Genomic DNA, 72089 nt, shown 5'->3' with positions numbered 1-72089 from the left:
AGAGAGAGCAGAGAGCAAAGAGAGAGAGAGAACAGAGAGAGAGTAGAGACATAGAGAGAGCAGAGAGAACAGAGAGCAAAGAGAGAGAGCAGAGAGCAACGAGAGAGAGAGCAGAGACACAGAGAGAGCAGAGAGCAAAGAGAGAACAGAGAGCAAAGAGAGAGAGCAGAGAGCAATGAGAGAGAAAGCAGAGACACAGAGAGAGAGCAGAGAGAAAGAGAGAGAGCAGAGAGAGAGTGCAGAGAGAGAGCAGAGAGCAATTAGAGAGAGAGAGAGCAGAGAGCAAAGAGAGAGGAGAGAGCAAAGAGAGAGCAGAGAGCAAAAAGAGAGCGAGAGAGAGGGAGAGCAGAGAAAGAGCAGAGAGCAAAGAGAGAGAGAGGGAGAGCAGAGACAGAGAGAGAGAGCAAAGAGAGAGCAGAGAGAGAGGGTGGGGGTTGTAGGAGAGCGTAGAGGGGATGGGCGAGAGAGAAAAGGGGAGAAATAGAATGCAAAGGAAGAGAGAGAGAGCAAGAGAGGAAAAAGGGTAAGATAAAGAGAAGACATTGGAGAGCGAACGAACAGGCAGATTAAGAAAAAGATGGGGGGTGACATGACTGAATACTTCAAATCGCAAAAAAACATTCTCACCTTTTTTGGATATATGGACTGACGTATCGTTTTTGTTTTGTCTTTTACAGATTTTTGGGGCCGATGACGTAGTATGCACACGGATCTACGTTCGAGAATGACACCAACAGCAAAACAAAATCTGATTCAACATGTTTCATTTTTCTGTCAGTCTGAGAAACAGTAGCCATGTAGTCCAGAAACTCTGAGCTGTCTTCTGCCTATAGTCTCTTTACATACACTTTCCAGACTTTGCAATAGCCGTGTTTGTGTGAATGTTGTGAACGTTTTGAGGACTAGCCGTATCTGCCGTTCCATCAAACTCTGCAGTGTATCATTGGATTTAGAGGCTTCAACTTTTCTTGTCAGTAAAAATAAACGTTTGGGGCACACTGAATCCAGACTCCTGTGCTGTTGTATATTACCGTATTTTCCGGACTATAAATCAAACTTTTTTTCATAGTTTGGCCAGGGGTGCGACTTATACTCTGATGCGATGTATAGTCCAGAAAATGCATTCATTTGTTATGTAGTTGTAGTACATGTAGTATATCTGGAATAGCAAATTGCCTGTGATCCAGAACATACACGTCTTCAATACTTTACAAAGATATGAATTTGGTCTTCTGAGTTCAGATGGCCGTAATTGACAGGTGGATTAGCCAATCTGGGACACGCTTGGTCTGTGTCAAATCAATGAGGGTAAAAAAGAAAGGGAAAACATACCACAGGACTGAAAAATATCATGGGGTTACTGCAGAATCAATGAGCAAAGCACAAAAATCTGTTGATCTGAGGTGGGAGAAGTTTGAGTTTGTTCAAAATGATCTCCTTTGTGTCACTGAAATAAACAAATCTGATTGGTTGAACATGTTTGGCTCTGGCTTGAGAAGCGATGGAGGGAGTGGGGAACAGACTGATATCCATCCGAATACAAAATACAAAGAGATACCATTCTGGATTTATCAGGGAAGCTAAAAGCAGAACTAAAAGGTAAGTGGACACATGTATATAGCACTGTTCTACCTTTCTTCGAGGCACTCAAAGCACTTTACATCAACAAAACACTCACCTGTTCACACACCCTACTTCCTACACAAAAACTCTAAAAATAAACGTTCATCGTATAAGCTTTAAGAAGGCCTATATTTGTTGTTAGAAAATAAGCTACTTAACAAAAGCCTCCATCTCACTATCTCTACTGCTAGAAAAAATCTTCAATCCTACAAATAAATAAATAAAATAAAATAACAGTGGTTTGTATTATCAATGGTTAGGCATAGTTAAACTTGCACTATTTATCTACATTACACATCTACACTATTTTCTGATCTACGTTATAATGTTGTTTCCTGTTAAAAAACCTGAACATGCAAAGTACAAACTCTGATAATAAAATCTAGATATAATTTGAGTATTTTGTGTATTGCAAATGTTTATGTGAGTTTTGTCAGTGTCTTCCTCTGACCTGTTTTGCTTCGCTGGGCTTTCTGACCTGATTTCTCACTGCTCCTGTGGCAGATACAAGGCGGGATTTGAGTGTGGCTAAACTGTGCAACAATGACTCAAGTGTGCTGAGCTGAAACATAAACATAAACCAAATGTGGCCTGTATTAACTTGATCAGAGACTCATTTTGTGTCATTAGAAAAGCATCACATAAGCCGACTTATAGACATTTGACCACATGGTGAATATAATCAATTAACTTCTCAAATTTCATAAACACGACCTGTCAGCAGTGGTGGATGAAGTACTCAATGTTGTTATTTTAGTACAAGTACAGATACCACAGCAAAAAATACTCAAGTAAAAGTATCACATGAAAACATCTATTTAAGTAAAGTATGCACTTAAGGAGTATAAAGTAAAAGTATTTCACGCAGATTTTGAGATGTAATAAAGCTTCAAATGTAGTGATTTTGTAAAAAATTTGTGTTGAATTTTGTTTGATAGAAACAATCTTTTTATTCTAGCTTTTTAATTGTATATTTTTGTTTCCTTAAAGGCGACGCATGTTTATTTGTAAAGCACAATTTGTACACAAGGTAATTCAAAGTGCTTTGCAGAATAAAAAAATAAAATCACTATACAGCAAATCGAAACATAAATAATCACAAATAATCATCATAAGATTAACATTAAAGGAGAAAAGTGCAGAATAAAACCCTTTCAGTCATATGCACAGCCAAGCAGAACTGTTTTGAGCCTGGATTTAAACATTGTCAAAGTAGAGGCCTGTCTCACATGGTCAGATCTTCCAGGATTTAGCTACATAAAGCTGAAACTCTGATTCCCCATGTTTAGTCCTGACTCTGGGCACCAGCAGGAGGCCGGTCCCTGAAGTCCTCAGTGTGTGAGATGGTTCATATGGCACTAACATGTCACATGTTCTTTGGTGCTGGTCCATGGAGAGACTTGTTCACACAGAGCTGCTTTAAAGTCTATTCTCTGAGCCACAGGAGCCAGTGCAGAGACCTGAGCACAGGACACATGTGTGAAGTACTTCCTGGTTCTAGTCAGGACCCGAGCAGCAGCGTTCTGGATGTACTGCAGACAATATACTGGATATACTGGAGACAAATGCATGGATAAGTCTCTCTAAGTCTGGCTTTGATAATATACTTTTGATTTTTGCAATGTTTTTTAGATGGTAAAAAGCTGCAGATGTTATTGATTTGATGTGGCTGTTAAAGTTCAAGTCTGAGTCCATTATTACCCATAAATTTCTAGCCTGATTTGAAGGTTTTAGAGAGAGAGAGACTGGAGGTGACTGCTGACACTTTCTCTATGTTTCTGTGGGCCAAAGACTATGACTTCAGTCTTGCCTGAGAAAGTTGTTTTGCATCCACACACCGATCTGTTGGATGCAGTGGCAGAGTGAATCCACTGGTTCATATTCACCTGAGTGTCATCTGCATAGTTGTGGTAAGATACATTATTGCTGCGTTTTAACTGGCCTAAGGGCAGCATGTAGAGATTGAACAACAGGGGTCCCAGGATTGACCCCTGGGGCACCCCACAAGTCAGGGACATTTTATCTGACACATTTTCTAATTTCAACAAATAACTTAAAGTATGAACGTGTTAAATATAAACCCTCAGACTTTTCAGCAGGTCTCAAACAATAATAAAAAATATTTTTATTTTACAGCCCAGTTAAAAATGTAGTGGAGTAGAAAGTACAGAAACTTGGTCTCATGTGTAGTGAAGTACAAGTAAAACTATCTGCTTTAAAGAGACAGTACAGATACCTAAAATGTATACTTAAGTGCAGTACTTTAATACTTTTACTTCACTATATAGCTACAGTATTACTGATGACAATTCTAACACTGATTGATCCTTAATTATAAAAATATCCAACTTCATCATTTTGTGTTTCTCAAGACGATTATCCAGTCAGGACGCAGAATGAGCCTCACAGGAGACTTTATTTGGGTTTCCAGTTTAAATGGTAAAATCCAGTTGGTTTAAACCTAAAAGGCACAACCACTACTGCGTTGTTCTTGTTTATTTTAGTTTGTCAAAAAAGAGCCACTCGTGTGTGGTCAAAACGCCAGAGCGTCGTCTATTTGTATGAGAGATTCCAGCCAAACAAAATAAAATAAAGACCCGTTTCAAATCTGAATTGGAAAATGAAGTGGCTAATCCGGGCCTGTTTTGTGCAGGAAGCCAGGCAGGAGATCTTTCTCATTCAAGTCGCATTCTCCCAAATGTGCTTGAACTCGCGGCAAACGTCCCGGGATGTGGAGTGGAGCTTTGTGCGTAAAAGAGTTCACGTTCAGAGCGGGCACACACACAGAGACCCCAGTGTAGTGCCGTGCCAGCGCTGCGTCAAAGCGGACCTCTCCACCACAAAACGCCGCTATTATCTCCCCGTTTGGACCTGTCATCGGAACAGCGGCCCGTGGTTAAATTAACATCCCAGCATGCGCGCGCCCCTCGGTCCCCCTCTCGGCCCGGGCATTGAGGCGCGCCCGGGGGGAAAGCATTGATTCGCGGGGTCCCGGGTCAGAAAGCAGGGCTGGTAAAGACACGATCTGGCAGTGAGAGATGGGACCCTTTGATCGCGGGATGCAGAGGACGGAGACTGATTGGGCGCTTATTGTTTTTGATGTCGTGCCATTTTGGTTCGGGGTGGTCCAAGCCAAAAGACTAAGCAAATGGAGGCCCCATGGTGTAGTATTGTGGCTTAAAGAGATGTTGGAAATTGGCCAGTGGCTGTGCACCTGCTAAAAAGGCTTTAAAAGAACTGTGTGTAGCCTGCCTCTACTGTGTTAGAAAAGCTATTCACAACTGGACCTGGGCTGCCAGAGTCTAAACCTGCAGATAGAGGACAAATACAAGTTTGTCTCATTCTCAGTATAAGGACGGGGCTTATGTGAAAGTTCAGAACCTCCAGGACTCACTCACTGAGCTGCAGAGGCTGCACTAGCACTGATTCATGATTGGCTGCAGGCGCTGAGGTCTATGTGATTCCGCTGCTATGTGTGTTTTTATTTTATTTTTTTGTTATCATGACAGGGATTCAGTGAGCAGCTGTCCATTTCCTCAGAAGTAAACACCAAAACATATCAATGTAAAAAAGAACATTTTTGTTTTTTGTAAAGAACACTGTTAGTCACTGAACCAGTCTTAAAACTGTGTTCATCAAGAGTGGAGACTAATAAGTCTTTATTAGGTGTTACAGATTTTTTAGGCTACTTTGAGTACCATATCAATCTAAAAAAATAAAAACAATAAAGGTATAGGCTTATTAGATATCTACAACTAGGACAGCTGTGTACTCAAAGAGGCTGACCCTCACTTAAAGGTGCACTGCCACCTGTTTGTATCCACTGAGATGTTTTTGTTTTTCCAGGAAAGTTCCACAGTATAAGACAAGCAGGTGAGGCCAAGTAAACACACGGTAAGAATGATTATGTTTTGCTTGTGTTGCAATATTTGTTCAACTAAAATAAAGTTACATAGCTCATCTTTAACAAACAGCAGGGGGCGGTGGTAGGTGGTGAGGGAAAAGAGACATTTTCAGAGCCATCAAGCCTCAACCCCTAAAAGCGTAACTAAAGGTAAACTGAGGATAACACATGACCTCCATGGGGCTAACGACTCTGCCACCAAGCACAGCAGACATAAATGTAGTACTTTCATTTAGACATGAAGTACTTTTGTGTGGAGAACGAGTGAGATTTGATTGAGATTTGATTGTAGAATATTGGAGCGGTTATGTAACAGATGAAGCCTTTTATGAGAAGAGGAGCCTGCGGGGGGCGCTCTCTCCAAGAAGATGGATCAGCTCATAAACTCCAGGGACCAACATGCAGTGGGAATAATTCATTTCAAGTACCTCAGCGATAAAGAGAGAGGAGAGTCCGAGGCAGTAGAAACATTCTACAGAAACATCCATCAGTGGCTGTGGTTACACTCACAATCTCATTCAAGTCTCATTCTTGGAGTTATTTGATTATTTAAATTACATGTAAAAGCTAAATCGTTTAAGAAATCAGGTTATAATAAGATTTGTATGTGTACATGAACAAGTGAAATCAGGCTATGATCAGATTTGTGTGTGCACAAGGCCAGTGTCATTATTATTTGTTGTTGTTATCAGTATTTGAATGATTATTGAACAATGTGGTGGTAAACTATTGAAAATTTGTTCTGCTTTATAACACAGAGAGTATGGACTGTAATGGCCCACTGGTTACATCAGGGTGTCCAGACTATGGCCCGGAGGTCAAATGACCAAAAGTAGTACTTTTTACTTTGCGGAATTCTACAATCAGAACTTAACCTTCTGATGTGATACAGAGAGTACATACATGTTCCATCCTTATTAAAGTGGTAGTGACTCAGTAAAACATTTTGAATGATTCAAGTCATTGTACTGTATCTGCGCTCCATAAACCTTTCCATTGTGGCAATTAGGGAAAAAAAGTTTTCAGCTTGGAGCAATGCACAGTCTCCAACCCATGAGCAAGACACTTGTCTTGTATAAATGTGAAAAGTCTGTGAATGGTCAGTGGTGCTTGGAGGGGATGATTGGCAGCTCCTCTGTCCTTCTACCCCAGGGCAGCTGTGACTTTGAGGGTCCCAAAGAGGTACTATATAAATCAAGTGCATTATAATTCTTAAATACATTCTTAAACAATAAATATTGAAATTATAAATATGTATAAATGATCTCCTGTTTCAAACAAAGGAAAATCTGACCTTAACGAGATTAGGATGTCAAGGTTTGTGACTTATCCTTTTCATGTGGCAGGGATGTAAACATTGTTATCAAATATTTAAGTTATATAAAATGGATCCTTTAAGGATTTCACTGTTGTTTGGTCAAGTGTAAATCATGTTTTTTTCTCCTCACAATTTGTAATTGTAACATTTGATATTGTGACATCTCTACTGGCCACACAGGTAAAATTGTCATAGAATAAGTTTGCATCTTAATATTAAATTGCATCATAAACTACATTTACTTATGAACTAGAATAAACCATAGGCTACTGTGTGTGAATGCACAGTCTGTCCGAGGGCCCTATGTCAGAGACAAAACAAGGGTCAGGCCTGTGAGATAATTACTGTCCCCTGAACACACAAAAGCAGTGAGTGTGTATGACAATAACAAGAACTGCATAGATTTATTACATAAGCAGAAGAGTGACTGCAAAAGGCCCATTATCTGTGCCACTGTGACTATCGAAAAACTGGTCTCTGGTCTTGAATTTGATGTACTAATTTCAGATGGAGGGCAGAAAATGGAGAGCAGAGGATAGAGGGCATGTTTGATTAACTTTCTGTCTCTATGGAAACTTGCAGGTCAGGAATCTTACCCTGGTGGTCCTTTAAATGGTGATGGTAGGATGCTTATCTTGTTGTAAGCCATAGTTTTTAATTAGAGCTATAGTTGTCCAAAGTACCGAAAATCAGATACTAAAACTAGATACTTATTTAAGCGAAGTATTGATATTGAATAAAAGAAAATCACATAACGGTTTCATCTGAACTAGTGTAAGACTACATGGTATAGTAAACAAATACAATTATTCTGTGTTGAAAATTACAATATTGTCTTAAAAAAGAGCTTTTAAATGATTATATGGATATCAAATGATAATTTGAGTCTTTTTTAGTATCAAAATCAAGTTTAAAATGTTAGTATCATCAACAACAGCAAATAGTATTACTAATCAGTATTACTGACTTAAAAAGATAGAGGGTAGAGTATCTGTCACCTGCTTGTTTCTATGGAAATATTGTTACTTTGCCTGAAATATTCAAAACTGTGGAATATTTAATATATGTACAATTTGTATAATAGGAATATAATTGCCTAATGTAAAACTTTTTTTAAAATGAAGGCGTGACAACTGCAGTAAAACCAGTAGGGAGAGTGTCTTAAATAACAGTACTTAATGTTATAAACTGGCAATGAGGGTGACAAGTTTTACATGGAAGATGGTTCAAGAGCTCCCCCTGCAGGTAATAAGGGAGTAGGACCTCTGAGTTCAAGAGGGACTACCAATAATTTATAATGCAAGTTGGACTGAATCTTATTGACATTAAGGCAGAACACTTTGATTTGAAACATTGGGTAATTTTTTGCTTCAGTTAGTCTACATATTACATAGAATAAACATGCCTCATTAAAAATAAATTAAAAAAAACATCAAGCTTACAAATGGATATCAAAAAATCCTTAAAAGATAAATACATTTGAAAAAAACGGCCTTTGACGTTACAGTGTCCCATGTAATGCAACCTGACTTAACTAAATAAGACATCTTTTTTAGGAGAAGATTGGACAATGTTGTGATTTCTCCATGAAAGCATATACTGAGAGCGCAAACGGAAAACAAAAAATAAAAATTGGAGAAAAAAAAGGGAAATTAAACACTAAATCAACGTTTTTTTGCTCCTACACTGTGTATATGGTGTTTTAATTGCATTACTATTCCTAGTCCTTATTTGGATATTTTTGCTCAAAGTAGATACATTTGCAGCTTTCTGGTCAAAAACAGAAGTGTTTTTGATTGCAAACATCTGACTGCAAGAGCGTTTTGAAGTGTGGACACCCGTTAGACCAATCACAGTGCTCCTTATACCTCCAGACCCCGCCCCTCCTCCCCCCTCACTCTCCCCTTTAGTCCTCCAGACCCCGCTCCTCCTCCCCCCTCATTCTTCCCTTTAGTCCTCCAGACCCCACCCCTCCTCGTCCCCCTACTGCTCAGTTTAGCAGCTCTATTTGAAATGTAGTTGTGGGTGGGGTTTAGGTGCTTAATTCTTCAAAAACAAATGCAAAACACACAGGGATAGGCTACAAATGTCATTTTTATTATTACTTTAAATAATGTCTAAATAAAGGGACTAAAGACATGCTTGTGTGTCCATTATCAAAAATATGGTGTTGGTGGCTGCAGTAGAAATATATCCAGGCTTTTATTTTGAAGGAAGCTTCGGCTACAAGGTGAGACCATTGTAGACTTTTATTTTGAAAAAGCACCCGCTCTTCAAATCAGAGCTAAATAGTGCTAATTGTCAAAAAGGGGCAGTGCATTCATTCAGTATATATATTTTCAACTAATTTCACATTCAGGCAATAATAACGTGTTGTAGTATTTATAAAAAAAACAAAACCTGGATATATTTCACACATGCCACAAGTTTTACTACAGAAATTAAAAAGAAGACAGGAACGCGCAAAGGGGAAACAGCTATTTTTGAGAACTCCCTTTGGTAAAAACTTTATAAATGAGGTCTTAAATATACATACTAACTTTATCTGTCCACAGTTAAGCTCGGAAGGTATTACTAGCACAACAATGTCATTTTAAAAAGTCTGGACCATATGTACAATCTATTTACATCAAAATGTGGGGCACGCAATGCTATGTCCTCCCAGTTTTTACGACTGTGAGAATTTTGTAAAATGTTTTTCAATGTAAAAGCTGGTGTGTGGTTTGGGTGAAGTTTTTTTTTCTTTTTTTCTTCTTGTTAAACTTTATTTAAAAAGGTTGCGCTCCAGGGCGGACAGGATCATAATAATAAGAATAATTATAGCACTATATATATTATTTACACAACACTTTAAACTGAATACATGTCAAAAACCCATTGACATTCATTGTACAATTTTACATCGTGACCGTGCTGTGTGAGGCTTGATATTTGAATTTTTGATTGTTTTTGGACAATACTGCAACCCGGGTTTTCCATATTGATTTGGCCTTAACAGGAGGAATGCCTCTTATATATAAACCATTTGAGCTCCAGCCACGAGTTGAGTTGAGCTGCCTCTTAATCCAACAATAATAAAACATCTCCCTCTGTCTAAATAAGTGCACTTGTCTTTCTTTTTGCGTATACGTAACACTACATCACTTACGACGAGAAACCCACTGGATTTCAACTTGGATGGCTTTAAAATACAAAAAGCACCATTCTTTCCTTCTCCTTGCAATTAAAGAACACATATTATGCAAAATTGACCATGTTAAAATGTTGTTTTTGCTTCATTCACGCTTGGCTCATTAACTTGTATTCTCCGAGCATTCACAAATGCCAAGTTTGCATTTTGCCAGTTTAGTTACATCATAGATAAAACTCTAGACTTCTCCTATACAGTTTTTAAGCCCATGAACAAACTGGACTCAGTCAGAGTGAGTTCACAAAGAATGCATGGCTCTATTAGCATAGCATTCAGAGAGAATAAGGACCTTAGTTGTTTAGATTCTAAATGTTAGTTCCCATTGCTCACAGCAGAGGGAGCTCCAGTGCCCAAATACCTCACGGAAACAGAGCTGCAGATATTGTTTTAAGTTAGAAAATGTGAAATACTTATCCCAACATGACCAAAAGCATGTTTAAAAGAGAATTAAAGCCACAAATTTGCATATGTGTTCTTTAATACATATAGTTTCATTTGTAGAGACGTTGCTCCAAGTGCTTGGCTGGTTCTGCTCAAGTTTAGGTTTACGTTTTCGGACCATTCCTAAGTTTTGGCACCGTGAAGGCCCTGTGAATGGGATGGGCCCAGCTAAAAACGCTGGTAAAATCCTATCATCCTGCCGCCCTTAAGTGCAACAAACACAGTAGTTATATAGCTTAAACCTACCATGTCTCTGTGGCTTAAAAACACCATTAATACCCTCCGTACACATATTCAGAGTCCGTTCATCTCTAGGGGGCACTATGGGGTCTTGCTGGGGGAGTTGTGGTATTTGACTCTGTACTTGTTGATGTTTCTAAAGTGAAGTATTTCGGGTTGTCGGTTGGTTGTGCAGGGGAGCAGACCATCGCGTCCTTCTCCCATCAGCCACTTGTTCGTTTCGGCGTTCATGTCTCGGGATACGTGCTCCTTCGCCCAAGAGTCCACCCAAGACTGGAAGCGCGTGTGTAGCCGTGTGCTCACCCTCTCGTGGGACTGGGAATAAAACAAACGATACATTAGGACTTGAGCACATACATGTTCTCAAATGTCCATATGTGTCAGATGCCCTCCCTGTGTCTTCATGGGGTCTTATTGTGCATCAAAACTGCAAACCCCGTAGTTTAGGTCTCGTATTTGTTAGTTTATATTCCAGTCTTTTTGTCAATTCTTCTGGATGTGTTTAAAACGTGAACTTTAAAACATAAATTGCAAATCTTATTGTATTGCTTGTCAGAACAATCACAGTTTTCTCAAATTGTTCAGTTCTACATAAATAAATTAACTTGAAATCTTGCTTTTGCATAACATAGAACTAAGGTAAAACACAAGATTTGAGGTAATCTTTCTTTCTATAGCTCAAACTACCCCTATAGCTTATGTTTAACTTAAAATGGACCAATAAGCCACACAAGCAGTGAGCAGACCCTCCACCTATGGACAATCATATTTATGTACATGGAGATCAAGCAAATAATGCCTCCAGGGAAAGTTACATGTCAGATCGGTGGAGAGGCGACCCTTCTCACAGTAAGAATGCATGCTTTTCCAAGGTATTTGTGGGCTGTAATTGATTAATAGTGAAAGTGAAATGCTATACCAAGGAATATTTCAGGCAAAACAGTAACACGAGAAAAGTTACACACTGTTACTTTAAGATGTAAAATGACTTGTAAAAGATACTGAACTGTCTCTGATAGTTTAAAGGTGCAGTAGCAGTAGTTAATACACAGTGAACACAGCAATAATTAGTGTCTTGTATTGGTGGGTTTCAGGTGTCATCACAACAGGCCAATAATATTTAATACAGATGAAGACAGCCAAAATTAATATTGTTGTTGCTGTAATATAATACGTTCTTGGGTCTAATCACTAATAGAAATAATCGGGTTAAACATTAGTGAATTTACCTTTTGAATATTTCATGGCAGTTTAAGACTAGACTGAAAACCCAACGCTTTAACTCTAGCTGGACATGATATCTTGGTGTTTTATTGGCATCTTATTGGTGTTTTATTGGCATTTTATTGTTATTTGTTTATGTAGCATATTATCTGTATGTTAGTTTTTGTTGACTTTTGTGGGAAGCGCTCTAGGTAGCTTAAGTTGCATTTAAATGTGTCATATGAATAAAATTGAATTGAATAGGATAAAGTGACTCTTGCCCCCCTCTGAGACTATGACACCATCACATTCTCCAGTCTCAGACCCACTCAACAGCCTGAGTGTGTGAGTACCTGATGCGCCCGGAGCAGTGCTGTGCGGCGGTACATGTAGTCTTCAGACTTGAACACATAAACCATTTTGTATGAGTTGAGTTTGAACATGCACTCCATCTTCTCTTTCTCCAGAGACTTCTTCCCTCCTTCACTCGCCTCTTTGTCCAGCTGCTCGCGGCCTTTCTGATACTTTCTGATCCGCCGCAGGTTTCTATGACAATCAAATCAAATATTAGAAATGAAGCATATCATTATGGGGGGTGTGCCTGATTTTTGTCAAAAAAAAAAAAAAAAAGCAAACTCTTGAGCAAAATCTGTTTTGCCCGAGTACAGATAATGTAAAAGCAAAGAATGAGACCACTGTGTGCAGTATGTGCCTGATTGTTGAGTGTTTTATTGTCCGTGAACCAGGAAGTGCACTCTTAGCATGCTAGTTGTTGTAAACTCTGGTCTCTGAAAGTTGTTAAAAGCACTTATAAACTTGCAGTGAATAATTACGATGCTCTGCAATGTGTTTTTTTTTAAGACTGTAAAAATCAGGTACAGTGTCTATAACTAGCATAGCACAAATTGTAAAAGGAGAATATATGTATTTTGAAATCCAAAATTTCATCTTGACCTTAAATTTTTTGATAAGATTTATTTTACTTAACTTCGTACATAAACGGACCGCTACCTTTCAGTTTGGGGACAGCTATTGATGATCCAAAGAAAAGAAATGTACTTGTAGATTAGTTTTGAATTAAAAAATGTTTCAATGTATTCCTGTGCTCAGTGCTTTTTATTTCATTTTAAGCTTTAAAACTGTAATTTTGTAATGATCTGATATGTTGTGTTTAGTTCAGGGTTGACATCTTAGGTTGTTTTTGTAACTGTTTAGGTTTTGTCATGTAACCGATTTTGTATATGATACTTGGTTGCTATGGCGACAAGTTGTCAGGTACCATTCTTTTAAGAGTGGATCTGCTGAATTGAGACTGCTGTTGTTCTTTTGGGCTTCTTTTGTTCTTGTTTTGGTGTGGGTTACGGCCTACTGCAGCCCTTGTGTTCAGAAAATAAACAAACAGAAGAACTTCGTGGTGTTTCCTCACATGAGAACGCTACAATATTCTAATTACCAGTTAAAAAACAAGATGTATATAAAAACACAGCTTAAATGAGGAACTGACCTGGGCAAAAACACTGGTTTCTGTGCGAGGTGCTCTCTCAGCTCTGGAGTTGTGGAGTCTGGGTTCAAATATCGACCAACGTAATCAGACCAACGCTAAAGAAACAGAAACACTGAGGTTAATTTATGTTAACATGAATATAAGGGAACACACTGTGATAACTACACATGAGTTATCTTTAATAAAACAAGAACCAAGACTTGATTCATAATGAAGAAAGTTTATAAAGAAGGGGGCATTATTAAATAAAAAATATTTCTTCCATATTAGACTTTGATTTGTAATGTACAATAGAAATAATCATTTGACAGATTGACTAAACGTACAAATAATTACTGACTAGTTAACTACGAATATAATAATTGTTAGCTGTGCCCCTAGAGCAATGCCTTATGTAAAGATATGATTTTGGTACCTCTGCTTCCATGGGCTCGTCAGACGTCTCCTCTTCTGTGTCCAAAAGCTCCACAGTGAGCTGCACCTGACCTCTGCTCCTCAAGAACATCACCTGAAATAAAGAAAGTACGTTTAACTGTAATTCTATTAAAAATTAGATGAGGAAAACATTTAGGTCACTATTTTTCACTATAGCTCTCCTTTCCACAAATCTAACCTGTAACTTCACCACTTAGCACCACTGTCACCTGCTTTACTCCATAGAGATAACAACATATGATGCTGTGCTGTGGAATATTCATGGGAAAGCAATAACGTTTCCATGGCAACAAGGTGACAGACGCTTCACTAAAATAGCTGCATAGCTAACTTAAAGTTAGCTGATTTTCACTATTGAGTTTAATTTCGCTGTTCCAACCAATGCTTTCAAGTGCAAACAAACAGCATTCAGTCTATGTACAAATATCGTATCGTGACAACACTAGATTAGACTAAAAAGCCCCAGTGGGTTACCTTGAAGCAGTTTTCATCGGACATGATCTGCTCTGCTTTCCTCTGGTACAGGGACTCAGCAGCGCCCCTAGTGGTCTGTGTGGACAGGCCTCCTCCAGTTGCAGAGTTTGAGCTCTCAGATAAATACAAGTCGGTCACTTGAACACAGATCTCATCACTCACTATGTGCTGCAGCTGCAAAGACAAGAAAAAGAAGGGAGTTACTAAATAACCTAGTTCATTTTAAATACATTGGAACTGTCCAAACCTCACTTTTCTAAGCATCCCTATCATCTCAATTATGCAATCAGAGAAGAACTCCCATTATTTTGGGCTCTGTAAATGACACATAAAACTGCAAAATAAAAAAAAAGGAAAATAAATAATAATAAAGTGCTTTACAGGCCGTTATTCATTCACTCCATACTCAGTCTCCTGTTCCCAGGGCTGCTGTGGAACATTAGTAGCTTATCACCACTGACACAGGAGAGGCTGCCAACCTGCACCATCGGCTTCCCCATCCCATCTCCAGATCTTGAGTCTTGGCCAGGATTAGTTGGAGTGGCGCCATCACAATAACACATTTTGATGTTTGATATATTGCTGAAGTAAATATAGACTTTAACTGATAATACTGCAACTAATTTATGCCACTGACACAAAAACCCAGAGCAGATTTATACCACAAAAACTATTTTAAACCTACAATATTGTTAAAATAATCATGAGCTGCAATAAATAAACAGCAGTATGAAACACTAGTACTTAGTTTGCATCTGTAATGAGTCACAGAAGTTATTAGTTCAACCTTTTACGGTTTAAATCTTATTTTATAGCCAAAAAAATAACCAAAAAAATTTCCCAGTATTGGAAAGACATGTGCACACGATAAATATTGACCCCCAAAAATATTGTTCCGGCTTTCATATATTGAATGATAAGTCGATACAGTGATTACCATGACTTAAGCTGGAGGATCCGAGCTATTGTACATGGGGGTAACAAGGGCGCCCACAAGAAACCCACCCAGACTCAGGAACAACATGCAAACTCCACACAGAAGGGCACGGTCCACCCGGGAATTGATCTCACATTTACTCCTTCACATGCCTTTAATCAGTTGTATCCGTAGTAATCCGCCCTACCTGCCGTACGATGCTCTGTATGAGCTTGTCCATGGTGAAGGCCGTGTAGGCATGGATCGTGAACATCTCCCTCAGAGAGTCCTCGTACTGAGACGCATCCATGTTTCCATCCAGAAGGTTCCTCACCATCTCCAGAAAGGCTGAGTAGTAATCCTCTACCTCAATGTCCACTGTAAGAACAACACAAGAATACCGTACTTCAGGACAACGTAGAAATTATGTTTGTGGTACAGCTGGAAGATCTATTGTAAAACTGATAATATTGCAAGGGTTGTTTTGGAGATATACTCAATGTTCTAATTATGTGTATGAAAAATATTTTAAAATGATAGAATCTTCCAAAAACACATTATATACAGTGTAGAAAGCAGTAGACCTGTCACGGTAACAAATTCTGAAGCGCGATATATCACTAAAGTAAAATATTGCGATAAACAATAATATTGAAACTACTTTATTCCCCTGATTAAGATTTACATAATGCAAGATAATCCCAGTAAACAATTTAGTAATAGTTTCATAAAACACATGAGCTGCAATAAACAGCAGAGTGTACCAATAGCCAAGAGTGACTTATTCAACCCTCTACAACTCAAATCTTATTGCATGACATCTAAAATAACAAAAATCTCCACACATTATATAACATATTGATAATGATAAATCGATACAGTAATTATTGTGACAGGTCTACAAAGCAGTGAATGTGTCCAAAGTCAACACGGATGATTGTGACATGTTCCGCTTCTTGACTCCCTTTATGCAGAAATGGTTGACTTCCCATGATATTATTTGCATATTTGTAACCAGTTTTGCATCAATAACAAAAATTTGCCTTTGGGCTTTACTCCTTAGCATGACTTTATTTATTTATTAAAGTCTGATGCCCTTACTGAAGCAACCATGTGAGTACTTGTGCCTGAAGTGGTCTTATCTCTCTAAACTCTTAATCTCGCAAACTTGTAAAAAATGTAAAATATGTTGTTTTTGGCGAATAAAGCATTTTCAAAACAATAAAAGGTAACACAGTGATCTAAAAGTTATGTGTTAGTGGTTAATACTCCTTAGAAACGTAATAAATTACTTGTAATAAAATTAGGCCATGTATTTGAATTTTTTTAATGTATAGTTTGGATTTGTGATTTTTTTGTGATGAAACTTTTACATCTATTTCCCCTTATTAATTTGATTATTTTATCTAAACATTATAACAACAATTACGCCATTTCATTCTCCCTTTTCCAATCCCTGTATCCCAGTTTTCCATATATTCCGATCTGAAGACTGTTTGTACTCACTGGGCTCCTTCAGTCTGAGTTGGATCGCAGGATTGTCGTTCTTCTCCTTCTTCAGTCCCAGAACTTCTCGCTCCCAATCCCTCTCTCTCACCTCCTCCTCGATCTGCCTCTCCGCTTGACTGTACAACTTAAGGAGCCTTGAACACAGCGTCTGGTGCAACCGCAGGAAAATGTACCAATTATTGTTGACGTAGAACAGATTATAGCCGTCGTCGCACGATTTCAACTTCTGCGCGGCTGTGTTGTTGAATAGCAGCTTGGATTTTGACGGACTACCGCTTCCAGAGACTCCATTTTGTTTTTTGGAGCCTTCTTCCAGATCCATGTCCTCCTCCTCCTCTTCCTCCTCGACGTCGGAGAGCTCCCCCCGCTGTGCGAAGAGCATATCGGGCATGAAGTGGTAAATGACCTGTTTGATTTTGTACTTGTCTTCTTTGTTGATGCTGGTTTGGCGTTTGACGTGGTGGATGATTAGCGAAGCAGCGTCTTCCAGGATTTGGTGGTCTTCGTAGGACAGTGTCAGGTGAGGGCCAGTAGGGGGCGACGCGTTCTCCTCTGAAGCCTGTTCTTGCCGCTGAAAAGATTAATAACATTTTATAAGTAATCATTAAAGGAGCTGTATGTATGCTGTGCTCTTGGAGGTTAGAGACACATACATTTCCTCTAGAATTCTGCTCTGTTACTCAAATTAAGACTTTATGGTCAGACTGTGATAAAACAAAGCTCACATTAAAGAACTGACTTAGCTGGAACTACAACAGGTGAGATGATTTGACAGTAAAACAAGTCCCTCTAACATTGCAGTCACAAGTTTAGCCTAGATTAGCCAATAGTTTCAGTTACTCATGCTCACCTGTTTGATGAAAATCAAACACTGAAACAGGACCATGGACCCCCTTATTGATCACAAATTCCTGAAAATGTTCCTGCTTTCAGACAATCTAAAAACATGTGTGTATGCTAGAGATAGAGTATTAAGCCCCACCTCGTCGTAGATGCTCTCGATCTCATTGAGCAGGGACTTGGAGCGCAGCACTTTGGTGTCGTTCTGTTTAAAGTTGATTCCTTGATGGTCCAGAGATTTGAGGTAATACTTTTCGTTCTGTTCCCTCCAGATCTTATTAAAACCTCTCTGTGCTTCCCGCCACTCCTCCTCCTTCGTCTTTAACCTGAGGGAAAGAGGACAAATTGATAATGTCACAATCAAATTGAGATTTCAATTTGAATAATTCTGATTTTCAAAAGCTGCGATTTCTGTAGTAGAAAAACTGTCCAAAAAGATAATACCACTATGATTTTTTTTTCTAGCATGCTGTGGAACATTCCATTAAAAACCTATACTATTTTCCTGGTAACTGACCCTCCACCAGAAACCTACTGATGTTTTTGCATGTAAATGTTTATTTTGTGAGTTAGAAAGACTTTTAAAATGCAAAGTGATTGTGCAGTTTACATGCCATTTAAATAGTCTTAAAGGTTCATAAATCAGATTATAATCAGATTTTGGTGTGCATGTGAACAAAGCCAGGGGAAATTTCAATCAAAATCGATATTTCTTTCAAATCTGACACACTTGAGGGCTACATTTGGACAAAACAAGAGTAAGACAGCTGGGGTCAGAGGGTTGCCTCATAATCAAGTACCTGATCAGCAACTCCCTCAGGGTCAAGGTGCGACCAGGAAGAAGGCCAACTGCCCTTAGCTGACCCTATCTAGCAAAAAAACTAACAAAGGGGCAACGGAAAGAGAGGGAAGCAAGGAGAAAAGGGAATATATTTGAAAATAAAAATAAATAAATAAAAAATTGGAAGCTCACAAAATTCTCTTTTCTCTTCTTTCTAAATATTCCACCCTTTCAGTTATATTTCTTTAGTTTTCTTTTTCTCTTTTATTACTTATCTACCCACACATACACACACACACACACACACACACTCCCATATATGAAAAAAAGAAGATGCCATTCTTACGGTCTCGTCACCCCTTCAAACCTTGACATATGCACTCTCTCTTTCCTAAAGACAAAATGTCTAATGTCTTTTATTGTTTGTATTGTCTCTAATATCAAAATAAAAAAACGCTCTAAAAAGGAGGAGTGTAAAAACGACTTAAATCACCGGCACAAACCTCTTTAAGACGATGGGCACAGACACTGCTGGGTTCTTCTTGAGTCCGTCGATGATGTCTGCGGCTTTGTCTCCGTATATCCTCTGAATGGCCTTTCTGTGGATGACCTCCGACGATCCTCCCAGAGAGTTATCCAGCCTGAACTTCGCCTGCTCCTCGGCCGACATCCGAGACAGCTTCCTCTGCACAGTTTCCAGAACGCGGATCGTGGCCAGGTTCGTCTCCAAAACCACATCCAGCTAAATGAGGGCAAAACAGATAAACATGAGGAACTTTTATATTTTGTGTGATCTTTAAGTTTCAACTTCCTGTTACATGCAACTTTCTGAGGGTTTTTTCCCCATTCAAAGGGGTAGCTAGACAGTCTGGTCCACAAGGATGGAAGTTATCACACTCTGGTCACCATGGTATTGTAATATTTTTTATGTTTTATTTTATGGCGTAAGCTGATAAGGCTTCTGCTAACACAGTAACTAACCAAAAATGTTTTCCTAACCCTAATCTGACGTTCCTAAACGTCATCACTTCAAATGACAATCGCAGCAGACCGCCCTCTCGACCCAACATTCCAGCATTAACCATTCAAAAAATAATATTTAGTTTCTAATTATTTGTCAATATGGTAACAATCCTAATTATCATGTTCGTTCTGAAAGCCATGGATAGGTTGTGTTCATGTTCAAGAATTGAGTGTCATAATTTCCAAAGGAGGAAAGTGAGCCTATCCATGGGTTTCAGATTTACGACAAAGTAGGACTGTTGCCATAGTAACTAACAACAAAAGGTAACAATACCTTTTAAATGGTGGGAAAAAAACCCTCAAAATATGAAGATATATATATATAAAGTCCTTTTAACTGACAACAATTGTGTCTTTGTGGTTGAATAACAGCTGAAGCTATCGTGGAAAATATTATTTCACTTTTGTTTATTTGCACTTCATGTGGATAGGCCCAGGAATTACAGAGATATTAACCATAAACCAGGTCAACAAATCTGCAATCATAGAATTCTTACTATATGGTCTTATACTAGTTCTGACATAGACTATTTTAACACTATTTAAATAAAGGTAATGTATATTTTTTTTTCAATATCAATACTTCAGCAGTAGTAGTAGTAGTAGTAGTAATTTGGATGCGAGTTTTAGTATCAGTTATATGTGGTTATATGGCTAGCAAAACTGACCTCAAAGCGCTCGTCTTCACATCTGTAGATATGCTCCTCGTACTGAGTTTTCTTGGAAGTAACAAATGTGGAGTCTTCGGACCAAGAAGGAAAAGACACCCAGGTATCATTCAGCACCTGCACAACACAAACCACAACACAATCAATAATATATCTGATGTTGTTGGTCTTATACATCTGAGACAGCTTTCAAATCTGAGCACACAGATTGAAAGCTCAAAACCAGTATTGTGGAGTCATAATACATAAGTGAGTATTAGTACTGTCAGAACAAACTGATTGCTTTATTAATACATTATTACCTTTATTACATGAATTAATAATTTAAAAAGCATCATTAGATTTATATAGAGCCTTTCAAAACACTCAAGGCACTCTACACTTGTTGTTGGTAAGTAACTATTGTAGCCAGAGCTGCCATGGGGCAGACTGATGGAAGCAGGGCTGCCAATCTGTGCCATCGGCCCCTAAAACCACCACCAACACACTCACACACCACATTCATACTAGGCAAGGTGTGTACACCCAGCACTTTCCCATTCAAGAATCTGTCTTGCCCCAGTACAGATTTATCGTAAGCAGCCCTTGATGTCAAAATAGGTCAGCTGTGTAGAGTCTGCATGTAATTATAAAACATTTTATTGTCCAATAATCAAGGAGTGTGTGGCTGACATGATAGTTGTCGTTTGCTTTACCGTCACAGCAGAGTTGTGAAAAGTGCTTATGCTGTAAACTCATTGCAGTGAATAATTAGGATGCTCAGAATGCATAAGGTAAATGAGGAATAACTTAAAATGAACTTCAGGACACTAAAAATCAGGTACAGCGCCTTTAATATAAGATAATTTGACCTCACCTCTTTACACAGGGGGGTGCGGCCAGTGCACTTGGGCTGTTGGTAACTTTTGGGAAGAGCCCTGTAACTGGAGCCAAGTCTTTTGCAGGAAGCATAGTCGATCTCCATGGCGATGCCCTCAGTCGCCCGCTCCTTTGGATACGTCTCAATATGGGACATTTCTCTGTATCCCAGGAAGTTCTTGAACCAGTTAAACAGCTCCGGAAATTTCCTGTTTAAAAAAAAAGACATAAACACATGGGATAAGATCTTGGAAATTGCTACAAGATTTATTTCAGTTGGAATTTGTAACCAGTTTATAGACTGCATTATGTTAGACTTTGAAGAGAGCAAAAAATAAACTGAATATGGACTGAAAAAATATACTTGTTATTTATAATGTAAAAAAACAACAACATTTAAGTAATGATATATATCAGGAAATAAGGATGGGACAAGATCTTGAAAAAAGCTACAAGATTTATTTTAGTTGTTAATGATCTGTTGACTGATAATTTAGGTTACATTATATTTGAATTTGAAGAGTGCAAATAAAGTAACGGGTGTGCAGCCAATATTATTACTGATAATTCATAGAAAATGTGTTATGATGAACAATAATTTTTGGGGGTTAATATTCATCATGGGGAATATTTCTTTTGGTAGAATTCCCCATAGGTTTGAGAGGGTTGAATAAATAACTCATTGACTCATTATAAATACAAACTACTTACTGAAGTGTTTGATTATTCAGTTTATTTATTGCAGTTTGTGCTCTAAACCATATTGTACATTTAGAATAGTTTTTTGGAAATAATTCTACTTAAGTCTTATTGTGTCAGTGGCAGAAAATTAGTTTCAATATTATTGTTTATTGTCTATAATATATACTTTAAAATGTGTTATCGTGACAGAACTAGGCACTGCAGTTTTCTAACACAAAAGTCAGCGGACTTGTTTCTTTTATTAAGTTGTTTTAGATGAATATTGTGATTTAAGATGTCTAATATAATGATCCACAGGTGTGATACATTGTCCTTGTGTCTGCTATGTATTTATAATCCGTCTTCCCAATCTTGTGTTTTGTCTCATGGGATTTGAATATCGTCTCACCATTTATAAATATGCAGTAAATAAATTCAAATCCTCACCCTAAAAACGGTAGCACCAGTTGCACGAGTTCGGCTCTGGAAATCACCTCTTGATTAAAAATGACCAAACAGCGCAGGAAGTTATCGTAGGCCTCTGCACTTCGCAAGGCTTTCCGCACCTGGGGCAAAACAACAGAATATTAATGACAGGAAATTATAATATTAAATTTGCCCTCGAGAAGAGTGTGGAGTTTACTGAAAAAGCTACATGCAGGTCCTGAAATGGACCTGCATTTATGTATCGAGCTGCAACAATAAATTGACTAATCGTAACTAATCGAGAGTAAAAATAATACTAGTCATATTTTGATAATCAGAATCATTATCTAGAGAAGACAGACAAAAAAGAACAAACAATTTCTGATTTCCCTCAATAACACACTTTTAGAAGTCTTCAGTCACCATATTTTGACCTTGATTTGGTTAAAATGTGTTTTGAAAAACAATTATTTTTATTGTAAATTTAGGTTAACTAATAGAGTAATGGAAAAAGAGTTCACTCATTTGTCGACTACTGGATAATCGTTATTTGCAGCTCCATTTATGAACGATAAAACATGTTATGCTTGGTCATAATTTGCATTGAAGTACACTGTGCATCTATTTTAATGATTTTTTTTTCAGACCAAGGTTTAGTTTGTTTATCTCAGACTGGTCACGTGATGTTACCATCACAGCAACATCACGTGACCAGTCTGTGGAAGAGCGCTAGTGAGCACTCTGGTGCTAGTGAGCAGTCCAAAATGTGAGGTATGAAAACAAACTAAACATTAGTCTAAAAAAAGATTTCATTAAAATAAATTAAAGGAAGATTAGATGAACCTCATTGGACTAGTTACTGTTCAATTTGAATCCTGATCCTCAAATCCCATCTGAAACAGTTATTTATTTATGTACTAATCGACATTGTACAAACATTCACATCAACAAGTTGAGGAAAAAAAAGACAATTAAGAATGGGTGAGTAGACAGAGTGCCAGCCTATATCATTCGTAACAGAATTTAACTGTCAAAATTGCATAATGTTTGTATTTTTAAATATCCACAGTAGCATTATAAGCTGTATCTTCAGCCTACACCTTTTTGATAGATTTTGTTTTAAGGTATGTAAAGATATGTGTATTCATATCATGTACATATTTATTTTTATGTAAATAAACACCAATTCATTCCTTGATCCCTTCCTCACCTTCTCAAAAAACAGAGACTCGGTGCCGACTCCATGTTTTCCAGCGTCTCCCACTGGGGTCTCTTTTAAAGACAGTAACTTAGGCTTCTTCTGTAGCAAAACCAACATAACAAAGGAAAGAATACAAGGTACAATGATTAGACAACAGTTCTAAATATTATAGAGATTTTGGTTAGATTGTGAAATCCTTGAAGTCATTGCAGTCCAGCAGATACTACTTCAGCTAATAATGCAATAACTGTATTAAATGAGAAATTTGAAAAAAAAACAAACAAATTTAAATCACAGAAATTAGTGCTAAAAACAAATACACCATCAATACACAATATTCCATCCAAAATAAAGGGTCACTTATAAGTCAATAATAAAATTTCAAATTTGAATTCAGTATTATGATAGACTTGATACTCCATACTACAAAGATAAAAAACACAATTTTGACAAGAATGAGATTTTCAACATTAAATGGTAGTACTTTCTTTATATTCCCATGTGGCCTTATATCTGTGTAATCCCTCCGTGTGCAGTAGGTTCCATAGTGGTCCATGGGTGTATACTAGTCTTATCTGTCTTATACGTGTTCTGATACAGCTCAAGATCATTCCAAAGCTATTCAGGAAAGGTTAATTCATGATTTTCATTAATTTTGACAACCCTAATGCACTTTAAGCACAATGGAGAGACTGTCCGAACCTTGACAGGAGGAGCAGTGCCTGTAGAGGGATGCCGGCGGATCTGGCAGCCATTTTGATTGGGCCTCTGCTTGTTGTTGAGCTGCAGTTTCTTGGCAGTTCCTCCATGGTCATTACGAACTGAATCAGCCTTTTCAGCAGTGGTCTTATTCAACAGCTGTTAAAAGGACACATATAGAGTAGACATAAAGGACTGTCAAGGGAATTGCCAATAACTTTGGCTGTAGTGGAGTAGATTTCTGAAAATGAGTCTTTTTAAATAACAACGATTCAAAGATTTTCATTCAGTGTTTGCGGTTAAAAATGCACTCAAATCGAATTAGTATCCGATCCAGCATAATCTAATTTCTTTCTGATCTTGGTCCCTCTGGTTTCATTGAAATCATCTTAAAGAACAAATATAATGCCTTATTTATATTTTTTTAGGCCTTTAAACATGCCCTTGAGTACCTTTGCTCTAAAATTTCATGATTTCAAACTTAAAATAAAGTCTTAATAAAAAATAGACATAATTTCACAGCTTCAGTGCTCAATATACTCTGATCTGGTGGAATTTGCCATCTACTGACAGCACAGAGCATTACCACAGCAAAAACAATTAAACCAGGAAACAAAGAACATGTATGGACATGTTAATGTAAGTACACAACAGTAATAAACACAATTTGATTGCAGAAATGCATAAAACTTCACAATCATTGGAAATTCGGCAGTGTTTGGTAAAGCTTAGAGACAAAGGACTTTTTCTAGAGGATTATTGAAACCAGCATGAATGAAGGATGTATTCCAACAAAAAACTTTAATTAAATTTATGAATGAGTTTCATGTTCTTTTTTACAAAAAAAAAACCCAAAACTTTTGGCAGAGTTGTTCAGAAGCGACACAAAGGATAAAGAATTCAAAGGATTTAGCTATTTGGAGTGAGATGAGAGCAAACTTGTTCACTTGTATTTTATGCTTTATTTATCTGATTAACTGTTAAAGTATTACGTTAACAAACCAGTATGTTTTTTTCTTCATCATTACTCATTTTTTGGCTGGTGCGACTTACACTCCAGAGCAACGTATAATCCGGGAAATAGTAGAATGATACAAGTTCTGGTCGACTAAGACTCTATTGACTGATTAATCGGCTACAGACCCAGTCAGCATGGGAACACAAATATTCCAGGGACAAGTAATCTCCACTCACCACTGAGCTGTTGGCGTCAGGGAGGAACTGTCCAAACTCCGAAAGCAAATCCTCCTGATTTTTAAAGAGTCGAGCCACCTGAGCATAAACCTCCTGCTCCGTCAGTGCGGGGGTGTAGTTACCACCAGCCTCTTTAGCATTACGCTGCTCCTTCTGTGGAGAGAAAGTGATGAAAGATAAGAAATTACAACATTAAAATTGGAATGTTAACTAATGTAAAGCTCTTATGCATTTTGGTCTTCAAAGTGGTCTGTTTCTGCATTTTAAAATAAGTCAAACTATGTATTTTAGTATCTAGTATTATTGTGCATTTCAGGCAACTGGTAACTGGGATCTTTCCCACCTCCGACTTGAAAAAATACCCTGGAACACTGCTCGAACTGGCAATTCCTACTTGTGAACTGGAAGGTGACCGGAGGACTCCCACTTCACTTGAGTTAAACTGTTGCCTATTACAACAATGTAATCACTCTAAGAACTGTATCTGAGATTAACCACCACATAAATGGGGTATACATTTGATACAGGTTAAATCTGACAATATTCTGTCATTTAACTTGTTAGAGAGGTTACTTTGACGTATATATTTCTTTAGCCTTCGGTTTAGCATTAGTCATATTGTTTACATACAAGATAACTGGAACGCACTAAGGTCAGAACTTGTAACGCTGGAGTGGGAAAATATTTGAAAAGTTGTTGTCATGATGCAAACATTTCAAATTCAATTTCAGTATCAATGAAAATGCTTGATATTTGACTTTCGATATCACAATCTCTATAAAAGCGCAATTTTTTAAAACCATTTTCAAAACAAAAATCATAGTAGTTTATTTAATTTTACCATTTGGTCTTATACGAGGTCTGCTATAGATCAAGAGCATTCTTAAAATCCAGGAACGGTTTAGTTGTATTTGTCTGATAATCAGGAAGTGCATGTTACCATGCTATTTGTTGTTAGCTTTACTGCCAGGGCAAAACTACACCCTGGTCTCCAAAAGTTGTGAAAAGCACTTATAAACTCATTACTGTGAATAATTAGGATGCTCTGAATGCATAAGGTAAGGGAGGAATAACTTTAGACAAGGGTTTGTCAAATTTGATACTAATCGATGCTAAAACTATCATCGAAACTAGATACTCATTTGAGTAGGTATCAACACTAAAAAAAGTCACAGTCACTGGTCAAAAATGTATTTTCTGAATTCAAGAGATTATTATTTTCCTGACAAGATTTGAATTATCTTGAACTGTATCACAACAAATATAAGACCCCATAGACACTATGGGACCTACATGAACAACTGAGGAATTATACACTCACCTGAAGGATTAATAGGAACACCATACTAATATGGTGTTTGACCCCCTTTCTCCTTCAGAACTGCCTTAATTCTACATGGCATTGATTCAACAAGGTGCTGAAAGCATTCTTTAGAAATCTTGGCCCATATTGATAGGAGCATCTTGCAGTTGATGGAGATTTGTGGGATGCACATCCAGGGCACGAAGCTCCCGTTCCACCACATCCCAAAGATGCTCTATTGGGTTGAGATCTGGTGACTGTGGGGCCATTGTAGTACAGTGAACTCATTGTCATGTTGAAGAAACCAATTTGAAATGATTCGATCTTGATGACATGGTGCATTATCCTGCTGGAAGTAGACATCAGAGGATGGGTACATGGTGGTCATGAAGGGATGGACATGGTCAGAAACAATGTTCAGGTAGCCCGTGGCATTTAAACGATGCCCAATTGGCACTAAGGGACCTAAAGTGTGCCAAGAAAACATCCCCCACACCTTTACACCACCACCACCAGCCTGCACAATGGTAACAAGGCATGATGGATCCATGTTGTCATTCTGTTTACGTCAAATTCTGACTCTACCATTTGAATGTCTCAACAGAAATCGAGACTCATCAGACCAGGCAACATTTTTCCAGTCTTCAACTGTCCAATTTTGGTGAGCTCGTGCAAATTGTAGCGGAGATGAGTGGTACCCGGTGGGGTCTTCTGCTGTTGTAGCCCATCGGCCTCAAGGTTGTGCGTGTTGTGGCTTCACAAATGCTTTGCTGCATTTCTCGGTTGTAACAAGTGGTTATTTCAGTCAACGTTGCTCTTCTATCAGCTTGAATCACTCGGCCCATTCTCCTCTGACCTCTAGCATCAACAAGGAATTTTCGTCCACAGGACTGCTGCATACTGGATGTTTTTCCCTTTTCACACCATTCTTTGTAAACCCTAGAAATGGTTGTGCGTGAAAATCCCAGTAACTGAGCAGATTGTGAAATACTGAGACCGGCCAATCTGGCACCAACAACCATGCCACGCTCAAAATTGCTTAAATCACCTTTCTTTCCCATTCTGACATTCAGTTTGGAGTTCAGGAGATTGTCTTGACCAGGACCACACCCCTAAATGCATTGAAGCAACTGCCATGTGATTGGTTGATTAGATAATTGCATTAAGGAGAAATTGACCAGGTGTTCCTAATAATCCTTTAGGTGAGTGTAGATATAACACCACATGGTAATATAAAAGAAAGCACTACCATTTAATGAAAATCACATTCTATTGTCTAAACAAAGAGTGTTTATTTTTAACATTGCGGTATTAGAATCTGAATTGGCATCGAGTCTATTCCTTAGTATCGAAATAGAGTTAGTATCGCGACAATACTTTGGACCACTTAAACCAGCTTAAAATGAACTAGTTCTGTTCAGGCAAATGCCTTTAGTATCACTGACCTGGTAAGTGTGAAGGATCTCCAGGAAGGCTTTGTATATGTCGGGCTGTCCCTGGAAGCGGTTCTTTATCTTGTTGACGTAGTTGATGGCGTGATTGAACTCCACGGGTTGGTTGTTCTGTAGGGGGGGGCCGGTGGGAGTCCCGCTCAAGGGAGTGTGCAGTTGCATGGGTGGGCTGCGGGGGGAGCTGTAGGCTGGGATGGACGGATTGCTCTGACTGCTGGGAGTCAACACCTGTGGCTGAAGAGGCTGTAAAAAAGGCAGAGACACATTCGATTTGAGGATACTTAAAGCTTTTTTTTTTTTTCCAAACACGTTAAAATATTCAGTGCATATGACAGGTTTTCAGGTTTTTCTAATTATGATTTGGTTTGGTAGGATAGTACCGGTGGCAAATATTATCATAGTTTTACATCAGTTAAGTGGCAGTTTGTGCAAAAAGGTTGAGAAGAAAAATACAAAAATACAGAAAGTTCTAAATCAGAATACCTATGCCAACAACACTGAAAATTCCATTCAAAACACAGAGACCATTTACATACGAGAAATGGATTTTTTCTGACAGTTTAAACCTTCATACAACTAATAAAAATATTATTGTGAAAGTTAAGTTTTGGCCCTTACCAATCGCAAGTACTGCAATTATTAAGCTAACGTACTTTCCTTTGCAAACAAGAAATGATCATGTCTTTTAGTTTAAACCTGCTAACTCTGTACAAACATGTTTCCAACAAGTTTGGAACTGCTTGGGGTTATTGTATCAATTTAGCAGCTCAGTTTTCAGTCTTCTCTAAACTATTTATGCTTCTCTAAAATGTGAACTTTGAACAGAATGCTACAAAAAAAACAAATCATGAATTGAATAGTAACTGATATTTCTCCAAATTTGTTAAGCCCTAGTCATTTTGTTTAAAGCAGGGCTATTAATTGGTAACACATAACAGATTTAGATCGCCATGTTACCTTTTACTGTGTTAAAAATGCTATATTCTCCATAACAACGTATTAAGATGTTTTGACGCTCCACATCTCCCACCTTTTGCTTCTTGTGCCAAGTCACTCTCCCTTCAGAGTGCTATCACAACACAATCTGCGTGCATTCGCTTTTGTATATTTATGAAAAATGCCCCGTGCTTGAGCATGGCTTATGGGCTGGGCATTGAACAGAATCTTACAGCTAACTATAAGGAGGGTTCAGATAGGGCCTGGGAGAAAGCTAGAGTACTCAAACATACAAATACAGTACACATGGATGACATAAAACCTCAAAAATCAATTTTGCATAATGCCCTCTCTTTAAACTCTGTGACCCTCTGCTCACCTTGCTGATCTTGGCAGGAGTGGTCTGGGTGAGTACAGGTGCAGCGGCAGTTGTAGCGGTGGGCGGGTGGGGGGCTGGGTGCTGTGCGGTTGCCCCGGTGATGGGGATGTTTTGGACTGAGATACCATGCGGTGTGATGTGGTGGATCTGTCCCGGTGTGGTCACATTAACCAGGTCATTGGTCTGAACTTCGATCTTGTATCCGGGTGGCAGAAATGTGTTGAAGCCCATGATGAGGTCAGGGTGGCCCTTAAACAGCTGGGACACTCTGCTGATGACCCCTGGGGTGTCAATACTGAGAACAAACACAAATAACAGAAGTCTTTAATGGTAATACTAGACCATTTGAGCTTTTTAGTAGAGCTGAACAATTTGGGAAAAATATGTACATAGAGTTGTTCTGATTGTGATCCAATTTGTGTTTAATGTTTTAATAAAATAATTCTTTACTAAATCTAGAAGAATTGACAAAACTGACAAACTGATACAAAAATTACATTTTAGTCTAATACAATTTGTACAGATCAAAACTACAGGGTTTTTGCTTTTTAATGCGGAATAAGACATAGATAGACAAGGATATTTTGTTTTGGTTCTGTGATGGACCCCATTCCATAAGCTTGTACAGCTTCTTGGGGTTCCATGTTTTTCACAGGGTCATTTTTATACGGTCATGCACATGTAAACAGATATATGTGTACAATATACACTTCTGTATGTAGTATGTAAACACTGAGTGTGTAGATGTGCATGTGTATATGCTACATGTGTGTATGTATGTGCCTTACATTACATCAGTGCTTCTCAATTATTTTCTATCATGCCCCCGATCTGTTCGCTCTCTCCTGCTCTTTGCTGTGTGCGCTGCGTACGCACTGTGTACAGTACTACAGTGTTATACCCCCCCCCCCCTCCCTGGTATCTCACCTCAAATAGTGGGGCGCGCCCCATTATTTGAGAACCACTGCATTACATTGACCATTGTGAAAAATAAAATTTAATTGAATTGTTGTTTGTAGAGGAAATTATGGTACTTCAAAAACTGCCTTTGTGATTTGCTCAGATTAAAATAGTTTATTTCTTCAGCCTTTTAATTAGAAGACAAAAGTAGAATAATCTAACTTTAAATCTTTGATACCTTTGAGACTTGAACTCTTTCATTATGTCCAGAAAGTCATTGTAGACCTGAGGCTGGTTTCCAAACTGCAGCTTCACTTGATCCAAGTAGGACAAAGCATCTTCCACCTTTGAAAGAATAAAAATAGTTGGATTATCACATCATCACTTAAATTAATTATACACACATACACAATTATCTAACTAAGTTCTAGGTGCAAGGGACTGTATCAGATTATATAGTTATAAAACAAAAACTTCAAACTCAATTTTGATACTAAAGAAAAGGCTTAATACTCCAATACACCAAAATACCAGTTTTTCAAAACCATAATAATCCATACAACGTAATGTATCAACACTTTTCTCAGTGTTGATACTGGCTCTTATGAGTATGTAGTTTTGATAGTACTTTAATTATTGATTAGTATCTGGGTATTGATTTTCTGACAGCCCTAACTTGACACAGGGAGAATATGCACACATAACCCCACCAGCTTGAATTGAACCCAAAACATATTGCTGTGAGGTCACAATGCTTTTCATGAGAATATTGAGCTCTGCACAATCATCCAATGTTTGTTCTCTTCCCTCACAATAAACATAATAGCTCTATAAAATCAAACAAAACTGTAAAAGTGATATAGAGAGGATGCCATCTGCCCACACACACGTCAGACTGACCTTGAGCCTCTGAAACTGCTGCTGGCCCTGCACCGATGCCTGGGGGGGAGCGGTCGGATGGCTGTGCCCAGAGATCAGAGCCGGGCCATGAGACTGGACTGCGGGGCTGTGGTGGTGAGACCCGCTGTGCACCGCGGGGCTGGGGGCGTGCCCATGTCCTCCACTATTCTGAGCCACTGTGGGCACCTGGAACAAAAAAAACACAAGAGCGCTTAAGTACAGGAAGATGTATATCTCAATCAAATCAAAATAGCAACTTGAAAGGTACTATATAAATCTAATGCATTATTATTACTATATAAAACATATGACACAAACACCATGGTTACCTGGTATCCTTGTGGGACGGAGTACTGCACTCCGGCTGTGGGCTGCATGTTTTCGGACACTGCCTCATAAACAGCAGGAGCGGGTGGAGCCGGGGCAAGGGTGCGATGCTGGAAGGCCTCGGCGTTACCAGCAAGGCGCCTCTGCTGGGACGCAAAAACTGTGTCCTGATCCTCCAATCGCCTCTTCATTATGAACTCATACTCATGAGAACTGTCAGACCTGTGACAAGGAGAGACAAGAGCTTTATTAACTACTGTCCATAATTTGAAGGGATGTAACGATATCCAAATCTCTCAGTACGATATTTTCACAGTATGCATCTCATGGTACGATATTTATTGTGATAATTTGTGAAGATTAACAAAAGTGTGAATGATACTTTTTCCTTTTAAAATGCTTTAACAAGCCTTTGTTTCGGCCATACTCCAAACAGTTAAGGTTTAAAGGTGCTCAATAACAGTTTTTTCTTCATCTGCACTGAAATGGAGCAAAGGATCATGGTCTATGTAGTTCTCAAAACAATAAATATAAGCAAAGAGACTTGTGATACATTACATTGTGAAAAAAAAAATCCAAGAATTAAAAAGTATTATTGATACAGCCAAAGAGTCAAATATTTCTTTATTATGAAATTATTACATTGATTATTGTAATCATCCTTTTCTTGACTGTATGGGCGTTCTAGTATTAGACTTAGAAACAAAAATTAAACCTCAATATTGTATTAATATACACAAATTTCTTTATTTTAGATCTATGAAAATGCTTGTTTTGCATGATTGACTTGCATTGCATACTTATTCTTTTGGAGTATGAATACATGTTGCTCAAATAAAATAAAATAACAGCACGGTTGCATATACATTTAATATTAAGATAAGGGAGAAAATACAGTGCAGTCCGTAAATGTTTCTTCGCTCTGTAAAACTCAAACACAGCTGACAGAAGAGGGCTGAACGTAGAAGCTGCAACCAATGAAATCTATAGCAACCTTACGTCATCACCTCAACAAACAGGTGCTGAGGAGCTCCCTTCGCCATTCACAACTTCCTCACGACACCAGCCACCACTAAGCCGCTCAATCAATGACTTTAACTACACCAAAAACCTAGTGGGGATGTCCAAGCGCCAGATCGAGCAAAGTTACTCAAAATCAATCCGAAATACCAACGTTCGGCAGTTCGTGTTTAGCTTCTGACAGTGAAGCAACGTGCGGGTGATAAACGGTCGCTCCGAACTGCAACAGCAACAATCAAACTAGCGCCAGTGCTTTCAAAATGCACACCGAGATTGTTTAAGTTGTTTCTGTGTTAAAGTAACCGCATACAACACATTTAACTCGTCTTAAGCGGTACATTAAAGGATAGATTTTCTCCGAGGCCTAGCACAAGCTCCGACCTCGAGGTAGCGTAGTGATTCCCCGCCGCCATTGAGCGTGCTGAAGCCGCGGCGAACATGTCACAAATGTAACCACATACATTTTATCTAACAGTTATACAAGACTGGTGTTTCTTATCTGCGTCATTTTATATTCCAGTTGAACGCACATTTGTAAACAGTTTTATAAGTTTTTGCAGCCAGTTTTGCCAGAAGCGGCAGTAGGTTGTGTGCTAAGCGCTAGCTAATGTAAACAACAAGCAGTGCCACGGTTAGCTTCGAAGCACATGCAGCTAAAGGCTAGCGCTGCAGCTAAAGGCTAACACTGCAGCTGAACAGCCGATCTGCAAACACTGTTATGACCCAACTCTGCTCATTTCATGTGAAAATTCGCAACACTGACAACAATGTAATGACCGGCAACATATTTAGAAAATACAGCCTCAGATTAGTCATTAGATCTGTTTGATTACTGAATGAATTCTTGTGAACTCACCCCTCTCCTAAATGGCAAAAACTGAAGTTAGTAAATTAACCGTCGGTAACAATCCAGTCTGCGGATGGATGCCCAAAAAGGAAACCGCGACGCAGGTTGAAAAAGTTCGGAGAGATTAGAGATTTATTAAATAAACATTTGAAGCGGTGGGCTGTGAAGTGAAGACCTTCTTCGACAGAGGAAAACAATCTCCGTTCGGTTAGCTGTAGGGGCGTGTTCTCCGCTCAGGCCCCGCCCATCCTATACGTCTATTGGTTGATTTAAGTTAGAAGGAGGATGAATGGATGCTGATTGGTTACTTGAGCTGTCAATCAATCCATAATCCCACAGTAGTCCCGCACACCCATTTTGAGTTGAAGCGCGACCGTGGCTGAGTGAGTGAGTGTGCTTTCATCATCAGAAAACACTGGATGCAGACACGTCCCTGTTGGGGATCTATTAGACATTCATACAACTTCTGTCACTATATTGGAACATGCATGATGGTAAAAAATACTGATTCACAGATAAAATCGCATTGCACTCTAAATTTTAATTGATCCTTTTACGATAGACCAGACAGGCAAACTCAACGACTGCTACATTTAAGTGTGAAATTATGAAATCAGTTTAACTAAAGCAAAAGTCAATTTACAGCAGAATAACCTGTCACCATTCTCTATTTTAGTGGAAGGAGGCCGTTTAATGGCTCATTTGAGTACCATAAGCAAAACTGGATAGGCAATAAAACAGATGAAATGTATGTATTTATTGAAAGACTTTCCTCTTCAATGCGCTGCCCCATGCCGACCAGTTTGATTTAGATTTAGAAGTATCACAGTTTGAGAAATTGTCTCCAGACAAACAAAAATGATCACTGAGAATAAAAACTATAGAAAAGAGTGCAGTACATGAATCATATCTTGCGCTGAATGATATTGCACTCTGAGAAATAAATGAACATGTCACATTTTACATCTCTGCAATGCATTCTCTCCATGTTGCCTACTTCCTGGAGTTTGGTGACACGTGACACCGAGCATCTTCGTGCTTTACGCGTTTGCTACGCCCATTTGAACACACAGCAGCCAATCATTTGACAGAGTCTTTATTACAAATCCAGAAAAGGTGGAACTTCCAAAATAAACCCTCGCCCACGACAGGCGGAGCTGTGCAGAGACAGCCCGGGATTCCTCCTCGGAGAACCAGGCTCAAGAATCAGCAGCGACCGACAGCTGCGACGCACGGCAGCCGTCTCCTGCGCTTTCTTCGACGGGTATCCCTCAATTCAAGCCCCGCTCCTTGCACACACAGGCTGTCGTTTCGTTTTAACACATCGCATACGAGCGTTTGACAGCTTTTGAACCTTGTTTATTGCAAAAAAACACGAGACAACGCAGTGCGGGCAGGAAAACCCACTGCTCCGGACAAACGGCGAGGAGGAGCTAGCGCCAACTGCTCCCTTCGACGTGGGCTCTACTCTACCCCCTCCGTACATCCAAATAACGCCACCAAAAACACTTAAACCGAGTAGACTGAACATGTCGCTTTGTTGTCGCGAGGAATCAATACACTGGGCGCTTTAAGAGCATCTATTCGTGCTGTAAAGAGCGGATCCAGTTGCCCTTACTAAACAATGCCAAAGTCAAACCGAACGGAACTGTGGCTACGCAAAGGCGCCGCGGAGCCACGCCAACCTCCCCGACCCCGAAACACTGACAAAACACCCGCAAATCCCGTCGTTTTGGTGTGCACATGTGCGCTTTTCGGTACATATTCTTTGTTTACCCCTTTAGCGGGGAGTAAAATGTCTAACCTGTCTCTCACTACAACAACTCTCCCTCCCCCTACATTGACCAAACAAGCAGCGTTACATGCACCCGTCCACACTAACACCACACATGGCCTCAAAGCACATTTTTACACTCCCACACAGCGAGATGCTTGCAAAATGTACCGATAAATACATCGTTAACAACCAACATTTAGCCTTTTACGCGTCCGAGCTGTGCTGGTGTTTACGACGTGAAAAACCTCCCTCCAATTCATTTAAGGCACCGTAATGCACAGAAACACACTTGACACGAAATGGACGCCGATCGTGTACAAATGCAACCAAAACGATAACAATATTTAGTTTAAACAGCTGTTACATACCCAGGAAAAAGACTTCTTACTCCGGATTCGTGTTTGTAACAAAATAGTTGGAGACGCCCCCCTCCGCTGGCATTGGCGCAGACTCCGAGGAGCGTCACGTCACTTTGAATATAACGCGCTAAAACACAGAAAGAGTCCACTCAACATGCACTGTTTAAAGGCAAATAATACAGTTTTACGCTGTGTAATATGACAGTGCATATGATCATTTAACCACAGCTGTAGAGACAAAATGCAATGTATTTTTAAATCATCCCAAATAGTCCATTATGCACAGTCAGTTTACAATGGTTTATCTAATGCCATGTAGAGATTGGAGCTTATTTACTATTCAGTTACTACACAGCACTTATCATTAAAGTTTTAAGGTCTACACTAACTACTATTTTTTAATTTAGTATTTGTTAATGCTACTCAGACAACAATTCTTGACCTAAACTGGCTGTTTAGGTTAATAATGCATGAATAACTGATTGAAAAGTGTAGTTTGCCTATCTTGGTTAAAGCTATAGTATGTAACTTTCTGGAGGTAGCACATCACCTTCATGTTTCCATAAATATAAAGTTAAAACCAAACTTCGGAACATTCTTCATGAGTTTTATGCCAAACTGTGGAAAACTAGTCAGCCACATTCATGCTTTTATTTTTTTGTATTTTTAGCTAAAAGTTACAATCAACGGACATTAAGTAAATGAAAATGAATAGCATCAGCGGAAAATCTAAATAAAACTGGCCTTATAGTGCAGGTGACTTGAAGGTATCTGTCCCTATAGATTACTCATCTATATCAAATGAGATCAAATAAAGTATTGGCAAACTGACAGAATTTGTGAAGTAATCATTATTCAGGAAGCGGTGACTTTGCATATCCTGTTTTTTTACGCCATTCTTAAATGTTTAAATGAAACAGTTAAGCCTTCTGTGTCAAATGGAGGTGTGTGTGTGGCCTGAGGATAACATGATGCCTATTCACCAATACTTACATTTCACAACTGAGAGTTCCAATGGTATGAGCGTTTTCCCTGAGGACAGTCCACACCCACAGATCACACACGATACTGTAAAAGGAAGACACTTGGCTTATACATGTCTGAGCTGTCTATTGTTTCCATTAATTGTGTCTTATAATGGACAAATAAACGAGAGCTATAGGCTACATAAACAATTTTTTATTTGAGAATGTGAGCTTTATGGTACATAGTGTAACATGCAACTAACAATTATTTTAGTAGCTTTTTTATCATTACTTGGCTTGTCTGATGATTATTTCTATTGTACATTGAGACTTTTTAAATACATTTTTAAACAAATAAAGGTTGGCATGGTGAGGATTCTTGATAGAGAATATTTACTAATGAAGTGTGTAATGGAAGAAAATCAGAAACTGTTTATTCCTTTTAACATTTTTATTTAATGATGCCACTGTCTTTGTTATAAAAAGGTCTATATGTTTTTCGAGTTGGTATAGTCCAGGTAACAATTATTAAAAAAATACATGTTTAAACAGTTGTAAGCTAAAATAAAACAAATAAAATGGTAAATGGTGACATTTCTATAGTGCTTTTCCCCATTCTCACCCACGCAAACAGTGTCTTGCCCAAGGACGCAATGACAGTACTCATCTGTGGGAACTGGAATTGCACCACCAACCTGTGAGTGAGTGGATCTGATCGCTCTACCAATTATGTTTATGTGAAGAGTGGGATTTGAACCTCCAACCCTCAGAACAGAGGACAAGTACTCTGTGTCATCTGAGCATGTTGCATCAAACTCCTGTCTAAATGTTAATAGTCGCTTGATAAAAACACACTGACAAAAGTTCACTTTCACAAAGTTTTTAATAAGAGTATAGCTTGATTCAATAGTCATGACTAAACAATAAGGTAATAGGTTATAACAAAACACATATAAAATGAATGTAAATAACTGTATAGCTTGTGTAAATCTACGAAACTTGAATAGAAAAATAAAAATAGGGCATTGCATCCATCGTTGAATGGACAAAACAATGTTATTCTGAGTGCATGACCATGGCAGACTCAATAAGGCTTCACTACCAGCAAATTCAATATGAATTTTGTAGTAAAGAATTTTTTACCCAGCAACATAATGCATAATGACATCATGACTAAAGGCGCACGGACACTGTATGCGTTATAGACAAATGACAACAGATTTCAACCACATTTTAACAGGATTTTACAGAGTTTACTTAGATTAACTACACTGTGCAGAAAGTTTAAGCCAGACGTGGAAATAGTTGTTAAAGGGTGTAATATGAACACTCTTTTTCCAGAAAATGTCAAAAGAGGCCATATTGTTTAGTTGTACATCTGAAGAAGCACAAGACTTAAAATGGAACTAAACACGAAATCCACTTTTTATTCACTACTTAACTGTATATGGTGATTTACTAGCATTATCTACTGTTCCTAGTTACATTTTTGGCAACTTTAGTGCAAACTAGGTACATTTGCAGCTTTCTGGTCAAAAACGCGTAAATCTAAGTTTGTGCTTCCTCCAGTGGCCTCTGCAGTTTCAAGTAGTAGGTGACATCACACAGGACTGCCCTGTTCACAGCCAGGTGTTTCTGATTCACACCTGGCACACCTGGCTGCAGGGGCGGAGTTTAAAGTGTGGCTACCTGTTAGACCAATCATACTGTTCCTTATACCTCTTTTCTTTAGTCCTCCAGGTACTGCCCAGTTTAGTAGGTAGTTGAAATGTAGTTGTGGGCAGAGTTTAGGCATTTAGTCCTACTTTAACTTATATACCAACTCAACTGACTTTACCTGTTAATTAAAAATGGAATTTTCCCCAGTTATGTTCTCTATATACACAACATACTCTCAAATGTTCCAGAACTTAGACCTACAGCTTTTATATTTGTGTTGTACTTAAAAGGTGCACCATGTAACTTTTCTCATGAGAGGTCTACTGTTTGCTCAACTACAAGATGTTCTTTCATTAATCACATGGAATGTTCCACAGCACGGCATTGCCATGGAGACAAGAAGGCAAAATTACATGAACTGTGAAGAGGCAAACCTGTTGCCATATTTTTCAAAAGGCAATTGACAGAATGTAATATTTGTAATAAATGCTAGCTAACTTAAGTTTTAATGCCATATTGTGGAATATCCATATCCAACATATCCATGGAGACAAACAGGTGGCAGACTCTCCACCAGAAAACTGACATAGTGTATCTTTTCACTGAGCAAATAAAGGCAATCTGCAAAAGTGCAAATAAATGATTTGCGTTCAAATAAAAATATTGCACTACTCATGAGGTCTTAAATGAGAAGGACTTGAGGTGTACAGTTCATCAAGGGTGAATTAATGACATCTGTGGTTTGAGGCAATGTGTTCAGTTCCTAAAGCACAATGAAAGTCAATGGGTCACTGCAAATAGGGATGACAAGCTGATTTACTTAATTAGTAATAGCGATTATTCAGATCACAATATAACTAAGAACTACAAAAGCATAATAAAGCAAGTGTAGGAGCAAAATCAGGCCATTTTAATTCAATCTGTTGAGTCAATCTAAGTGTTAATTGTTTTTGTTTTAAAAAGGTACAGAACGCAAATTTATGGAGGTGGCACGTCACCTGCATGATTCCATGGAAATTGAAAGTTGAAGCCATACTTTGGAACATTCTCCATGGAGATAGGAGTTTTATGCCATACTGTGGAGTATTGTTGCCAAAGGAACAACATTTCCATGGAAACATCGGTGGATGCCCTCCTCCAGGCCGAATAAGAGTTTTGTGGAGATGCAAGTAAGGCTACATGTCTGAGTGCAATAAACACAATCAAAATGAAAAGTCTATTTTGGGCCAAAAAGTTACATACTGTGATTTTAAGCTAGCCATGTCACAATAATTTTACTCCATGATTGAGAAAGTTTGATTTCATAAAGCTGCTTATTTACTTTAGGAATGGTGATCAATTAGACAATATGAATGAAAGAATATTAAGGATTTTACTATTGTTTGGTCAGTGACAATAATTGTGAATCATCGTTAAATCAGGATGTTTCTTCTCATAATAATTTTAAAATAGTAACATTTCAAATGGTCACATGCCTAATTGCAAATGTATAAACAAACATTAAGGTGGTCAAATGGGATTCTTCAATTGGTGTATGCATTAAGTCAACAAAAATTGACAAAAATAATTTTAAATTACTTTTGGTGGTGCACTGAAATATTTAAGTGTAGTATTTTGTGAATGTAATCAATGTTTTTGTAACGATTTATCCAGCCACAAGGGGGCACACAAGCCAATTATTTGATCTTAAGCATTTGTGCCAGTTTTAACTTGGAGAAACTGGACTGTGTGAAAAACTCCCAAATATAAAAATTCACAAAGCACACTTCAAGTTAATGATTTGATGTGGTGATCCCTGATTGGGACAAGATTTAAAAAGGACACGTATTTTATTTTTAATATTTATGGAACTGTGTTACCTTTTTCCACTCCTGTTTGAAATTTTTGTTTTTGTTCTATGTATTTTCAATAAAGTTTTTTTTTTGTAACAGCAGCTTTAGGCAAAAAGAGACAGCTTGTGGTATTGTCCATTTTTCCAAACTACGGAGAATTCTGAGCATTGAACATTGAATCAAAATGCAGTATTCTCTTTAGGAAAGCATTTTTGGAGATGTCTTTTCTACCTCACCTCAAGCAATAATTGCAAAAGGATAAGACAGAAAATTATAGGGTGTGTTCACATACTAGAGTTTGATGAAGTCATAATTTCAGGTAGATTGCAGGGGCCTATTCATGTTTTGCAGTGATGTCATGTGGGGGGTGTTCTACCTGTATGTGTATGCTAATGTGTGCAGTCACCATGGTGACAGACTGATGAACTGATTAACTTTCTTCCAAACACTGCCCAAAAACCTTTTACACTATTATTAACTATTTGAAGTTCATCAATTTTTGTTGTTCAGTATTGAATATTGAGTGATTGTTACACCAGATGCCCTTCCTGTTCTGTTGCAACTATAAAGTTGTCAAAAAAAACCCCAAAAAAAACATGCAAAGGGATGATAGTATTGAAACTAGAAAAAGTAATGAAAAGGTGAGCATGTGACATTGAAAACAGTCATAAGTTGCATCTTTTTATGTTAATTGGTCATTTTTTGGTCAGGCAATATTTCCATGTACTTGAGCATTTAAAAGTATCAGTATTGGCATTTAAACAGATTTTGTACCAGAAATCCCTGCACAACCTAAGCTTTTAATCTTTCAAAGTTACAGTAAAATAGTTTCAACACCTGATGTACTGTTTAGGGTCCAGATGTTTTTCACAATTCCCCAATATAATTAAACTAAAATATAATTGCATAAGAAGACCCAATGAATCTAACAGAACGATTCCCCAAAGTTTCAGAAGTGGTCTGTATGAAGTGTGCTGGAGGTTCAATGTTGAAGAAGCTAAGGGCATATTTCAGGTTAATTTTTTAAACAAATAAATACAAAATATGTAACAATGAACTTGTGACTCTGTGCTTGGGTAGTAACTGCTTATTTTTAAACAGGCACATTTCAATACATTTAAATATTGTGGAGGGAAAAGTTAATTTAAAGAGACTATAACTGAATTAATAAAAGGTTTTATATTGTTAATTATTCTGTTTGTGATAATTCTAGCTAGTCTTCAGATTTCTGTATTTTGAATAAAGGTGTATTATGTAAATTTCACGATGGAGGGTCCACCACCTGCTTCTTTAAATGAAATTGTTTATGCTTTGCCTGAAATGTTCCACAGTATCACATTAAACTTATCCTTCTTGTATTTATTTGATTAATCGTGTTTGCAATGTTTTTCCAAGATATTTTTGAGCAATTCATTCTTACTGTGCATGAGCTCACCTCTCCACAGATCTGACCTGTAACTTGGCCTGAAGGTGTTACCTACTTGTCTCCATGGATATAGATGGATCTAATGCCATACTGTTGAACGTTCAAGGCATGGAGACAAGCAGGTGGTAGAACTTCTACCAGAAAAGTTCATATCGCACCTTTAACTTTCCATAATTTAAATATATTGTCACATGCCTGTTTAATCATACTATTACATAAGCACTATGTAGACACTTGGGTTTTTTTCTTGGCGTATTTATTTGTCTTTCTCATTAAAGAGCGTCCATTTTTCTGCTATTTAAAAAGGTTTTACATTACGCAAAATTGACTCTTGTGAGCTTTAAGCCATGTTATTATGCTGTTCCTCCACAAAAACAAACATGGAGTTGTTTTGTTTCATTCACACATGTTTGAGTAACACTTTACTTTTAATCTGTCTACATTTCCAAAGCTCAAAATGCTCTGTCCCACCTTGTGATATCATGAAGTGGTAGTTGAGAGAAGAACTCAGCCTAAATATGCAGGGTTTGTGTGTTAAACGTGTGGATGAAACAAAACACAACTCCAGGTGTGTCTGTAATTAGGAAACAACATTATAACATAGATCATAAAATAGCGTAATATGGGCCCTTTAAAAAATGACACGTCTGAGTGCTACAGTGGGACAGCGGTGCAGTCTCTCGGAGCTCACTGATTGGTCGGCAGCAGCCCGTGTCTCTGGGCGTGCTCTAAAATGGCGTTGTAGCAGAAGTAGTACTGGTCCGGGGTCTGGATACTGAAGGCCCTCTGCGTCCTCATCCTCTTCACCGTCTGATGCACGTTCAGAGAGCCCACGTCCTGCAGCTGAGACAGGCAGATGTCCAGAGCACAAAACGTCCCTGCAAGAAGAGAAATACAGACCAGTCACAAAATAATCAGAAACTAATGGGCTGAGGTCACATTCAAGATTCTGATGATATCATATAGACCCAGTCCTCCATCTGGAATTATAACTCTACGGGAGATTCACTGTTTATGAAAGAAACATCAAAACGTCTGATCCACAAATGTTGAATCTTATAATTTGGGACTGGATCCACAGACTTGCCATATTAATCTTATGTTTTATAGTCCTTCCAACTGACAACAATCACGTTTTTAGGGATGAATAATGGCGCCACTTTCAGAAGTGTAAAACTGAGCTGGAGAAGAGGTCAAAATTCCATTGTAGAATTTGACGTTTAGCTGTCAGACTGTAGATTTATTGATGTTGTTTATAGTTAATTATAAGATACAATGGTCCCTCACTATATCGCGGTTCACCTTTTGTGGTGTGAGTCACTATTAATTCATTAATTAAACAAGAAAGAAAATGTGAGAAAATGTTAATGCCTGTGTGAGAAAAGTTTTTAAAAGTGTGTGGTGAGGGGTTTTACCGCCTTAAAACATATATAATAATTGTAAAAAATAAAGCTGACTACTTTGCGGATTTCACCTATTGCGGGTTATTTTGAGAATGCAACCCTGGTAATAAACGTTTATTACCGGGGTTGCATTCTAAAAATAGTATAATAATAATAATAATAATAATACTACAATGACTGAGCCTATCCTCATGAAACAAAAAACTGGCACAAAGTTCAACATCTTCTCTGTAAACATAAATGACCATTATTGATGTTGATGTTTATGGCAATTAATAATTTCTTTCAAAAACAGTGAATCTCCCGCAAAGTTATACAGACCTTTGCCTCGATCTGAAATTATGACATCACCAAATTATACAACACGAACGTAAACTATTTAAAGCCAGATTCATCCAAAATGCCCCCCTCCTTTAGGTTTGCCCTTGTTTAATACTACTGTAGCAATGGTGTAGTCCTATGTTAGGGTGATTTTGGTGCACAGTGTAAGAATCTACCTGTCCTGCCGATGCCCGCGCTGCAGTGAACCACCATGGGGGGTCCGAGGGGGTGTCCAGTCCACTGCTGTCCCAGAGCCTTCACAGTCTTCTTCTGCTGCTTCTTCACAGCGTTCAAGAAGTCGATGAGCGTCACAGCTGAGGTGGGAACACCGTAGTCCGGCCAGCTCAGGTACTGGAAGTGGCTCACCTGCCTCTGCTCACAAGTCTGGAGCAGAGGGAGGAAAGGGGTATACATTTTTTTTTTTTCTTACCACTCAGTAAGCAAGTATCGATACACAAAAAAAGTCACATTCACAGGACAGAAATGAACAAGTATAAGACACATAGACTAATATACACCCATGGACCACTATGGAACCTACTGGACACTGAGGGATTACACAGATATAAGGACACATGGAAATAGACAAGAACTACCATTGTTTAAAGAAAGAGTGTTTTTAAATGCCATCGTGGTATCGGAATCTGTATTGAGTATCAAGTCTATTCCTTAGTATCAAAATCAAGTTTGAAATTTTTTTATTGTGCACTCTTGGCACCTCATTCCAGAGTTGAGTTGCTCTGTACAATAGAGTTGAAAGATTTGCCAAGTACACTAAAGACTCTGAAATCTATAATATGAGGCATTTGTTTAGTATTTTTAAATACTCAAAATTGTATGATTATATGATGTACTGCAGGGGTCCCCAACCTTTTTTGAATCACGGAGCGGAATAATGTAGGTTTTATTTTCACAAATCGGCCTTCTACACGTAGCAGATAAATATGGCAAAAAAATTTGTGCATGAAAAATACAACTCACTATGACCACTGAGTTAGTGGGAGCTCTGTGCTTGTTTCTTCTTTCCTTCTTGTTCACGTTTGTTTCTTTCAAAAAACTCTAAAGGCTTATCTTTTAATCCAGGGTGCTTAGCCTCCATGTGCCAAAGCAGTTTTGAAGGTTTTATTGCCTCATTCACTTTCCCCGCATATTACACAGAGCGGACTCTGCGCCTGAGTCACCTGTAGCGGCAAACCTGTATTTTAAGTAGAACTCCTGGTATTGCCTATTAAATTTAGCTTTGTTTTCTTGGGAGGTCGTAGACTCCTCTTTTGGCCTTTTCCCCTCTGCAAAAAAGCTCTCCAAAGACTTTGGTTTTTGGTTAATTTTCAGTAGCTTGTGGCTCTACTTTTGGGTGACGTGTCTGATGTGTTATATCTGTGCTAGATCTGCTCTTGTCCTCCGCAATGACATTTCATATATGATATTCTTGCCAAATGTTTTTCTGTGGCGATTTCCTATCAGGATTTTCATTATATATCTACGGACAAACTTATTAGCGTGTCATGAGGGACAGGTGAAAATTACATTGTACATATTTTTAATTATGTCCACATTATATTGTCGTTCAATATGTTTAATTCTTATCTTTGAATGTTTTTGATATGAAATGTTCTCTTAATTGTAGGTTGCCTTGTTACATCTGGCCTGGGGACAACCGATGAAAACTAACTCTAGTCAGCTAACTCAGGCACATTTACATTTTTTTTGTAATGTTGATTAATGTGCATTGTCCCTTTTTTTTTTAAATAAATAAATAAACATCAGAGAAGATTATCTGATCTTCAGAGAAGATCACTGATAAATTATTTACTGTTTTTGTGCAGCCCAGTAGCAAAACATAGCCCCATAACAAACCGGTACCGGTCGTTGGGTACTACTGATGTACTGTATTAATGTGTATAAAACTTTAAAAAGGGAACCCAGGAAGATTACAAACCTCCATGGTGGAAGCCAATAGCGTTTCCAATAATAATTAAACAAATAAACTTGTATAACTGCTGCGTTACATATATGCTCTACTCAGAAATTACAGCATTTGTAGTGGGTGTTGTGTGCAGTGCTGCAGTAGTGTCTGAGGTATAAAAGGATCTCACAGTTTCTGAAGTAAATGCAGACTGCCAAAGCACCTGCCAAAACACCTGCCAAAGCATCTGCCCATTACTCCTGAAGATCTTAAACTGTCTGCAAAGAGCACTCTCATAATGATTTTCTATTACCATAATGGAGAGTACCTAGTGCCTGTAGTAACAGTGACACTTAGTGGTTTAATATGAATATAAATTTGTAAAGGGCAAATCACAGTCTATTTATATTAATAATGTGCAGCACAAGTCTCTAGAAATGAGGGCAGTGCAGTTAATCAGATTTTAATCGAGATTGAGATTCAGTCATTTCAAATCGTCAATGTTCAGCTGGGATCTTTATCATTAAAAGCAAGATTTAGCACCGAGTTTAGGCTTTCGTAGTCGTTTTGTTTTACATGGAATTCTACAAATGCAATTGTTTTTAACATAAACAATACATATTTTCATGCGTGGACAAAGCCAGAACTGATTTCCCTGCATTTTTGGCAATTTCCAGGGTAAATTACAAAGAATGTGCAGGAAAAGCGACAATATCATCATTTTGTTTCCATGGTTACAATTTCCTGATTACACAACGGCAATGCTCTGAGACTGGTGCACGTGTGAAAGGGGTCACCGCTGGGTTTTCTGGCATTTTGTACCTGGCGATCTAGTGGTATGCATGTGTGAATGGGACTTATGAGTACATCACATCAGTTTTTAGTTGTGTTTTACCTCTGTGTTGTGCAGCTCCAGCGTGGTGTGGTTGTAGTGTGGGTGGTGGTCCACTCTCTGGTTCACTACAGCGATGTGTCCATAGACCTCCTGCCCTCCCTCCTCTAGAGGCCAGTACTGACCACACTTCCTCCGACTGCCCTCCTCTGTCCTACAAACAGAAGAAGGTACAGTTAAACAAATTGTACACAAACAAAGTTTTGAGGCATTTGATTTATGTTTTAAGAAAGTAGTTTTAATTAACATTTATTCAAAAAGAAAAGAGAAACACAAACTGAACGGAAGAATTGGATGAGCAGCAAAGTGTCTTCATTTTTGTCCATTTTATTTGACTATGGACACTTCCCATAGTACCTCGATGACTGAAGGGTTACACAGACTTCCCAAAAGTAGATAATTAGACTGGGCAAAAAAGTCCCTTGGTTTTCCATTCAAAACTGTATGGTCTGACACTTTCTTTGTGGGGACAGACTGACTGTGGACAATTTCAGCCACTCAGAATAAGAATCCATTGTTTTATTCATTTATATTTTGTATTTTTAGCAATATAAAACACCTTGGGATTGAAAAAATGCAATATTGCCAAGTTCAATGCTGGAGTTTAAGGAAAAGCAATAAAATATGAATATTTTAAATATAGGGATGTATAAGAAAATCAGTTTGCTTTCAAAAAAACAGCAGGAGTGTCTTTGGCAAAGCTGTTACTAAATACTCTAAATCAAATCAAAATTGCAGTTTCAATGGACGCAATTAGCAAATCACATTTCGTTTAAAAAAATTCTAACCCTGTAGTTTAGAACATTTTCTGAAATGAAATGTATTACTTCAGCAGTTCAGATTTCAGTAATTTCTTCATTCTTCTGGCTTGGGAATGGGAACAGTTCTATTAAAATAATCATTCAACCCTAGTCAATACAAACATCATCAAAATCATTATGCAAACCAAATAACTTGCCTGGTTGTCATGACAATCACAAGCACGTTTTGTTCCCAGACCATTCTCCAGAAGTCTCCGTAAGTCCTCTCCAGTGGCCCTGAACAGACAAGCAAACAAATACAATGTAATTAGTTTAGGTTCAGATGGGGAAGTCAAATATAATTGAGCATGGCCAGTTAATGAGACGAAGATTTAATGAAGCAAACATTCGATAACAAATGGTCTCACTGACGCTATAATATAAAAATAAATCGCACTTGCAGTCCCTGGACTACGACTATATTTACTTTTTACTCTTGATAAATTGTACTGCCTTACCTTGTGTACCAATATATGCATTTTTCTGTTTGTAGCCGTCCATGTAGCTCGCGTTGATGTAGTCCGACCTCTGCAATGAAAGATAGTCAATGCTTAAAATACATAGTGCACGTCTGTTTTTTTTATTTATCAAACATAACTAACCTCATTTCGTCTCGGTTTTAACTTGACTCTTGTCTGGTCGAGGCATAGCACGTCTCCATAGCGATTCTTGTCCTGGTTGTACACAGCTCTGTAGACATGGAGGATTGTAACTTTCAATAAGTTTTATCAAAACAAATTCATCCGAAGCACAAAGCTGCTGTGCCCAATGTGGTGTGGGGGTGATTGCACCATTAGCCCCTGTGACTGCCGCTAATCTCCCCCAGGGCAGCTGTGACTGCAGTAGTAGTGAATAATACACAAAATTGTAAAGTTAGGGTTTGGAAAAGACTAGTACATTATTAGAAACTTGTTAAGTGGGTTTTCATTCCTGTGTTAAAATCCCTCAAACTGCTCCTACCTGCTACTGCAAGGATTCACTATTAACCCAAGATACAATGTTTTTGTCTCAGACTCATTCTGAGAGCCAAATTGGATCTCAAAAGGGCCAAATGTGACTCTTGGGCTGCCTCTTGATGTCCTGTATATTTGTACAGAATACTTAAGCTCCAGGTAACTGTATTTGACTAATCTAATCACATCCTGCATTATAGTCTGTATTAAACTATTGTGTTTATATTATTATAATAGTCTGTGTTAAAATGCGGTGTTTACTGACTGTGAGTGGTGGAAGGTCCCTGGTGGTGGCTCTTTCCTCAGGTCCTCGTACTCCTGGTGAACTCCTGACCGCTGCAGCCGGCCCAGGAGAGTCATCAGCTCCTGGGGCCTCATGGACTCAGGCCCGGGCACATGCACGGACCCCTCCTCCACCGGGATGCCCACCAGCTCATCCACAGGGTCCACCCTCCCGTTCTGACCCGACAGTAGCTGCTGGTTCATGGTATGAGCGTCCAGAGGCAGCAGCCCCCCGAGATGCTGGGGCAGGCAGTCTCTGGGCAGGTGCTGTTTAAGCTCGGCTGTTTTTACCATCTGCACCTGGAGAATAGACAAGTGTTTAAGTTTGTGATTTCAACAAAAAAAAAGAAGAAGAAAAAGCAGGACCAGACCTAAGGTAAGGCTTGTCATGACAACACTTCCATTTTTTTCCCAAATATTGAGATTAAATTATCAAAACATAAATTAGAACATTTAGTGGTACTTCACTAGTTTAAAAAACACCCAATAATATTTAAATTTTAGGAGATAAATATTGACCCTCAAAAATGATCATTCCATCATTTACTGAATTATTGTGACAGGCCTAACTACCTCTAACAAACTGTAGTATCAGAATACATTTGAGTGAATGCAAACTCCAGTCGTTTACTGTCAAAATTCTCCAATGGTTCAACAACAGCTTTTTAAGAAATGATGCACTCCAACAAACAGAAAACTATCTGTAAATCCATATGAGAGAGTATCTTTACCCTCTCCCTGAGTTTCTCCTTGAGCAGCAGACTGAGCAGATTATAGGGTACTCTGAACCAAACCGGAGCCCCGACGATCAGCACCTTCTTCAGCCTGGCAGGGAACGCACCCTGGTGGAGACACAGGAATCACAGTATCAGTTTACATAATCCTAAACAAATAACAGATGTACATTTATTTGTACAAGGATGGCAGATTAAATAGACTACCAACCCACCTGCCCAATTTAGTAACCGCAAAATGTTGTTGTTTTTTTTATAGAGAAACAATTTCATATGGATAAAAAAAAAAAAAAAAAAAAAAAGTTTAGACATTTTTGAATGCTGAAAATCTAGCATTGTTGTCACTGCAATTATATAAAAAGGGTACATCTTTGTAATGGTAAGATGTATTTAAACTTACTTTTAATAAATTGAGTATTTTCTTGCTGAGGTCCAGCTCAAAGTTTGTGTAGTTGGATCCTGCCATGTCATAAATGAACACCAGACCGTTCCTCTGTGTTTCAAAACTGAAATGAAAACTGAGTTCAATTAAAAAGTGCACATTGTAAACAACTCCATGTTTCTGGCTCTCAGATGTGAACGCTCCTGAACTGAAACTAATACAAGAATCCCATGACTTTCAGAACATGTTTGTAAAGGTCTAAACTACAGGGACAGCAAAACATTTTTCTATAAAAAGTCAGTATTTTGTTCTTTGCAGAGGATATTCTGTTATGTAAAGAACTGAAGGCTTTTGTAGTTTGAGAATTGCACAAACAAATTGCGATTTCAATTGAATTGCGATATGACCGATTGCAGCGGTGGAGGAAGTACTTAATTTTGTTACTCAAGTACAGATACAGAGGTGATGCTTTTACTTTTATTGAGTAAAAAAATCTACTAAAAGTATTTAAGTACCCATTTAAAAATATACTTTAAGAGTAAAGAGTAAAAGTAGTGTCCATTTGTTAAAGTTTAAATGTAGTGATACTGATTTTTAAAAAATGATACAAATCAATCTTTTAACTGTTTCTCATGAATTTTGTGTATTTATATTTGTTTACTCAAAGCTGAAGCTTGAACTCAAAATCTTTAGTCAGGTTGTTTCCACGGATATAGTAAAAATAACTCCTCAAATCATATGAAACTTTTATTACTTTTCAGTCCAGTTCAATAATGTAGTGGAAAGTATAGAGTAAAAGTAAAAAGTATCCACTGTAAAATTTACTTGAGTACATTTTTTAGGCATCTCTGCTCCTAATAAATATGGTGACATAGTAGTAGGGCACTGCAGCTCTCATGGTAATCGAATTGAAATCACAGTTTGCAGCATTTACAATTTGCTACTTGTGTCCATTCAATGTTTACCATCATTTTCTTCACAAACAACAAAATCTCCTGTATTATTCTGCATAAAAACTGCTAACCCTATAGTTTAGATCTGTACAAACATGTTCTGAAATGTTTGTCAGTTCATATATAGGACCTTTAAACTGTGAACTTTGAACAGAATCCCATTATTGAAAAATTAATCAAACACCGCAATAAGTAGTTCACCTTTCCACTGCGCGGTCCAGGAGGTAGAACAGGGCCTGGAGGACTACATGGTTTCCTGTTTTATTCGGATGGTGGAGTTTAGCTGTGTACAAGGCAATGGACGCTCCCGACGGATCCCGAGCATTCTGAAAGAGACAAGACAACATCATTGATCACAGGTTTAAATCAGTTAAAGGGCCCATGTTATGCACATTTTGACCTATGTTGTAATGTTGTTTCCTCATGTGCGAATGAAACAAAACACAACTCCAGGTACGTTTCTGAGGAGGCAACATTATAACATGGCTTAACGCAAAAAAAAAATCGTTTTCGTGTAATATAGGACCTTTAATGAAATGAGTAGTCTAATCTGTCAAATGCTCTTTAACCATATAACCACAAATGCTGTTTGTAAGTGGAAATCAATTTATATGGATTCAGTGCGTTAGACACAGACTGCATTATCAATATTCACATTTGTTAACAGGCCCAATAAAAGCGGCACTATTTGAATGCATCTTGTCTTCTAAATAAAATGTTATAGTCAAAATATAGATTAAAAGGTAGTATAACATTGACCACAGGAGGGCACTCAAGTTCATCTGTATTTTTCATGCTGGCACAGCTCCAGAGAGGGCTGAGCAGCTGTCAGAAGTGATGCTGCCTCCTATAACTCCCCTGAAGGACCATTAAAGGAGCTGTGCCTGATTTTTACTGTGTTAAAAAGTGAAAAACCAAACTAGTTCATTTTAAACCGTTTGCAATGGTCCCAAGTTATTCCTCGCTTACCTTATAGTTTCCAAACATCCAAAGTATTCACCGCGATGGGTTTATAAGCACTTTTCAAGCCAGAGAGGAGTTTTGTGGTCACGGTATAAAGCTAACAACAATGAGCATGCAGCAGTGGATGAAGGACTCAATTTTGTTACTAAAAGCTCAGATGGAGATAAAAAGTTACTCAAGTAAAAGTATCCCATGAAAAAATATGCTTAAAAGTATTTCATATAAGTGTTTTTTTTTGTTTGTTTGCTCAAAGCAGTAGTCAGTATGTTACCATAAACATGATAAAAGTGGAGTAGAAAGTACACATACCTGCTCTCAAATGCAGTGAAGTAAAAGATAAAAGTAGCCACTGTAAAATGCACTTCAGTAATGTACAGATTTCTAAAAAAAATTAAGTACAATCCTTACTACTTGTACTTTTACTTTGTTACTTTCCACGACTGACTATCAGACAATCAGTGCTTTATAATTAGATGCAAACAGGATACAGTAAACTTATTTTGACCTCAAGAGCTGCGTTTACAAAATATCTGTGCTGAGGCAAGACACTTTTTGCACAATACACTTTTTAAAGACACTATCTGATTTTTACTGTTTTAAAAATGTATGACTAATGTAAAAAAGTGGGTTTCGAGGTGGGACTTGAAAAGGGGTAGAGGTAATTGAGTTCAATGACAATTTGGAGACAGTTCCATAGAGTGAAGTTAAACAATGACCCTAAAGAGGATTAGTCTGGTCAGGAGTGAAGTCACTGTGACCAGACAAGCCCCAGACATGATAAAACCTTCAGGGCAATCTGGTTTCAAAACACATGAGGAAGAACAAGTTTTAGACTGTCATTAATGAGACCTCACTGGTGGAAGGTAGTTTTGTTACGATATTAAAATTTCAAACTTTATTTTAATACTAAGGAATAGACTTGATGCTCGATACCGATTCCATGATGACACATTCTTTAGACAATAGAGTGTGATTTTCAGCATTAAACGGTAGTACTTTCTTTTATATTCCCATGTTTCCTTATACCTGTGTAATCCCTCAGTGTCCAGGTGGTTCCATAGTGGTCCATGGGTGTATACTAGTCTATGTGTCTTATACTTATTCGATGCAGCTCGAGATCATACTAAAGACATTCAGGAAAGATTCATTTTTTATGTTCATAACTGCTCAAATGAATATCTAGTTTTGATACTAGTTTTATTACGGATTAAGTATTTTTGACAACCCTACAGGAAGGGAGAGCTTATTGTATTAATTATATTAGTGGGGTGGGGGGGGGTTACACAACAACTGTTCAAATAAGTAAAAAGTGGTTCTATAAAAACTTATTGATATGTTGATGTAAGAAGGTCTATATATTGCAGATTTTTTGTTTCCCCCAAATGTCAAACAAAATGTATGTCACTTTGAAATAAATCCCGCTTGCCTGGGATCCAGAACACACACTTACGATGATGTGATTGACATGTGGATTAGGCAATCGGGGACATGTTCATTTCAGAAAAAAAAATAAATGAAAAAAATATCACAAGGGACTTAAAAAAAAAAAAAAAAAAAGTGGATTTCTGCAGAATCGAGAGTCGAGCCAATTATTTGTAAATGATAACTGACCACTGAGTGACTTCGTTTCACAAAACAAAATGATCTTGTCTGTTTGCACAATCACGTCAGGTCTGGCCCGGTTTGAGACGCGACAGAGGGCGTGGGGACCAGACGGATAACAATCTGTATAAACAATATTGAGAGATATCTGTATCAAAAAGATATCACAAATCTGCCATATCTATTAATTTCTATCAAACTCGCTGATACACTGCTCCCTACAAGACTCACAAACCCCCTCCTGGTGAACGTTGGTACTGCGCCCTCAGTCAGTTCACTTAATCTGACAGAACTCGAACCCAAACCTGAACCGGAGCGATGACGTCATGAGGACCAGAGCAGAATGCACCGAGTCGTCCAAACCAATACAAGTGTGAACCCACCCTGTGTCTGTGGGCTAAAAATACTTGGACAGGAAGTGAGCGGAGACGTCAGAGCGGAGGATGTGCAGAGCAGGAGCACGTCAGCAGAGAGAGAGAGGGAGAGAAAGGGGGGAGGAGGAAGAAGGAGGGAGGAGGGGGGCAATGACAAAGGAATTTTAACTGAGTCAGAAGAATATTGTAGAATAAGCAAGGTTTTTATATAGCGCTTTTCCACCTTCAAGGCACTCAAAGCACTTTAAATCAAGGAACCGCTCACACGTTCATACACCAGTGTACGCAGACACTGGGGGCGAAGTGGGTTAAGTGAATCTAACCGCTCTACCAATGATGTTTATGTTTATGTCGAGAGCGGGATTTGAACCACCAACCTTCAGATCAGTGAGCAAACACCCTACCAACTCAGATACTGTCGGTTTTGTAATCAGAATGCACGCTTGTAACACGGCCTTGGATGTAAGAGAGAGAGAAAAAAAGATAATATTGACTTTTTGTTTTTAGATTTAGCAAATTTGAATATTTAGTGCACAGGCATCACATCATGCTAGTCGATATCCTGAAAAAACTGGAGACGGGTCAGAATTCTACGGTGAAGTTGCTGTTTGACTGTCTGCAGAGTCGTTGACCTGGTTTATGGTTTTACATCTCTGTGCCAGTTTTTGTTCCATGTGAATTGGCCCAGTAATTACAAAGTTCAACGTCTTCTCTGTCACTATAAATAAGAAAGAGAAACACTTCTTTCACAATAGCTTCAGAAAGTGGTGCCATTATTCAACCACAAAGACGTGACTGTTGTCAGTTGAAAGGACATAAGATTAATATGGCAAGTTTGTTGAGCCGATTCCAAACAAATACTGATAAGGCTGTACAGGGGCAGAAAAGTGACATAATGCAGCTTTTTTCCATATTAATTTAATCATTGTGCTCATTGGTTGCTTTGAGGACCTGTTGAGCCATTAAAGTTGCAGTAGACTATTAAATCTGTATTAAAGTTCTCATGTAAATGTTCCTCCTGCTTTCCCTGTGATGTTGCACTGTGCACTAAAAAAATGCTTGCTAGTCTTCATGTCTCTAAGTTTTATGCCATATAGCGGAACATTTCAATCAAAACAACATCTCTATGGAGAACAGAGGGTTTCGGACCCTGCAGCAGACTTACATATGAGTGTTTGTACTTTACACAGCAGCAGCAGTAATGGGCTTTGTGAACTGAACAACAACTATTTTAACAGGGCACTCATGAAAAAGAGAAACAAAAACAAAACAAATAACCACCTCCATACTAAGTCCATTAAAAACATTAATAAACTGGTGATAAACGTTTATACTCACACCTGCTCCTGTTTTTAAAGTGCATTTGTGGTGCTAATGTTTCCAGTTTTGCTTGTCCTTGAAATGTATTCCATTTTTGGGAAGCAAAATACTGAAAGCTTTTTTCCCAATCATTTCAGTTCTAGTGTGGCCAGTTTTTAGACATATTGACAATCATGAGCTCTTGTATTAAAAGTTCCTGTATCAAAGTTTAACAAACAAGTGAGATATTCAGGCAGTCTATCAAGTATTCCCTTATAAATACATTTTATACAGTTGTTCTCTTCTGACAGAGAGCGATGGCCAAGCTACGTTTTCATAGAGTGAACAGAGATGGGTTTAAATTCATCAACTGTTATGAAAGGAAGGGCTGAGTGAAAGAGTGAATCTAATGGTTTCAAAGTCTGCATGCATATTATATCTCCATAATCTAATACAGGAAGAAAGTTTGCTAAAGACAACTTAATATCCACACCTTAACTCTTAACTCAAACTCCAAGTAGTTTCTAAGCCTGAAATCTTCTTAATAAACTTTTCCATTATGATTTAAGTCTTTCTTGATGTTTTATTAGGGCTAATTAAGGTGTAGTTATTATAAAAAGCTGTATTATAAATATTCCTACTGAGATATAAGACAGTGTTTTCTTACCAGCACGGTGAACTTCCCGCTGAGCAGTTCGGACCTAAGCGGCTCCTCATGTGGCTGCAGTCGCACGATTCCTTCTTTGAGCCGAGTTTCCTGGAACAGAGCAGAGCAGGGAAAGTCGGGATAAACATGGACCAATGGAAAGGCATTTATATCAACAACACACACAAAAGTAGGGAAGTTCACCTGGATTTTTTGAGCCAATATGATATCCGATATTTGTAATGTATTTATAATTTTACTTCCTGGTTGGACACAGGTAGCAGATATGACATGCATAGAGGTAATGTCATAACTGTTACCAGGCAAACGTAATGTTAACAAGGGCCACATGTCGTCTAGTCCATGTTGACGACACAGGGAGAGGTATTCTGTTTTAGAACTCAGTGCTACTTCCTGTTTTTTTGTACTTTTCTATTCAACTATTTCTTCCCACAAACTGCCACTTAACTGATGTAAAACTACGATAAATATTGACCAAACCAAGTCATAATGAGAAAAGCATGAAAACCTGCCGTATGCACTTTAAGTAAAGATACAAACAAACAAACAGTACTAGCCAGGAGACTGAATATAACAGTTATACAAGCCTGACTCTTAATAATTAGACCACAGTTAACCAATATCTGCAGTTTGTGATGCACATGTTACCTTTGTGAATTTGACCGCTGAAATAGAGAGATGTTTCTGTTCCCCTTTGAAATTTCACCCACACCAGAACATTACCCATTTTCACTTCTGCTTTTGAAAATTGAACACACACTATAGAAGATATTAAGTGCATGACAAGATGAGGAATGAATACACATGATTAAACATGTATATAATTATAATTGCTCTTTTTAAACTACTTGTACAGATTAAAGAAGCATATATTTGTGCTCTGCATGCAGTTCAATCACTAAAATGGTTAAACCTGTATACTGTATATACACATTGTGCCAGTATATTGTAAAACTGCACTGTAACTTTTCTGGTAGAGGGTTAGCTCCTGCATCTCCACTGAGACACTGGATTGTTCCACAGAATAGCATTTAAACATGTGTATCTCCATGGAAACAAGCAGGCCACCAAGTTACAGGTGAGAGGTGAAGAGGTGAATCTGCTTGCAGCAAGTATCAATGCATTTCAAGGTATTTTGAGCAATAAAAAGACCAGAAGATACTGAAAAAACATTCTTTAGATGTCAATGTGACTTTTTTGTAGGATATCGATATCTGCTCAAATGAGTATGTTTCAATACTTGTTGTAGTATCATTTAGCATCTCATTTTGATACTTTTGACAACTCTACGAGTCTACAGCTGTAACTGCAACTAATGCAAAAGAAAAAGTAACTGACAAACATCAAACCAACAGGAAGAAACGGCAACATCCAGGACACACGTCATTTAATACATGGATCAAGTTTAACAGAGAAATATTACCCATTCAAACGCATTAGGAGCTGGAGATGAGATTAGAGGGAGGACAAGATGGAGTACTGGTGTATTCTTATGGCGTCTCTATCCATGGTTCTCAGAATGATGGAAAATTAGGACCGTAGCCATAGCAATTAACAATTCAAAACAAAATATAGCTTCTGAATGGGAAAAAAGTCCTCAAAATGGCGCCATTTAACAGGAAGCTAAATCCCATGAACAGGACTGTGTCTCTTCCTATATTTATTTTAGTTTAACTTATTTGTCAAAAAACATATTGAAACTACATATTCATTTGAGATACATTAGCAGGACAAAACTGTAGTTTCCCTGAACAGTTTTAGTGTAATTTTGAGCTTTATCAGAACAAGTATAAAGCCTCATGGTAACAACGTAATATTATTTTGTAAGAAGCAAGTTTTATCTTCATTGTGGTGGGATCTGTATCCAGTATTGAATCTATTCCTTAGATAGAGTTTAAAATTTCAGAGAAATTTCGGTCTGGACCATAATCATCCTCCTTTGCTCAGGCAACCGCATTGTAAAATTGCTGTTATCAAAACAAAAAGCACGTGCTTTGCAGAGCTGCCTTTGTTATTAATCGCCATAATCGGAGAAAACAAAAGTGAAACATAAGCGCGTGTATGTCCACATGAGCTTCAGCTGTGCGTGCCGTGTTCATTTGGTTACGTATTAGTTCTGTGTTATAACTAAAACAGACATCACATAGTCTATGTATTTTTTCTTAAATAATTGTAGTCATAACATGATTAAATGCTTGAATAATATTTTTGTTTGACATTTGCCCTTAATGTACATTTCAAAAAATTGTTGGAGTGAAAATTGAGATGTAGTCCTTCTATTTAAATCTTTAAATGGCTCTTTTTTTATCAATAGTTACTTTGATATATTATTGTGAAGGTTAAATCTATTGTTTGGACTAATAGCTATAGGGGAGAAATTTCAATTATGGGGCACTTCCATAATCTACTCTATTAATGGGACACACTGGATTTTGTGTTCTGCTAAAATGTGTTTAAACATTTACCACTTTTTTTTTTTTTTTTTTTTGATTTAGAAATCAAATTTCAAAGTTGTACATGGACTTGTTAGAACAATGAAAATATGAATATATGATAAAATTCAACACTTAATATTGTTATATTATATAACAGTATTTTGAACAGTTGCACACATAGCTTATTCGTGCATAAATTAAAACTTTTTTACTGAATACCTTTGCATTGTTCAAATGGCAAATATTTGCTAGTAGGCCAATAAAAGCCTCATCATAAGAACAATTATTGAATTTATGATTAAGTATTGTTACATCCGCCTTCAAATGATAGTTCCAATTTCCATCGATTTATTGTCCCTCCTCAGACCAAACAGAGTTTGGCCCCTGATTGTGACAACACTTATAGTTATGTTTATTTCCATGCATGTCCCACTCACCCTATAGCTGTGGAAAAGCTCAATGGCTCTGAGCACGTCAAACTTCCGAGCCATGAGGAACTTCACGGCCAGGTCCTTGGACAGAGGGGACACTCCGTGCTGACTGGTCCATTTGTTTATCTCCTCCAAAAACTGCCTTGTCGCCTAAACAGAAAAAGAGAATTGAATTAATCTAAAATGCTCTTATTTTAAAGAAGACCTGGTCACATTTTTCTATAGCTTTTCTACCTTCAAGGCACTCAAAGCGTTTTACAACAAGGAACCACTCACCCATTCACACACCAGTATACGCAGACACTGAGGGCAAGGTGGGTTCTTGCCCAAGGACACAATGACAGTATTCATCTGTGTGAGTTAGAATTGCACCGCCAACCTATGGATCAGTGCATCTGACTGCTCAACCAATGATGTTTATGTCAAGAGCGGGATTTGAACCGCCAACCTTCAGATCAGTGGACAAACACTCTACCAACTGAGCTACTGTCGCCCAGTTATAATCTCTATAAACTCTAAAACGCAATAAAAGAAGAAAAAGAAAAGAAACAAGATCGTTGCCTTCCATGTTAGAAAACCGTGCCTAATGGGAGCTGACGTCGCCGTAAACGTCATCACAAGAGCTGTGGAGCTGTCGATGCAGATCACACTAGAGAGTAGCAGATTTTAGCAGACAAAATGAAGTCTTGAAAATAAGTGATTCAAGATTGTTCAAACCTGCACAAATCACTACAAAAACAACTTCAGGAGTCAGTAAGAAAGGGAAGCAATCAGAACATGGTTGAAAGCTCTAAAAAGTTGTTTTTGCAGAATAAGTCAGTTTTAAAATTGAGCTAGAGAGCTGTCAGATCAGCACCATATTGCATAATTCTTAACAAACAGGGCTGAGACAGGTCAACTAACACATAGTAATTGTATTTTGATAATCACAGTCTGGTTGTCTGGGATCCAGAACACACACTTCACCAAAGATGTGAGTCTGGTCACCGGTGAAGATGGACATGACTGACAGGTGGATTAGCCAATCAGAGACATGCATGATCAGTCCGTATCAAAACAAATACGACTGCTTAGGAGGAAAAAAAGAAAAAGGAAAAAAAAAAAAAAAAAAAAATAAAAGGGGACTGAAAAAACATCACAGATTTCTGCATGATCAATAAACGAAGCAGTAAATTATGTTTAGTCTCAGAGAAATCTGATTTTGTTCAAAATAATGGGGAACCAATGAGCTCCTTTGTTTCACATGTGTCACTGCATAGTCCAGATAATCTGCCTGGCAAATCCAGAACCAGAACTAAACCTGATCAGATTAGATTTATTAGACTCTACAGCACACACGAAAAGACCATTTTTATAGCAGACTTTATTAAACTATTAAATCAAAAACGTCATAAAAGAAACCATTTCAGATTTTAGATTACAATATTTAAACCTCAAGCAACTTCAGGATAGCTTTGTCTTTATTACATACATCTCTAGGCCCAACCAGGATATCGTCTGAATTGATATTTGGGAGCCGATACCCAATCCAATTTTTTTTGTCCTGATCAGCACTGATTTATAGCCTACCTTTCAAAACAGCAAACTGCTCTAGAGTTACACAAAATAGTTTTCTAGTAACTGTCTTTTTGAGGGGGTCAAGATTAAAGGAAGGAAATGCGACACTGGTTGAACTTTGTCACTTGTTTCACAAACGCAGGAGGCAGAGACGAGACTCAAACCGGACTTTATCTGCTGCAAAACAACAGTTGAATACATCAAAATGATCACCGTAGTTGTTTTAGAGATATGCAAAAATTCTACTAAAATCAAAGCAAAAAGAGCTGATTAAAAATAAGTTAGTGAGTGCTTGAGTTTGCTTAAGATTTGGTATTTTTTTGGTATGTATACGTAACAAGACAGATTAAACTCATAATTCACAAATTTAATCTGTCTATGCAGGAAAAATCGTTGTTTCTGCATAAACTCCCCCTGCAGGTGTAGTGTTGTGAGTGCAGTTCGGGTCAGATACACAGATGCGAATCAGTGAGTGGCTCTTTGATGTAAAGCGCTTCAAGAGACTTAAAAGTGGAAAAGCGCTATATAAAAATGTGACCATGTGACCAAAATATCTTCCAGGCCAAATAAGCCCTCTCACAGTACGGATCTGCCGTTTTTCTCCATATTTCAGTGCAATAAAACCATCCATAATGATATATATTCATCTTTCATTTTGGATTGTTTGTCAAAAAACGTACATGCTATAACTTTAAAAGGTATACTCAGATGGATTGGTGTGATTTTAACACAAGTTTACCCTTATAAAGTATGAACTCTCTATAGTTCTTACTGCCACAGAACTGGTTATAAAGTTGTTGATTTAAAAAGCCTGATCAATGAATGCAATCTGTGATCTATCTAGGGCTGTAATCGACTACAGACATGGCAAATGCTCTCAAAACTTTACGTATCTCTATGTATCTGACTGGAATAGTGCTCACAAGACTACACCTGTAAGGAAGTTCATGCAAAAAATACTATTTATGCAGAAAAAGCACAACGAAACAATGTAACTATATAAAATGAAGATGAAACTTGGATCATGAGTTTAACCTGTATTTGCATATTTACATACCAACTAACAGATTCATTTCTCCTTTCTGTAGTTGTCCCATATAAATCCTTGAAATAAATAAATAAAATACAATTATTGAATATGATTCCAATACAGCCCTTTTATGTCTTTAAAAGAAAAAAAGGCTGAAAATTATCCTTACAATCATTACATATTATAACAGGTTGAGCTTCCACCATTACATCACATCTGTGACAAATATGACATGGCCTGGTCCAAATCTTTTCAAAATGACCTATAAATGACCAAATTCTCTGTAAATCAAGTTGCACATCAACAGTTTGCAATAAAATGCAACTCCCAAGTATGTAGCAACAGTTCTCAGTAATTCTGAAAACTTGCCAAGCAAAACTTCTATATCTTTTAAAACTTGATTAGGCCAGCGGTCCAGCAGTCTGTGGGTGTTTGGATAACTACACTCATGTGAAATCTGGCAATCAATACAAAATACTCCAGAAATGAAACAGAATGTGGGTTTGACACTGCTGTTTCAAACCCACAGCTCTTACAAGTGTAAAATGTTTGTTTATAGTAAGACTTCAATCATAAGATTTAATCAAAATCATGATTTGAAAGAACGCAATCAGCAATTCACAAAGGCTGACATATTTGAAGTACAATCATTTTCTCCACAAACAACAAAATGTAGTCTTGATCGGCATAAAATGCCCTCCCCATGTCTCCACGGGTCTTGTTCTGCATTAAACTGCTAACCCTGTAGTTTAGACCTGTACAATCATGAACTGACAAACACAAGAATCAGATTTCCGAACATATTTCAGTCTTTTTATCAATTCTTCTAGATGCATTTAAACTGAAATTTGAGCACAATCACATCATTGAATCATTACTTATAAATCTAATTGAGGCTAATTACACTGTAAACTTGTAGTTAACATAATAATATTTAAAGGTTTTTGCTCTTACTTCCTGGTTGGACACAGGCAGCAGATGTGCTATATGTAGAGGCAATTACATAAATGTTACCTGGCAACCATAGTGTAAACATGGGTCAAAACCTCTGAAACGTTCAGTGCAGTTATGAGCTGGTGTAGGAAAAAGTACAACCAGGGACTGACTATGTATGACTGTCCCCGTCAAATAAAATAAAAATGACACAAAATACATGGACATCAAGTTTATTTAGCCAAATCCATGTTTAAACGGTCAAAAAATGTAGTTCCTTGCGCATATGAATTTTGTGTTTTTGTTGTTTTTTTTTCCCCATTTGAACTTGAAAACTTTAGTCAGGATGTTATCATGGACATGGTAAAAATAACCCCTCAAATCATATGACAAGTACTTTTTACTTTTCAGTCCACCAATCGAAGTAATAATCGGAAAAATATGAAAACCTGTCATATGCACTTTAAGATACAAACTGCCACCCCCTTATTATTACACAATACAGAACAATGCAGGACAACCCAGCCCCTCCTCCTTCTCCTCCTCCTCCTTCTCTTCCTCTTTGCCAGAGCTTGTTCCATTGATTTTCCTGGAAGTCAGTTTTGGAGTTCCGCCCGTGTCCCTGACCTGTGGATATCACCGGCTTCAGTCATCATTCCCAACACCAAATTCTTCTCCCAGCTTTTCAGGAATGTGCTGCATGACTAAAGATGTCAACACGAGCTGCGATTGGGCTCAAACTGGACGGAAAAATGTGCCAAATTAAACTATTGTCCCCGGAGCCGAGTTAAAAATAAGGAGCTTAAAATACCAGCGTCAGGCTCTGGAGTTTGGACCTGCAAACTTCACCTACACACAGGACATGCAACACTGACTTAAGGGATTTTATTTTTGATATTCTTTCATCATTAGCTCTCTTGTATTTCGTGATTCATGCACGTTTAAGCAATCTTCATTCTTGATAAAATGGTAACATTTTTACATAGCGCTTCTCCACCTTCAAAGTCTCTCAAAGAACTTTACATCACTCACATTCATACACCAGTGTAGGTGAGGTGGGTTAAGTGTCTTCCCCAAGGACACAATGACAGCATTCATATGTGGGAGCTGGAACCACATCGCCAACCTGTGGGTCATTGGATCTGACCTCTCAACCAATGATGTCGAGAGTGGGATTTGAACCTTCGGATCAGTGGACAAAGACCAACTGAGCTACTGCTGCTCGTTTGCTTTAAAAACTACTGTTCTCAGCACTCACTTTTTGCACCTCTTAAGTCAATGGAGCCATTAGACTGGAAAACAAAATACAAGAAAATGCACACCATATACTGCACCTCTGTCACCCATTTTAAATCATTATAATCCACTTTGAAAATGTGACTTCACACATACGTTTTTCGTTTTGGCTGTGTCCTCACGTCTCCACAGAGCCTACAGAGGAGGCAGTGAGCAGAGCCGTGGGGAGCAGGAAGTCCAGTCTTTGAGCTGAATACAAAATGATGAGATAGAGGACTCCAGTGTCCTGCTCCAAACAGGGGCTTTTAACATTCAGGAGGAGCGACAGGGCTGCACCTGACAGACTGCACCTGACAGAGGCTGGAGCTAGACTTTAAATGTGCCAAGGCTGTGTGAGGTTTATAGGTTGGATAAAGATTAAAAGATGTGTTAAACTATAACTAGATTGTATTTGACATTTTGTTCATTGTAAACTTATATTGATCCAAAACTGCTTAATCAAAGAAACCCATTGAGTTCCTATTCAAAACTGCAGAAGTGAATCACCATAAACAAGCAGCAACTTTTCATTTTAAATGTTTTTGTTGTTGAGAAATGACTATGGAACAGTTTTGAACCCTGCCTGCACGGCCCAGACAGTACACTATTTGAATGATCACACGCAAGTACAGAGAAGTGGGTGGAGACGGGGGGGTAATTGAAAAATTAACTTATTTTGAGTACTCAAGCCTCAAACACAGGACAACACAGGATTATTCAAACATGCATGAATCAACCAAAATACAGCTCTGAGCAAGACAATGATGTGGGAACACAGCACAGTAGGTCTGCTTTAAACCATGTAAATCACAATATTCATCCAAAATGATAATGGGGTGAGGGAAGTTTGGGAGTCCCTGCTTAGACTGCTGCCCCCGCGACCCGGCTCCGGATAAGCGGAAGAAAATGGATGGATGGATGACTAAAAGAAACAACTCCTCTGATTTCCAAATTAGAATACTGCAGTGTCCAATGGGAGCTGACAACGCCGTAAACGTCATCCCAACATAATCAGCACATCTGATGGAGAGCATTTACCATTATTGGGATCTGATCTGCATTATAGTGAGACAGTGACTTCGAACCCCCACTTACTACCCATCTGCAACCACCATACTGGCAATATTTTGTAGTATTATAAGATCCAAAGTGGTCTAGTTTTACAATTAAACTCAGGTCTAATTGCAGTTCAAATTTAGATTGAAGGGACTGGCCAAAATCTTATGAAAACATTGTTCTGAAATGAGTAATTTTGTCTCACGAGGTTATGTGACATGAGATTTTTTTCCATGCTTTTAGAACTGGATTAGACAAAACATGGTAGTTGCAAAAAGCAGAGCTAAAATGACCACACAAATACATATTTTTTTGTGAGGCCATAATTGTGAACTAGATCGCACTGTCTACAAGCAGAAGTAAATGATGAACTAATACTAATACTTTGTAAGGAAACCCAAGTCCTGTTTGAGAGTTTGGAGCAGGTCAGGTAAATATTTGTGCATCTCCATTGGATCAGTTTAATCTGCAGACCATCACCAAAAACAAACTCCATCCTCAGACTCCAGCTCCAAGGATGAGACTAAAACAACAACTGCTTTTATCTGTGGGTTCAATTTGAAAAATAAAACTCGACATTTTTCTGGCAACTCCAATAAAGCTCTGAATCGGCTCCCATTGGGCTCTGCAATTTTCCAACACATAAGTTCGCAGTCTTGTTTCTTAATTAGTTTGTTTTAGATCAATGTTGAGATTTAAAATGTCCAAACAACACAGTGATCCACGGGAGTCATAACTATATTGCATACAAAAGCATTTTATCTTTAATGACTCCAAATTTAGATAACAATGCACATTTTAAACCTGCCCAGACTTAAAGGTCCTATATTACACAAAATGGACTCCTGTGAGCTTTAAGCCATGTTATAATGTTGTTACTTCATCAAAAATGTACTTGGAGTTGTGTTTTCTTTCATTCACACATGAGGGTTTTTATCAACATGCTTTGTAATGTATTTGTTACATTGTATAGAACTATTTCAGACACTCCAAACCATTATTCATACGTTATTTTCTCTATTGTAGCCACAACTGCCCTGGAGTAGCCTGAAGGAAGTGAGGCTGCCAATCTCAGTGATCCGCCCCTCCAACCACAACCAACATTCACACACCACATTCATACATTGGGAAGGTGGATGAAGTGTTTTGCCCAAAGGCACAGCAGTTTCCACTAGAGCCATTGCTGCCCCACTGTGGAACCTGGAATTCCCAACAAATCTCCCATCAAAGTACTAACCAGGCCCGACCCTTCGCAGCTTCTGAGATCAAACTAGATGAGGCATTATTGAGAAGGTGGTATGACTCCAGTAGGGAATCACCAACTATTTCCAAGTACCCTGTGTTGGGAAATATTGCTTAGCCCGGAAGTGCGTCATTGAAATGGGGACCTGGGCTATTCCCATCATGTACAATTCCTGGGAGGTTAATCCAACAAATTTATTCCTTTGTCAGCTTTCAAATTGTCATGGCTTCCCAGAATTTGCCGATAATGCCATTTTGATGTGCCTGGACCCACATTCCTGTCGGAAGAAGTCATCTTGAAATACGTAGGCTATTATCGTCTCCATGGAAACATAGAGCAGTGGTTTATGGGAAATGAAGGGGGCAGACTGCGGCGTCATCCGGCACCTCCATTCACAAAGCACTATTGAATTACATTATCATTTTATGGAGAGTCGTGATTCAGGCCTTGGCATCTCCTCCTTCCCCGAGCGTTTGATTACACATGCTGCCACTGTATAATCTATTTACAGCTGCAGAGAAGTCGCCCCGCTATTGTTGGCACAGGCCAGGTCTGGATGGTGGAACCAATTTGGCACAAGTCAATACCAAAACAGGAAGTCAATAACGTCACAATCTCCCAAATGAACGCTTTTACCAATGCATTCTGGGAATACAGAGACCGTGCTGAAAATTGTACAAGATAAGCTTTATGAGAGGACTGACTCAACATTTCTCATGTGACCTCTGACCTCTGAAAGTTGTGCCACTCATAAACTAATTGTGGTGAATAATTTGGATGCTCGGAATGAGCTGGGAAAGTGAGGAATAAGTTTAGACAGCAGAGATCAGGTACAAGTCTAAATGACAAAGTCTATTGTTCATGTTCAGAAAATTACTATAGGACTAAATAAAATTAGATCTCTTCAAATGTGTTAACTGAGGTATTAAAGCAGGCTTATTGTGCTTGTGTCTGCTAATTAGTTATAATCTATGACATGTGGAACATTGTTATAATTTGCAAAATTCATCTAAAACAACTAAAGAAACACATCAGCCGACTTCCACGTCAGAAAACTGTGGTGTGAGCTGACATTGTCATAAACGTCATCACAAAGTGCTGTGTAGATGTCAGCACCTCCATGAATAGATGCAGGTGACACTAGTGAGCAGCAGATTTTTTTTTCATTTCTACCAAAATTACTACACACCACCACCGAGTCCTACTCATATTCCCAATTAAGAAAATAAAATTGGAGAACAAAGTAAATACAGAGCAGACAGAGCAGTGGCGTGTACCGCTGATGGTGAAAACAAGGATTGATTGGCTATATAAGCGATTAAATATTGCTCAAACAACGCACAAGTCACTCAAAATACAAAATTTGGCTGAGTAAATGTTGAGGGGAAAAGATAATAACATGGTTAAAAGCACTGAAAAGTCTATTTTGCAGAATAGGTCTGGTTTAACGATGAGACAATGTGAAAAGTCTGTAAAATGACCAACAAAATGCAGAAATAACACTTTATTAAAGATCGACCAATATGGGTTATCGATGTATCAATGCAGATATCGAAAGTTTGGATAGTTAGAAACCATGGTGGACGACAGCATTCATCTGTGGGAGCTGGAATCGCACTGCCAACCTGTGGATCAGTAGATATGACTGCTCTCCCTGTTACATTTATGTTGAGACTCAAACAGCCAACCTTCAGACTGAGCCACTGTCGCCGTCTTTGATTTACGTGTTCAAACAAACTTATATTTCCAGTATGGGCAGATATGTTGGTTTTTAGCACATCTCTGCACTTTGTATCCCTATTTGGACGTTAACAACAAAACCTTTTTCTCCCATACATTTTTATTGATATGCAAATGTTGAATCTTCCATTTTTACTAACTTTTGTATTATTTATTTGAATAGACCTATAACACAGATTAATAATTCAGTAATCTGATGCAGGTCTCACAGTGTTTATAGCCTAGGTTCCATTTCAATCATCTCCACATCTGCACCCTTCTGGACTAAACCAGGTCAGATCCAGATCTGCAGGGATACACAGAGTCCTGAGTGTGAGCAGTGGTCCTGGTCCCACAGTTTGAGACTCTCTCGTCCTTTATCAGACTCTTGTGTGGAAATGCTTTTAACAGCTGCCTCCTCCTCTGCTCTCCCAAAGCTCCTGAGACTTATGCACATGCACACGTCTCGCTCTCCTCCTACCTCCCCTTCCATCTCCTCTATTTCTTTTTTCTCCCACTCCCATTCTCTCGCTCTTTACTCCCTTTCCTTCCTCTCACCATCTTCTTTCTACCCCTTGTTTTCTTATCCTCCCTTTTTCTCTCCATTCTTCTATCCCTTCTTTTAACCCTTTCCCCCAGTCTCCTCCATTTCTCAGTCTCTCTCTGTCTCCATCTCTCTCTCCACCTCAACTTCACCCTTCCTCTCCCTCTCCCCTCTGTACCCATTTTGTTGCTCTTGTGCGTCTCTCTCTCCTACCTTCTATCGACCCTCACCTCCTCTTTCTGTCTCTCTAATCCATTCTCCTCCCTCCTTCTCTCTCCCCCTTGCTTTTCTCCCTTTCACTTCCTCCTCCTTTGCCTTCTCTCTAGCTCCTCTCACTTGCTCCACCCTCCTCTCTCCGCTCCTTCCCCTCTATACTCCCTCCTCCTCCTCCTCTCTCCCTTACCCCTCTCTTCTTTCTCCTCACCTCACTTTTCAACCTCTCAGTCCTGTCTCTGCACCTTCCCTTTAGCCCCCCCTCTCTCGTCCCCCCTTTCCCCCTCTTCTCTCTCCCCCTCTCTTTGTCCTTTCACCCTCTCTCTTGCTTCTCTCCCCTTCCCTCTATACTCACAGCTCCCCCTCTCTTTCCTCACTTTTCACCCTCTCTGACCTCCAACCCCATTCCGTTTCTCCCCATCTCTCTCACCTTCTCTCTCTTGCTTTCTCTCCCCCTCTCGCTCCTACTCCCTTTCTCCATTCCTCACTTTTCACTCTCTCTCTCTTGCTCCTCTCCCCTTCCCTTCTCTCTGTCCCTCCCTCTCTTTCCCTCTTTCCCGCATCTCTTCCCTCACTTTTCACCCTCTCTCCTCTCTGCTCTCTCCCCCTTCCCTTTATCCCTCCTCTGCCCCCCCCCTCTCTCTCTCTCTGTACACTGGGGCTCTCGTCCGGTGCAGTGGAGGGGGCCCGGCTCAAACAGGAAATGGAGCAGCCAGATAAGGCTCTGAGTGGGACAGATGATCAGAGGCCAAACACACACACTCCTGCAGAGCACACACAGATTCTCAATACATTTGTGAGGAGGAAATTATGGTCTGCAAATAGGTTTAATATTAAGAAGGAGGATAAAACTGATAAGAACACACTTTGTTTCGGCTAAAGGGGACGTATCCAAGTGTTCAGCTCCACGGTAACGCAATGTGCACATCAGGAAATCCTCAAGGAAAAAATACAGAATGGATTTAAACACATTTTCAGGAGCCTGTGATCAATACATGTCCAACTCTCTCATCTCCATTCCAACCCTTTCTTTTTCTCTCTTTATCTCTTCATCCATTTACACCCTTCCCTTCAGTCTCCTCTCGACTTCACCCGTCCTCCCCCTGTATCCAAATGTTCAGTTCCATGGTAACACAATGCGCACACGAGCGAATACTCAAGTAAAGTCAAAGTTGAGTAACAGATCTTCAGACAGAGCAGAGCCTCCAGTTAGCTTCACCCCCCCGTATCACACGGGAGTCGTTCTGGATGGTATTTACTGATGGTCACAGAAATACAGTCCTCTTAAAAGGCAGCGTCTTGTAAAGTAGAGTCTAAAGCAGAGTCTAACGAGTGAGATTACACCGGGGCTTTTATAGTTCTCCTTTAGTGGGAGTCCTGCACCTCTGTCTGAAAGCAGGCCACGCACAAGAGATACGGCCTTGACCAAAATGCAGCTGCTACATCTCAGTTTCCTGAGGTCAAGTTAAGTGGAAACTACTACACCTCAGGGTCATGAGAAACAGAACGTCTTGTACCTTAAGAACGCAAACAACGCATTATATTTGTGTATTGTTCACATTAGAGACACACTGATATATGAGTTAGCCGATATATCGAGCTGGTATTTGGCCTTTTAAGCGTATGTACTATCGGCCTTAAATCTCCAGCACAGGTTGATATTTAGTTTTGGTGAATCTGCTGCCTAGAACATACACACAAATCTTTAAATTGACACTTAAATATGAAGAATGAAGAGAACGCTGCACAAAATGTGGCTCCACAGCTTTCTTACAGGTTAGTGGTAAAAAAGGGCTTGGAGGGAAAATCGGTATCTGGCATGAAAAAAACATATCGGCCGATCTCTAGTTTTCATGTGTACCCTTGTGAAAAGCGCTTATAAACTCATCACAGTGAATAACCGGCTGGGTCTGATTCAGAAATAGTAATACCGCGATGTACAGATGGACAAAGAGGTAAGCCTAATTCTTTTGCTTTTAAATTCTTATGATTTTAGGACATCTAAGATCATTTCTCATGAGGTGACGTGAGGCTTTAGGCAGGGTCACAGTGCTCAGTTCATCTCAGGTCTGGATACATACACACAAAAGCCCATTCATTCACACATGCATTACTTTCTGAGGCCACTGTGAAACAACTATTTCACTTTTGTTTGTTTAAATTGACAGAGAAGACGCTGAACTTTGTGCCAGTTTTTGTTTCGTGTGGATAAGCCCGGTAATTACAGAGATATGAACCATAAACCAGGTCAACATCTGCAGTCTGACAGTTACACAGCAAACTCCACCATAAAGTTCTGACCCGTCTCCAGCTCAGGTTAAACTAGACGGATTTTATGATGTTGTGATGTGCCTTGAACGCAGCCTATAGAATAAAACTCTGTGGCAGCATATTTGTGTAGAGATTAGTCAGCAGTAATAACAGGCTTTGGTTGGATTTGCTCTTTGCAGTGAGAAAAAAAATGACTGACCCCGTTTACTCTTCTCTAGTGGTGGAAGAAGTACTGTTTCTTAAGTAAAAGTACAGATACGGGAGAAGAAAAAAATACTAAAGTAAAAAGTATCACATGAAAAAAAATCTACTTAAGTAAAAAATATTGAAGTATCTGTTTAAAAAATGGACTTTATGTGTGAAATACTTTAACTTTTTACTCTTATTGATGTTTTATAAAGCTTCAAATGTAGCAATTTTGATACAGATTTTGTTCAACAGAAAAAAACTGACTCGATTGCTTTTTCCTAGCTGTTTTTATTTGTACATTTCTGATTGCTCAAACTACGAACGTGTTAAAAATAAACCCTCAGCCTTTTCAGCAGGACTCAGACAATAATAACAAAAATACTTTTACTTTTCAGTCCTGTTCAAAAATGCAGTAGAGCAGAAAGTACAGATACCTGCTCTCAAATGTGGTGAAGTAAAAGTTAAAACTATCCACATTAATATCTACTTAAGTAAAACATAGATACCTAAAATTACCCAGGAATAGTCATTCAACTTGGAAAATATAACAAATTTAGATTTTATCACCATTAAATTTGTGTCTTTAAAAAGGTGCACTGTGTAACTTTTCTGCTCCTGTCCCTGTCATCTGCTTGTCGATCAAAACGCTATAGCTCTGCCTGTAAATGTTGAGTTTGAAGTGTCAAAAGTGAAGTAAACGGATCGCAACATTAATCCCAATCAAGGGTACAAATATTGTAGCACTTTTGTGGGCACTCTGCAGGTCGAATCATGTAATCAGCTCGTACTGTGTGTCTTTTATTCTTTTATTTTTTTAAACATTATACCAGCCTAGTATCTGATTTTTCATGTCTCCAAAATGAGTATTCATTTTTGGATATGGGCTACATCTCCCCCATTATTCACAACTGCAATGATGCTATGAAGTCTCCTAATCTCTTAATAAGATAATCATCTCTTTTATTGTTGTTTCTTGTTTTGTTTAGACAATTTATATAAGCCAGTTACAATTAAAATAGTTCTATTGGCTTTATACCAACTATTTAATGACACCTTTAGCTTCTTTGGAAATCCTACAGGGGTTGGGTTACAGCAGGTCAAATAGGCTCAAAATATGATAACACAGGAAGGAAATGCGAATTAAATAACAAGGATTTCTTTCTGATAGCCAAATAGACGCACAGCTTTACGCACAGCAATCCCCAGGCTGAAACTTTCCACTGACTGACTACTTTTCCTGTATAAACAACAACACGCATTCAGCCCCTGCACAAAACGCACGGAAATGTTCACCTCCTGGCCCAAAATGAGCCTTTAAACGCGCGTATATGCCCCATTTATCAACACTAAGGCTTTGTTTTTGTGGATTTGGAAGAGGAAGCAACCTGGCACTGATGCAACAAGAGCAATAATGCGACAGAAATCGATACAACATTTCCGTTTTACGCGTTTGAGGGCGATTTCGTAACGAACCCGGGACCATTACGCACGGAAATAGTGTGGAAATAGTTGAAATTGTGGACGTAAAATTAAAATACGAGGATAAAATTGACTTGTGGCCTACCTGCTCTTCTTCCACCGTCAACGTAGCTGCCATGGTTCAAGTCGCAGATCACCTTTTGGACGAGAGACGTGTCGTTTTCATGGAGTGCGCACGGGTTGGGTATGTTTAGAAAAATTGCGTTGGGTTTTGCGTCCCTCTTTTGCTAAAGGCTAAACTCATTTGCTACAGCGGCCTGGTATTACCCTGGTATTCCTGGAAGTTGTTGAGGGGAAAACACCAGGCCAATTAACCCCAAATCTCCTACATCCGAACGGGAGAGAAAGCTTGCGGATGTTGTGTCAAATTTCACCCGAGAAGACGCGAGACAAGTCGGGGGGGAGACGAGGGTAGAGGAGGGATAGATAGATATGCGATGGACAGCAGAGAAAAGCTTTGTTTAGCTGTTTTTCGATGCTAAACGGATCATATCGACAGCTGAAGCTCTGTCGCACACGCCGGGTCACGTCTGCGCAGTGAATGCCATCAATCCAGCGCTGAATGTCGCCTTTATGTAGCCAGAGATCCCCAGTGAGGCGCAGAGGAGAGGGAGGCTGTGACCAAGAGGGGGGGTAATGCCAAACGCGCTTTTCCACAGGTTGCTCTTCCCCCTGGCGGTGAAGGTTGGATAGGACAGGCTCACGACCTCCGCCTTCATTCATAAAAAGAGGAAACAAGAGCAGAGCATGCGCCATTTTGAGAGTCATTTCAGGGGAGTGACTTGATTTGACTACAGGTTCAAGTGGGATTAAGAAATAAAGCTTTTTAAATTCCTGTTTTGAATGGTTCACAGACAAGAAAGAGGTTTAGCATTTTTGCAGTTGGTCAGTTGCGTAAAAGTACAGGCCTAGAGTTTTAAAAATAGGCTATTTAGTAGGTCTGTGCAGTAGTGAAGTACTCATTTCCATTAAAG

General features: G+C 38.5%; 3 protein-coding genes across 6 annotated transcripts in view; 1 reads left to right on the top strand and 2 right to left on the bottom strand.

Annotated features, from left to right (window-relative positions):
* crabp1a (cellular retinoic acid binding protein 1a) overlaps window positions 1-1003 on the top strand; it is a 25103-nt gene extending 24100 nt beyond the window's left edge. Inside the window, exon 4 of the mRNA XM_033968124.2 lies at window positions 678-1003. Within this exon, the coding sequence (XP_033824015.1) occupies window positions 678-728 (51 nt within the window). The 3' untranslated portion in view covers window positions 729-1003. The remainder of the gene's footprint in view (window positions 1-677) is intronic.
* Window positions 1004-8921: 7918 nt separating this feature from the next.
* On the bottom strand, window positions 8922-35413 carry sin3aa (SIN3 transcription regulator family member Aa). Of its 4 annotated transcripts, none has more exons than XM_055222656.1 (21): window positions 35337-35413; window positions 31327-31546; window positions 30998-31183; window positions 30336-30442; window positions 29198-29492; window positions 27877-28125; window positions 25129-25281; window positions 23938-24093; window positions 23245-23331; window positions 22056-22174; window positions 20926-21136; window positions 20070-20186; window positions 18882-19120; window positions 17740-17923; window positions 16755-17328; window positions 15457-15626; window positions 14333-14506; window positions 13839-13931; window positions 13424-13518; window positions 12273-12465; window positions 8922-11031 (listed from the first exon to the last, which is right to left on the bottom strand). In XM_055222656.1, the coding sequence occupies exons 2-21, from the start codon at window positions 31513-31515 to the stop codon at window positions 10798-10800; spliced, it is 3825 nt and encodes a 1274-aa protein (XP_055078631.1). In that variant the 5' UTR covers window positions 31516-31546; window positions 35337-35413; the 3' UTR covers window positions 8922-10797. The 4 variants fall into 4 exon arrangements, with proteins under 4 accessions (XP_055078631.1, XP_033823561.1, XP_033823560.1 ...); XM_033967670.2 differs by having other exon boundaries at window positions 23245-23334; window positions 35337-35393; XM_033967669.2 differs by lacking the exon at window positions 35337-35413 and adding an exon at window positions 33201-33416 and having other exon boundaries at window positions 23245-23334.
* A 1743-nt stretch (window positions 35414-37156) lies between these two features.
* Window positions 37157-71772, bottom strand: ptpn9a (protein tyrosine phosphatase non-receptor type 9a). Its single transcript, XM_033968116.2, has 13 exons — window positions 71201-71772; window positions 57613-57756; window positions 54741-54830; window positions 50037-50161; window positions 48901-49006; window positions 48498-48608; window positions 47750-48066; window positions 47134-47221; window positions 46990-47059; window positions 46690-46768; window positions 45735-45885; window positions 43110-43317; window positions 37157-42087 (listed from the first exon to the last, which is right to left on the bottom strand). Exons 1-13 carry the CDS (start codon window positions 71231-71233, stop codon window positions 41897-41899), a joined length of 1713 nt encoding a protein of 570 aa, XP_033824007.1. The 5' UTR covers window positions 71234-71772; the 3' UTR covers window positions 37157-41896.
* Window positions 71773-72089: the final 317 nt, after the last annotated feature.

This window comes from Periophthalmus magnuspinnatus, chromosome 6, assembly GCF_009829125.3.
Source record: "Periophthalmus magnuspinnatus isolate fPerMag1 chromosome 6, fPerMag1.2.pri, whole genome shotgun sequence".
In the NCBI taxonomy this organism is placed as follows: Eukaryota; Metazoa; Chordata; class Actinopteri; order Gobiiformes; family Gobiidae; genus Periophthalmus; species Periophthalmus magnuspinnatus.
The sequence above is the reverse complement of the archived record's forward strand: the minus strand, read 5'-3'. Positions and strand labels throughout refer to the sequence as shown.

Coding starts and splice junctions, on each gene's coding strand:
- sin3aa (XM_033967670.2), bottom strand. CDS start 31,515: ATGAAGAGGCGATTGGAGGATCAGGACACAGTTTTTGCGTCCCAGCAG. Junction 22,175..23,244: donor AGTCTCTGTTTTTTGAGAAG/GTGAGGAAGGGA, acceptor GTTTTGCCCCAG/GTGCGGAAAGCCTTGCGAAG. Junction 13,932..14,332: donor CCGATGAAAACTGCTTCAAG/GTAACCCACTGG, acceptor TCTTTATTTCAG/GTGATGTTCTTGAGGAGCAG.
- ptpn9a (XM_033968116.2), bottom strand. CDS start 71,233: ATGGCAGCTACGTTGACGGTGGAAGAAGAGCAG. Junction 54,831..57,612: donor AGCTTTTCCACAGCTATAGG/GTGAGTGGGACA, acceptor GCTCTGTTCCAG/GAAACTCGGCTCAAAGAAGG. Junction 48,067..48,497: donor AGGAGAAACTCAGGGAGAGG/GTAAAGATACTC, acceptor TCTATTCTCCAG/GTGCAGATGGTAAAAACAGC.